The sequence below is a fragment of the Bidens hawaiensis genome, unplaced genomic scaffold (genome assembly GCF_021521415.1).
Source record: "Bidens hawaiensis isolate Kalapana, Puna unplaced genomic scaffold, B.hawaiensis_p1.1 tig00001960_1, whole genome shotgun sequence".
NCBI classification, from domain to species: domain Eukaryota; kingdom Viridiplantae; phylum Streptophyta; class Magnoliopsida; order Asterales; family Asteraceae; genus Bidens; species Bidens hawaiensis.
In genome coordinates, this window is record NW_027491108.1 from 2,630 (window position 1) to 74,718 (window position 72,089).

At 38.2% G+C, this 72,089-nt stretch overlaps 5 protein-coding genes and 1 pseudogene across 6 annotated transcripts; 2 read left to right on the plus strand and 4 right to left on the minus strand.

The window, feature by feature from the left end:
- Positions 1-25,288: 25,288 nt before the first annotated feature.
- On the plus strand, positions 25,289-28,495 carry LOC143601214 (uncharacterized). Its single transcript, XM_077078684.1, has 2 exons — positions 25,289-27,934; positions 28,083-28,495. The coding sequence occupies exons 1-2, from the start codon at positions 25,294-25,296 to the stop codon at positions 28,493-28,495; spliced, it is 3,054 nt and encodes a 1,017-aa protein (XP_076934799.1). The 5' UTR covers positions 25,289-25,293.
- A 583-nt stretch (positions 28,496-29,078) lies between these two features.
- On the minus strand, positions 29,079-31,585 carry LOC143601678 (auxin-responsive protein IAA13-like). The gene is made up of 4 exons (XM_077079032.1): positions 31,380-31,585; positions 30,520-30,776; positions 29,497-29,611; positions 29,079-29,237 (listed from the first exon to the last, which is right to left on the minus strand). The coding sequence occupies exons 1-4, from the start codon at positions 31,583-31,585 to the stop codon at positions 29,111-29,113; spliced, it is 705 nt and encodes a 234-aa protein (XP_076935147.1). The 3' UTR covers positions 29,079-29,110.
- Positions 31,586-32,295: 710 nt separating this feature from the next.
- On the minus strand, positions 32,296-37,980 carry LOC143599914 (nuclear transport factor 2-like). Its single transcript, XM_077077748.1, has 10 exons — positions 37,921-37,980; positions 37,704-37,838; positions 36,554-36,851; positions 36,483-36,491; positions 35,523-35,872; positions 34,787-34,958; positions 34,094-34,215; positions 33,934-33,999; positions 33,200-33,284; positions 32,296-32,622 (listed from the first exon to the last, which is right to left on the minus strand). The coding sequence occupies exons 1-10, from the start codon at positions 37,957-37,959 to the stop codon at positions 32,534-32,536; spliced, it is 1,365 nt and encodes a 454-aa protein (XP_076933863.1). The 5' UTR covers positions 37,960-37,980; the 3' UTR covers positions 32,296-32,533.
- Positions 37,981-51,371: 13,391 nt separating this feature from the next.
- LOC143599922 (uncharacterized) lies at positions 51,372-55,220 on the minus strand. The gene is made up of 3 exons (XM_077077754.1): positions 54,430-55,220; positions 53,246-53,495; positions 51,372-51,563 (listed from the first exon to the last, which is right to left on the minus strand). Exons 1-3 carry the CDS (start codon positions 55,218-55,220, stop codon positions 51,372-51,374), a joined length of 1,233 nt encoding a protein of 410 aa, XP_076933869.1.
- Positions 55,221-57,328: 2,108 nt separating this feature from the next.
- On the minus strand, positions 57,329-59,406 carry LOC143601689 (UDP-glycosyltransferase 83A1 pseudogene; annotated as a pseudogene). The gene is made up of 2 exons (XR_013147698.1): positions 58,926-59,406; positions 57,329-58,209 (listed from the first exon to the last, which is right to left on the minus strand). The product of XR_013147698.1 is annotated as a UDP-glycosyltransferase 83A1 pseudogene (transcript).
- An 8,913-nt stretch (positions 59,407-68,319) lies between these two features.
- Positions 68,320-69,740, plus strand: LOC143599932 (large ribosomal subunit protein uL14). The gene is made up of 4 exons (XM_077077763.1): positions 68,320-68,386; positions 68,465-68,749; positions 69,412-69,453; positions 69,545-69,740. The coding sequence occupies exons 1-4, from the start codon at positions 68,374-68,376 to the stop codon at positions 69,625-69,627; spliced, it is 423 nt and encodes a 140-aa protein (XP_076933878.1). The 5' UTR covers positions 68,320-68,373; the 3' UTR covers positions 69,628-69,740.
- Positions 69,741-72,089: the final 2,349 nt, after the last annotated feature.

The following is a 72,089-nucleotide window of genomic DNA, read 5'->3' on the forward strand; positions in this document are numbered from 1 at the left end:
ACGGTTAGACATCTGATTATGTGTTCATGTAAGCAATTTTTGTTTTTATTCTTATTTAATTATTTGTGGATCTTCCAATTGTAGCAATTTAGGCGATATCAATTATCTTGTTGGCTCCAACTGTATTTGATAAGTTTAATTTTTTTCTTTGTGCTTTTATCTCATTTTGACCATATTATGTGATTTCATAGTATACGTTCTACGAGCCTCGGAACATAACATGTTGGTTGCTCATAGCATGTATTTGGTGATGTCATGAAGACATGAACAATAACAAATAGCCTAGAATTGGATGGCGATTGAAGTAAATATAATGCTATACACTTGTAGTTGTAACCTTGTCATTTCCAAATTGATATGTAAATAGTACGTTTTCATTTGCAATTAATATAACTCAAACTTTTGATTTACATCTTTGTTCTTGTTATGTGATTGATATTGTGATTTCTGTTATTATGATACAATTGGATATTATATAGTATGAAAATTAAATAATTACTGTTATTTTGTTAAAGAAAAAAGCAAATCAATGAATATGTTAGCTATCATTTCATTATAGATGATATATCTTGGTAACAAGTTTTAACATGCATATATTATATCTTTAAAATTTGTCTATTAATTAAGGGGGAGGTGTTCCAGTTTTAATTTAGTGTAAATCCAAACACATCTTGAATATAAAAAAATATATAAAAATAAAAATAAAAATAAACAAAAACATTTCTCATTCTTTTTAACATCTATAAATATCAAAAGCATTCTCCTTATTTCTGTATATGTTATCCTTTGAAGTTCCAAAAGTATTTTCCTTATTTTAATTTCATAGGTATATGTGTAAAACTGGATATGAAGATTATCTACTGAAAATGTGTTGTTAGAAAGTCTAGGGGAGCAAAAACAACATAGGGCGTTGAGCCTTCAATTGGATGAAGCCTTTAAATTGGACTAAAGTTAGACCAAAAATATTAAATGATGAAAATTAGAATAAAACCATAATAAATAATGAAAATGACTCTTAAGTTATTTGAAAAAAGACAAACATATCCGTGGTTTCACTTTATAACAATAAAGTTCGAAAAAGGCATCAAATTCTTGTTTAGTTTTAGGCCTCTAACTGGGTTGGACCGGCCCTCCTTGCTTAGAAATAAACGATTTATGGACAAAAATGTTTGAACATATAAACCAACATACCCAATCCAAAAGAGACAATTACCGATTTAGTCTTTTGACCAAATCACTTATAAAAATGGACATGGAAATTATGAGTTTACAATTTTATTTCACCAATAGTAACCCAAGTGTCATATTCACGCTCATGTGACATGAAAAATAGAAAATTTCACGAAGAAAATAAAAAACAAATAATAAAAAATAATAAATATTTTAATAGATTCACGCCATCCCAGTGTGAACTTATGGGAGTTTCATGTCTCAAAAATAAAAATTACTATTTTATTCTATCACGCTTGACTTAAAAAAAATCAAAATGATTGTTTTTTCAATTTTAATATATAGAATATCTCGATTAGAAATAAAAAAAACTAACAATTTAACTTAGCAAACATTAAGGTATACATTTTCAAAAAGAGTAGTAAATAAATAAAATGAAAAATAAAATATTTTTCCTATAAATGTAACCCTCTCCAATATAAAAAATAAAATTAATAACATATTTAAGAAATATAATAATTCACGCCCAAACGTGAAAGTGTGTACCACATGGGCGTGAAATTATGGGCTTTACACGTCAAGCGTAAATTCCTATATAAAAGTATAAACTAAAGTCAATGGTTATTTTGATAAAGAAATTTTAGTCAAATGCAATGATTCGTTATTTTCCTCATCCAAAATAGGAACCAAACTCCACAGTCTAGAAACAATAAAAGGGAACACACTAAAGTCATGTGTCATATCATAACATTTTCTTTCAAAATTCCATAACTTTGACGGGTACCAGCACCCCGCTTCTTCTTAAGAAAAAAACACCACAATACAATATGTAAAGTTATGAATTTTGAGTTGTGATTTATTTTATTATATTTTTAGGTTTTTTTTCCGCCACAAATCTTTTTCATTCTTCTCATATTTGTCCTCGTTTTTAAATAATTTGACCCATATATACAGTAGGAACCCAATCTCTCATGATAGAACCAAATATTTTGAGATTTATCTTACATTTATCAAATAGCATATTTATAAAGTTTTTTTAAAAAGTTACGTTTTTCAACAAAAGTTGGGTTAATTGATACGTGATATAATATAATATGTTATAATAAGATAAAATAATTTATAAAATTTGATTTGATAGAATATAATATGATATGATTTGAAAAGATATGATGATTTGATTTGTTATTACACAAAAAGATATTGTACAATGTAAAATTATTGATTTTGCCGGTAAAAGTTTTACATTGTTTTTAGAGTTAATTACATGGATGCTTCATGCGTTTTGCACAGATTTCATGTTTGGTCCTAATTTTGATAAATTACATGCATGCTCCATATTATTTTGTAAAACATAACATGGATGCTCTTTCAAATAAGTGAAGTTTAGTTTTTCCTGTTATTTATTTGTGAAGACTGAAATGCCCCTACTAAATTACATAAATCCATAAAAAATTAAAATAAATAACCACTTCGAATGAGTTAACTTGGAAGAAAATCTTAAGGTTAGGTGGTGTTAAAGTGTTGGAGAAGAACCTCCACTGCCATTTTAATTTTTATTATTGTTTTTGTTTATCATTAAGGGTATAATAGTAATTGCATACCCACTTAACTGAAAAATGTCAGGACCGGACCTAGTGCAAAACCAAAAGTGGTTGACAAGAACACACTAGATCTAATAACCCGAAGACCATCTGATTATACCAGCGGAATCAGTATAAGCAGATGTTGTGAAGAAGATTAGAATGAAAAGAAGCAGAAGTAATAGACAAAGATTCACTTATATTAAATATATCGTTTTGAACAGTGAAAATGTAGTAAGGATGTCTAGGGTTCCGTGATGACGACGGTACTAGGTAGCATAATGAGGAATATTCGCTCTGAATGTTATGCTCTCGTAATCTGTAAAATCTCACCCTTTGTGTGTGAAACCTAGGATTCTATTTAAAGGCCCAGACATTCATTCTAGAAACCCTAATGATTACATAATGAATGAAAAATAAATGCAAGTGTAAACAGGTATTCGAGTATGATAATTCCTTGACGAGCATACCTTTTAATGCATAGCATGCTCGAAACATGTCTTCGAGCAGACTTTACTTAGAATATTTCCAGAAGAAAATATTCTTCTCCAGCAGACTTCAATCTTCATAACTTATCCTTGCTTTTCTCGAATATGTTCCACAAGCAAACATGTTCTTCTTAGTCTCTTCAATCATGCTTTATGACTTATTGTGAACAATCTTCAGCATACTCAGGTACAGAAGCTTGCTCGGGATTGAACCATGCTCAAAGGTTATACTTAGAACATTTGAGATCTTTTATTGTATCCATGCTCGACCCACCAAGATGCTCGAAAGACTTGGTTTAAGCTGGATAGATCAAGTTGTTTGCTCGAATAGCAATCCATACTCGATGAAGAACATCCTTGCTTGACGAAGTGTGGCTTGCTCGAAGCCTTCAACACTTAGAAGAAATTCCAGAAGATAGTTTTATGAGCATAAGACATCATGCTCGAGGTAGCAAATCAATGCTCGAAGGTCCAAGGTTACTCGAAGTTCATGCTTAGCCATTTCTTTGAGAAGGTTGAGAAGATTCCAATCTTCCTTGTAAATTTCCGACTCAACAAAAAACTTAACGTTAAGCCATGTATCCATGTAAAGGAGTATGAGTGTTACCAGATTAAAAATATTAGGGAGCATGCATGTAATTTATCAAAGTTAAGAACCAAATGTGAAATCCATGCAAACCACGGGGAGCATCCTTGTAGTTAACTCATGTTTTTATTATTAATAACTAATATAAAGCCACCCTCCCCTAGGGCGTAAAAAAACAAAATTTTTATAGAACCCATATGTTAAAGGACAATGTTTTATCAAACACGTATATTAAAGGGGAGTTGGACCCACCTTTTGCGATGGGACTCTAAAACAAATGAAAATAACACGTAAAAAGGTTAAACCACTCACACCCATTGAGGTCTGTTAACGCCCAAAAAATAGGCAGAAATGTAATATATTGAAAAGAATAACAAAGTCGACTTTGGACATGCACGTTACGATGAAGTCTTTAACGAGGAAAATAAACGTAAAAATGTTAAACCACACACGCACGTTGCAGCATGGTAACTCATAAAATTTAGACCAAAACGTTAAATGAAAGATCTGTAGAATATGAAAAGTATTGGGACCAAAGTTTTAAAAAGAAAAACAATTGTTAAAATGAAAAATATTTTTTTGACAAACTTGTAAAATATGAAAAGTATATGGGTTAAAAGTAAAAAAGAAGAAAATAAAAATACTAATCAAGCACAGTGTACAACCCATTTTGCAAACTGGGTTTTCCAAATGTTATACTATAACATAATTTGTTGTATTTTGTTCTAGTTTTGTAAAAAGGTAAAAGTTAGACGACTCTTGTAGCTATTTAAGAGGACTGGAAGGTTTGTTTATGTCAACTGCAAAAGTGAGGAGTATATAACCATCGTTATCGGTGGATTTTGTTGAACGTAACTTTTAGGGTTCCATTGCGGCGCCGCTGTCGTTTTGTTTTCGATCATCTTTTTCATCTGAGTTTTGTTTATCTTTCTTCTTACATCTTGAGAGTTTGTGGTACGATAATTCTATTTCGATCATTGTTATCATTGATTTTTAAGTCCATTTAGTATGTATTCTTGACTCGATGGTTCATCGTCTTTGGTGAATCATTTTGGGGTTCTAGAGTTAAGGTTTTGCATAGTAATCATTATAAGAAAACTCACTTGAAGATATATCATGTTATTTTGGGTTAGAATTGTTTTAACTTCTCACATCTATAAGTTTTCACTGTTATCAATTTATCCCATCTTTGTCTTCTTCTTGAAATAACAGAAGTATTAATTCTCAAATTAGGAAAGATCAATTAAAGTATGTGAATGCTTGAGAATCATAGAAAGATCAACCAATGAATAGCCAATTTAATGAGGGAGCTTTACATTGGGCTAAAGTTAATCACCTCCTTTGGCGTCGAATAATCATTTACTATGAACCATCATTTCCCCTGTAAGTTCTTTTTGGTTGGTCCTTTAACGAATTATAATCAATCCACTTCGGATGACATGGGAATCATTGTTTTAGATGTTTTTATCTATAAGTACTATTGTTGTTTATTAACGTAGATTATTGTGGAAACTGCAGGATGGTAAGAAAGCTGAATTTTACGTCACAAGTAACTAAGTTTGATGGTTTGCATTTTGTCGAGAAGAAAGTTGTTTCAAGCAGCTGACAAGGATCGTGAAGCAAATTGCATACATTTTAATTTCTTGTTAAAAAACCCATGCTAGTTTCTTGCAGTCTCTCATGCTGATGTTCAGTTGGCATGTTGACTTGCTAAACTCAAACTATTTTGTCTTATTTTATTAGTCAAACATATTGGAAGGTCTCAACATGTAAATACATACACTTTCAGAGGTTATAATATAAATATTAGATTAGGGTGCAAGTGTGTAACCTAAGGTTTTGTTCTATATAAGGGGATGCATGTTTAACTTCATCTTTAAATTAAAATCCATTCATCGCCTCCAACTAGTTAACTTCTAGAAGATGAGAGATCTGGTTAAGTGTCTATATGTAAGAAATTTTCTGTATCTGTTTTAATATATTTATATGATGTTATTAATTCTGATTTCTAAGCCACTAATACTTGTCTGTGTCTTTGGTAGGTTAATGGTTTAGACCATTTTGATCTCTCTCCGGAGGATTGATTCATGACATGTTGATTGCTCATAGCATTGGTAAGTTTTTGATTTATTTGAATTTCAAACATCTATTTTTGTGATACATCTGCTTCAATATTAAAATTGCATGATTCCGACTTGGTAAAATAAAGATATCCTTATCTTGTTATGAAACTAATGTGGCGTTTCATAGATTATGCTTATAACATCTCCACCATGTACTTTTAGACCTAACAAATTCTTTGACAACTTGTCACACTTTGATTAGCTGTAATGGCGAAACGACTGGAACGACCCTTGTTTCAAGTATAAAGCGTGAAACCAGGGAGCCCAGAAGATGTGACAGAGATTGAGGAAAAAGTTAACACAAAGACTCAAATCTGTGGAATGAAGTTTACTGAAGAGAGATTCTTTAGGGAGTGAAATAAGTTTTAATGTACAAATACCACAATTTGATTATGTTTTAATGTGTTTGTAAATTTAATTTATGGAATTAGTTGTTACAGTCAGTTTTGTATTTGCATTTTATCAATTTATTTTTTCAATGTATATAAGAAGCCAAAATGAAAATCTCCTAGGAGGCGACTTGTTTTTTTTGTTTCAATGTTGACAATGTATATTGTAACGCCCATATTTCTTTATATTATTTAATAGAGTTGCTAAGCAGAAAACGGTCCCAAAATTATTTTTCTTTTATAGAAAATGCATTAAGTTGAACAACCACCTCATTATTTAAACCTTTTAAAAATCAACCATAAGGAGTAACCATTTCATTTGGTACAAAACCGCATTTAAAAAGAAAACATACTTAATTGACTTGGTATTCATACACATCATTTTCAAAAGTGTTTACATTTCTTATGCAAATGCGTCCTTCAAATGCATGATCCGAGACCTTGAACACAAGCCTTACTATAGAGGGGCTTAGCCTTTGAAGAGGTAGGTCCCAGCAGAGCCTGGTTGGACCCGCAAGACTCACCTTGAAGAGGGACGTCTGCGCAGAAAACAACTGGATCCGCAGGACCCACCATGCTCAGAGACGTGACGTCCTTACGCGTAGTACGCAAGCTGTTCCCGCAGGAAATGCCTCCCAATGGTGAAGGACTCTGCCTGTTCCCGCAGCTGCGGATACAAGCCATCAGGGAAGGCCACCCGCGCAGCAAGGCTACACTCACAAGGCACTTAGCTCTCAATCACTCAGTGTCACCTGAAGGAACGAGCAAAGCCGGGAACAATCCCGCACAAGGGCGGGAGGGGGAATACTCCCGCCCAAATAAGCCAGTCCGTACGATACGGGAAGATCTTCTGTACTGTACCTGACGAGGTATGGGCAAAAGATCTGACTAAAGATACGACAGCTTATTGACAACAGTATGGCGAGCAGCATGCTCCTGTACTGTATGTCACTATTAGCCGATGCCTACTCACCAACTCCTGTCATACCACGTGCATAGCCGGCAGTTGGTGGAAAAGGAATAGTACACAGCAGGCCTGGTCACTATCAGCCGCTGCCTACCCACCAACTACCAGCAGGGCACGTGCGTAGGCCACAGTTGGTAGAACATGAATACTATTCAGCAGGCCACACCTCCTTGGAAACCTACCTTCGGCTATAAATACCACAAATGGTATGACCATCTCATCTTATCATATCTTATCACATTATCATCATATTATACCTGATATCTGCTCTAGCAATCTCTTAATATACATTTATATTTAAAGAGCAATCTAGTCTGATTCTCACGCCGGAGGGTGGTCACAAGGAGGAACCCCCCCCCTTCTCAGTGACAAGCTCACGGTCTGTTTTGCAGGTTATCAGAAGAACCATCTTCTCTGGGTCTAACCCCTCGTGGGAAACATCTATCTAACCCCCAGGTTACCCGTAATCTGCCCGGGGTCCGGTTAGTGTTTCTTCATTGGCGCCATCCGTGCATAAAAGCTAGAACTTCATTTTTCTCTAGTTTTTTTAAACTTCTGGAAAGATGGTTAAAGAAACTTCGGTAACAACAACCCCAGCTACTGGGGGGAATACCGGCTACACAGTCTTTACGAACACTACCCCGGTTACCCAAGCCGGGGCAAGTGAAGTAAATTTTACGAACACTACCCCAGCTACCCAAGCTGGGGCAAGTGCAGTAAATAATCGCTCACTGGGATTCACCGATACCCAGTTAGAGAAACGAACAAGACTCCCCCGCCAAACACTCGATGAAGTTAAGGCATGGGCGGAGGCACGTCAAAAGGAATTCCAAGCTGAGTTGGACGACGCTTGCGTTCCGTCCAACAGGCTGACGAATTCGAAGAATACTTGGACGATGACTCGGAGGAATCCGACACCGACGCGAACCCTCGCCATAGGGCAAAAGGGAAGCGTAAGGAAACAGACTCCCAACCGAGAAGGCATTTTGGAGAAGCCTTCAAACCAAAAAACACAGGTGGAAGTCCACGTGACTTCTCCAAAACATTCAGACCAAACGTCGCAAATGCGGGAACGTCCAATTTTGCAAGGGACATTGCAGAAGCAATCGCCCCAAAAAGTGCCAAACAGATGTCCAACATCGGCACTTATGATGGTATATCTGACCCAGACGATCATTTGAACAGATTCATAGCGGGGGCAACCGTCAGCAATTGGACGGAACCTACGTGGTGTTACATGTTCCAAATGACGCTTGTTGGGCCAGCTAGAGCGTGGTTCGATCGTCTACCGGTCAACCACATCTACGACTGGGCAGACTTCCAACAGAAGTTTAGCCAACACTTCAGCCAACAACGAAAGTATACTGAGGAACAATGGACAATCCTCAAATGCATTCGAGAGGAAGATGAATCTTTGCCAGACTTCATCACTCGCTTCAACTCAAAGAAGCTAAGTCTGGGTAACATTAGCGAAGATCTTGTTCGCGCTGCTTTTATTCAGGGCGCGAACGACCCAGAGCTCATCCGCACCTTAACGGGTAAAGATGGCATGCCATCCACATGGGATGCCATCATGACAGCAGCAAAACGCTTTGCGGAAACTGAGAGGCAACTGGGTAGAGATCTCCCACAGAGCACAAACCTCTACACCCAGAAAACAAGAGAAGACAACGTCTTTACCGCCCGATTAAACAAAAAGCGGAAGCTAGGCATTTGGCAGTCAAGGGTAAACTTTGACACCTCATCCGGCTTGCAACATCGGTTAGGCGGAAGGGGTAACGTACAGTCGAACCAAAACTCCAGATGGACGCCGCTCACCAAAAGCGTCACCGAGATATTCGCCACTGAGGAGCTCCCATGGCCAAAGCCTCCAATAATCCGACATCGTCCCAATGCTGATCGGAGCAAATACTGTGACTTTCACAGGACAAAAGGCCACAACACTGAAGAATGCACAGACGTAAAGGACATGGTCGAAGCATTTGTCAGAGATGGGACGCTCGCGCACCTCGTGGCGCAATGAACGCTGAGCAGGCTGATGCGTGTAGAACCCCAGCTGGGGAAAACACGAATAAAAATTCCAGCTTCAATGTGGAGACTACATGCTGCGTAAAGAACGAGATCCCGAACCAGGTGCGTATCGGCTCGATGGCACTCCCATCCCAACAACATGGAAGGGAGCTCAATTACACAGTTTGCATGTAGATCAATTCCAAAATTTGTAAAGGCCCAGAGCCACTTTTAATGGAAATGATTCTCCTTAGAACATCGACGCTGATGATTTTACATTTATACTTTATGAACTGTCAACACTGATGCCGGTTTTCACCGCATACATAAGTGTGAAAGTCGTTGCATGGGGAAGGCGGCAAAACCCGCATAAACCCAAAAAACGGCAAACCTTCACGCAGGTCAGTTGAAGGGGAAAAGTTCAGTCATCCTACTAAATGAAAGTGCCGGTCTATCCGCATGAATCATGATAGAGGAAACTGAACACTAACCTATTAACAACCGCGCGTCGAACGGTTAATTTATTCAACACGGATATGTCGGTTTTCACCGCATAATGTGGAAAGTCGTTGCATGGGGAAGGCGGCAAAACCCGCATAAACCCAAAAAACGGCAAACCTTCACGCAGGTCAGTTGAAGGGGAAAAGTTCAGTCATCCTACTAAATGAAAGTGCCGGTCTATCCGCATGAATCATGATAGAGGAAACTGAACACTAACCTATTAACAACCGCGCGTCGAACGGTTAATTTATTCAACACGGATATGTCGGTTTTCACCGCATAATGTGGAAAGTCGTTGCATGGGGAAGGCGGCAAAACCCGCATAAACCCAAAAAACGGCAAACCTTCACGCAGGTCAGTTGAAGGGGAAAAGTTCAGTCATCCTACTAAATGAAAGTGCCGGTCTATCCGCATGAATCATGATAGAGGAAACTGAACACTAACCTATTAACAACCGCGCGTCGAACGGTTAATTTATTCAACACGGATATGTCGGTTTTCACCGCATAATGTGGAAAGTCGTTGCGTGGGGAAGGCGGCAAAACCCGCATAAACCCAAAAAACGGCAAACCTTCACGCAGGTCAGTTGAAGGGGAAAAGTTCAGTCATCCCAATAAATGAAAGTGCCGGTCTATCCGCATGAATCATAGAGGAAACTGAACACTAACCTATTAACAACCGCGCGTCGAACGGTTAATTTATTCAACACGGATATGCCGGTTTTCACCGCATAATTACGTGGAAAGTCGTTGCGTGGGGAAGGCGGAAAAACCCGCATAAACCCAAAAAACGGCAAACCTTAACGCAGGTTAGTTGAAGGGGAAAAGTTCAGTCATCCTACTAAATGAAAGTGCCGGTCTATCCGCATGAATCATGAGAGGAAACTGAACACTAACCTATTGACAACCGCGCGTATGAACGGTTAACTTATTCAAAACAGAATTTCTAACAAAAGGATGAGGAAAACCTACACGCAGGTCAGATATAGGTAAAGTTTAGCCATCCTACTAAGTGCAAGTGACGGTCCTACCCGCACAATCACGAAAGAGGAAGCAAAACTTCAACCTATTATCTACCACGTTCAAAGGTTAACTTATCCTAAACACTTAGAAATTTCAAAAAAGATGAGGAAAACCTCCACGCAGGTCAGATGTAGGTAAAGTTTAGCCATCCTACTAAGTGAAAGTGACGGTCCTACCCGCATAATCACGAAAGAGGAAGCAAAACTTCAACCTATTATCTACCACGTTCAAAGGTTAACTTATTCTACACATGGAAAATTGCTAATTTAAACTAAAGTATGCAAGTCATATAACGTTTATAAAGCAAGGAATCCAGAGAAAGTAGCGGTCTTACCTGCACAAAGATTTATATTTCATAATATTCATTACAAGAATGGCCGGGTAACTACCCGCCTACAAGAAAATAAATCTATACAAGATAAATCTATCCTAGCAGTGGGAAGGGATCTTCAGGATCAAGCTTCAGGGCCACTTCCACTTGGACCAGCACCATCAGTAGATCGTGGCAGTTCAAGGAAAGCTTTAAGGATAGCTAACCCATCATCAGCAGCAGCAACTTGATTCACCTTCTCCACCACCGGATGCGGGAAGGTGGCGTACTGATTCACTGCTTGGTCGTATACAGCTTCAGTATCTACATTATACAAAGGGAAGTTGGAAGGCGGGATGCCTTTCTCAACGAACCCTAGACCAAGCAGGAAGCCGGCCTTTTCCCCATCCTCGTGAGAAGCGTTGAGGGCTGCGCTCATAGCATCGTCATAAGACGTATCAGCAAAGACTCGATGCACAACCTACAAGAAAATATACAAGTATCAAAACCTTTTCTATTTACAAAGAAAAGCGTAAAGACATGAAAAGCATACCTGAGACAACGCTTCTCGAAGAAGCCATTCCTTGGCAACCAGAGCTTCTTGGAGGGCAGCTTGAGCTTCGTTACGGGCGCGTTCGGCTTCACTCTTGTTGAGGTTGGCAAGCAACACTTCTTTAGCCGCAGCCTCTTCGACGCCCTTTAGCTTCCGCTCAGTATGGTCAAGCACCCCCCTCTGGTCCAAGATCTCCTGGAGCTTTTTGGCGTCTTCCATCGCCAAGGCATCATGAGCCTGCTGGAGAGCCTCTAATTTGGCTTTAAGCTCTTCATTCTCCACGCGTAGAGGCTCAGCAACAGCTTCAGCCTTGGTGGCCCTCTCGGTTGCGTTCCTTGCAGTTTCCTTAGCCAGCCGAAGCTGTTCATTAACAGCTTGGGCAGCCTTGGAACGGGCCTCGAGCCGGGCCTGAACTTCAACCTCGAGGGCCTTGAAGGTCTTCTCCTTTTCCGCAGCAGCTGCGGTAAGCCTTTGGTTCTCCTCCCGGACAGCCCGCGCCTGAGCTACTTCTTTAATGCGAGCTGCTTTTAACTTGTCGTTTTCACGACAAAGCAGCTCGACGCGCGGCTGCATCCGGGCCAGGAGAACCCGAAGCTCATTGGTTAGCCTACCCTCCTGGTAGCTAGCCATGGCTTCCCCCAACGCACCACTGGGAGCAGCGTGACGAGCCCATTCCACGCACTCCACAGAGGTGCGAAGGGTTGTTCCTCGGCGGATGTTCCATCGTGGAACATACACTTCATTGGAATCCGACACTGCAAAAAACATAAAGCAGTTAGGAAAAGATGATAAAAATATATAAAATAGGCCAAAAGAACCCTACGCACATGTAGGGTCAATAACAGGCCGATAGCCGCCAAACCCATCACCTGAACCCAAGGGAAATCCATCCAAGAGGTCAGGCAGATGGGAAGGAGGCAGAGGTTGGCGAAAAGCCCCATGCATACCTGACGGATCGGCCGTCGTTGCCGATGACGGAGGCATGGTAGAAGCCGCCGCGGTCGCCGCCGCGGAATCCGCAGCAAAAGTAACCGCCGGCTCGGTGAAAGATGCGGTAAAAATAGCACTCACAGCCGGCGGTGACGTCATCACAGCTGGAACAGTCGGCTCAAAGGAGTGAGCAACTGAACCAGCGGAAGCAGGCGCAGGCGCCTGGGTCGTCGCCTCAGGTAGGCTGACCAAGCCTACCGTCATAGGCGGAGGGATACTCTGCGCTCCACCCTGGAATGCGTCAACATCCACGCCTGCACAAAGAAAAGCATTAATGATGGAAAACTATGAAGTTAAAGATAAAGTTTGTACTTACGGGTTTTCTTGAGCCTGAAAGTGCGGACGGGCGGGGATGAACCCGATGGAGTCGGCCTCTTCACGCCGCTCACCATTGTCATCCTGGGCTCTCCGGTGACAGTTGTCACAGCCTCCGGAATGGTCTTATCACCACCGGGATTCCCCGCCACCTCTTCGCTCTCGGTCTCTGAGTCAGACCGAGGCACCGGATCGGCAGTGGAGGCCACCTTCTCCTTCCCCTTCCCGCCGGCAGCCTTCTTCTTCCGCACCAACGGAGGACCATCTGCGGATTCCTCATCAGAACATACGATTAGAGGAATTCCAGCAGAGGTTTCAACATTGAGGGGTCGAGGGTCGAATAGCGCCTTACCTGGCCGCCTGGCGCTAAGGATCTCGTGGCCTAGCGGATAGACCTCCACGAACCGATCCGCTGTTTGTTCTAGGATGGGCAACTCGTTCTCGTCTAGAGCGCGAGTACCCATCCGAGCGGGACCGTCAGCCTCCCGTGGGTACATGAGCGACTGCAAGTCGTTCCCCTCTGAAATAAACAGGAAAGAAGTTAGAAGAAATTCAAAATCAACAAAAAGAAGCAAAGCATACCGTAAGGAACAGAGTTCGAACCGTATTCAAGGACGATCGGAATCTTTCGCGCATCCGCATCCTTCCACACCCGGCTCATCCCGAGCATCACCATCCCGGACTCCGCAAACCGGTAAACCGGAGATTGGACCCGGGATATCTTCGAGAACCATTCCGCCTCCTGGTAGTTGGAGGCGTGAAGGCTTGGGAGAGCTTGCCCATTCTTAAATTTCATGGCAAGGGGGATGGCGCGAGCAGAAAGGTAGAAGAATTCCCTCTTCCACGAGCGAAGACTGCGCTCGGTGGCGCAAATCTTCAAACCCTTAATCCGGGTTATCAGAGTATACCACACCTGGATGCACCTCCAAGAGTAGAAGGTCATCAGGCGGTCAACATAGGGCTCAATGCCCAGAATCCGGCACACCCACTCGAAGTGGCGAACCTTGGCAATCGCCATCGGATGCACCTCGGTCAGGTGCACACCGTGCCTCTCAAGGACACGGTAAACAAACTTTGTCAATGGGAACCTAAGATTCCCATAAACAAAGAATGCAGCATATACCCCGATCTTGCCTCTGGGGGCATCGTACACCGTCTGATGGGGTTCAGGAAACTCAGGCTCGAGAGACTCGAGCATGAACTTCCTGACAACGTACTGATACAGATTGACAGGCAGAGCACACTGGCACTCGCCAGCAGTACTCTTGTCATCGGCTGTAGCTTCGAAATCACGAGACGACATCTTGCAGAAGAGAAGAAAACGATTTCAAGAGAATGCTCGACTGAAAGATGAGTATTCGCCGGAAATCGTTCTGAAGATGAAGAGTGAAAGTGTGGATTACAAAGAACCCTCTCCCCCTTTATATACTAATCGCAATTAATGCGATGCATTTAATGCGGAAGAGAGAGAAATCGAAGGTGCAATGAAACTATGACACGTGGCAAAAAGCAAGCTGGCAACAGCTGTTGACAGAACGCATACCATTAATTTCGCGGCCACGCGCCCGAAAAATCGCGCCCACGCGCCTGAAAAAGCGTCTGGAATGACCATGTACTGTCACGTCACCATAACTTCCTGCACGTCCTGACACAGTCAGAAGAAACCGTCGCACGACGTTTCAGACGTTTGGACTGTTCTTATCCTTTCACCAACTCTTTGAATTTCAAAATTCAAAAAGATTCAAAAGTAAGCGGGAAAATACCCCTTACCTTGGCAACCAAGTAACCGTAAGACGGATGCGGGTACAGTGTTAAGGCAAAACCCTTCACATACCTAGCACCCGCAGGGAATTAAAGCCAAGAATAACTTGGCAACCAAGTAACCGTAAGACGGATGCGGGTACAGTGTTAAGGCAAAACCCTTCACATACCGAGCACCCGCAGGGAATTGAAGCCAAGAATAACTTGGCAACCAAGTAACCGTAAGAATGATGCGGGTACAGTGTTAAGGCAAAACCCTTCACATACCTAGCACCCGCAGGGAATTGAAGCCAAGAATAACTTGGCAACCAAGTAACCGTAAGACGGATGCGGGTACAGTGTTAAGGCAAAACCCTTCACATACCTAGCACCCGCAGGGAATTGAAGCCAAGAATACCTCGGCAACCAAGTAACTATAAGACGGGTGCGGGTACAGTGTTAAGGCAAAACCCTTCACATACCTAGCACCCGCAGGGAATGGACGCCAGGAATACCTTGGAATTAAAGTAACCGTAAGACGAGCGCGGGTACAGTGTTAAGGCAAAACCCTTCACATACCTAGCGCTCCGCAGAGAATTGAAACCAAGAAGGATCTTCTGGGCAATGCTTGCGGAAACGGAAATAACATCCCCGCATAGCGGGAACGTCGAGAACTACGTTGTTTGAAGCTCCAGGATGGAATTGGTGGTTTTAACATAATTGATCACTATGTTCAAAACTACCAAAACCTCATGGAGAATCCACACAAGTGGGACTCAACGCTCCTGACTTGCGAGGAGGTTACAGACCTACCTGCATCATACCCAAAGATCAAGCAGGAAACTCGGGAATTTCTGCAAGTGACAAGGACTTCCGCGGGAAGAATCCCCATGGAAAACCTTAAAAAACCCTTTTCAAAACCCTTTGCTTAAGTCCAAAAGTTCACCTCACTTTATTAAACATTCATGAGAAGAACATGGGACTGGGGGGACTTGAAGAGGTAGGTCCCAGCAGAGCCCGGTTGGACCCGCAAGACTCACCTTGAAGAGGGACGTCTGCGCAGAAACCAACTGGATCCGCAGGACCCACCATGCTCAGAGACGTGACGTCCTTACGCGCAGTACGCAAGCTGTTCCAGCAGGAAATGCCTCCCAATGGTGAAGGACTCTGCCTGTTCCCGCAGCTGCGGATACAAGCCATCAGGGAAGGCCACCCACGCAGCAAGGCTACACGCACAAGGCACTTAGCTCTCAATCACTCAGTGTCACCTGAAGGAATGAGCAAAGCCGGGAACAATCCCGCACAAGGGCGGGAGGGGGAATACTCCCGCCCAAATAAGCCAGTCCGTACGATACGGGAAGATCTTCTGTACTGTACCTGACGAGGTATGGGCAAAAGATCTGACTAAAGATACGACAGCTTATTGACAACAGTATGGCGAGCAGCATGCTCCTGTACTGTATGTCACTATTAGCCGCTGCATACTCACCAACTCCTGTCATACCACGTGCATAGCCAGCAGTTGGTGGAAAAGGAATAGTACACAGCAGGCCTGGTCACTATCAGCCGCTGCCTACCCACCAACTACCAGCAGGGCACGTGCGTAGGCCACAGTTGGTAGAACAGGAATACTATTCAGCAGGCCACACCTCCTTGGAAACCTACATTCGGCTATAAATACCACAAATGGTATGACCATCTCATCTTATCATATCTTATCACATTATCATCATATTATACCTGATATCTGCTCTAGCAATCTCTTAAGATACATTTATATTTAAAAAGCAATCTAGTCTGATTCTCACGCCGGAGGGTGGTCACAAGGAGGAACCCCCCCCCCCCCCCTTCTCAGTGACAAGCTCACGGTCTGTTTTGCAGGTTATCAGAAGAACCATCTTCTCTGGGTCTAACCCCTCGTGGGAAACATCTATCTAACCCCCAGGTTACACGTAATCTGCCCGGGGTCCGGTTAGTGTTTCTTCAGCCTTGAATCTTGATTACGGGTATTCATACTGCGAAACTGTACCTACACATAATTATACAACATAAGCATTATTTTAATCATACAATTACATGATCTAAGCCCAAAGATATAAAAAGAAATATGATGAAAAAGGTTGGTGTAAACTTCACAATTGGTGAGCTTTACGCCGGTCATGGCGTAGGCTATGCCAGGTCTTGCATAAACTTGGTCCACCTCCTTTATTCTTCTGCATATGACTTTAATTTGGAGCTCAATATCTTAATGAACCTATATGGACTTATATTACCCTTCATATTGCATGCATCATTGTTTTCCCCATTATATTTCAAATAAGATTCTAGATTCAATGGGTTTGAGTTCTTAAGTAAATCCATTCTCATATAATTTCACATTGATCGTCATCAGATAATATACTAGATTCCAAACATTTACATAGATAATTTACTTTTACTTAGGATATATAAAATGTGAAGCTAGAAACTTAGTGTTTCCATTTCACTTGTAAACAAGCCTACACAGAATGAGCCACCCAACAGGATGAACGTATAAATTCTCTAACCTTTTTATTAAAATTCTCACTATTTTATTTATATCTCGATACAAAACCTTAAGGCTTTAATAAGCCTCGACCTTTATAAACAAATAAAGATACATGTATAAAAACCTTACAATACAGAACCTTAAACATAATCTATACTATATATAATGCATAAGACAAGGGTAAATTAAGACACTTGATTTTAAGAGTTTTACAAATTACAATGCATAAAGTACATGTGTTAATAGGGTTAAACTTGTCTTTTAAACATAACATAACTTATCCACCTTACAAGTTTACACCTTCATCTTTAACCATATTATGTTTTTAATTTCAATTTTAAACTAACTTTTCACCCATGATTTTTAAACGAAAATAACTTTTTCATACGTTAATATTTTTGTTGAAAAATTGCATCATAAAAACGAACATTTTATTCTCTATAATTTGAATATGATATTGTTAGAATTTTTAAATTTTAAACAAATTAATATGTTACGTAAGGGCGTTTAATGCTGATTCTAATAGTTTTTAAGTTAAACTTGTGAGCCTAATGTTAGTATCATTTTTTGTCGTCCAAAACCAAAACTTAACCATTGAAAATTGAAACCAAAATGTTACTTAAGGTATGGTTCCGGTTTGGTTTCACAGTTTAAGCTATGATAATAAATGTTGTTTAAAATAATTATTAATTTAACCGTACCATCAATCCTAACTAAGCATCAACAAAATATGATACCTTAGAGGATCATAATATGAAGAATGATAATTTTAGCCAACTGACCAAAAGTAAAAATATCAACTGTGAAACCACACCGATATCCAGTTTAAACTGTTTCATGGTTTTAAACCAAACCATAACCATGAACACTTATAAGTGTTATGTGATTAACATGGTTCGCGCTCAAACAACCGCTGCATCGTGCGGACACCCGGCTAGTTATATGTAATAAGATAACTAATAATACATAGATCACTTATACTTGTGACGGATTTAAACGACTCATGCCCACTTTCTTTAAAGTCTTAAAGAAAAACCAAAATACGATCTAAATGGGCCAACTTTAATAAGTTATAAATGTCAAATTATACGAATAAGCACATATCTACTTATAGTAGGTGTAAGAATAACTTACCTTTACCCCGTAAGGTTCTTCTTAGTGTATCTCTAACCTTGATCCATCGATTCCCATGCTTTAGTATATTAGGATCTTTAGCAACTCAAGAACTCAACCTCGGTTATTCTTTTAATTTCAATTTGATAAATCAAAACATCCACCCTTTGCCTCTCTCCCTCTACCATCGATATACATGCACCCACATAGAAGCCATCGATAGTTTTCTTAAAAACCATCTGCTTCAATCTTTATAATTTGACAAAGAGAGTCAAATTCACATAACTAGCCCCTCAATTTATGAAGGTTTTATTCTTTCATTTTATAACTTTCTAATCACCCATCTTTTGTCCTTCAACTTAGGCTTTCCACCCATACTTAACCCACTTTATTATCTGTGTAATTAACTTGTTGCAAATATACACACACACAATAACCAAAAAAGATTTCTGGGATGTTACATATGTACAGCTTTTGTGATATTTAACAGCAACTCATTTTTTTAACAAAATAACAATAATTATTTTATTTATATATATGATATCTTATAATATCTTATAGTCTCATCTCATGTCAAATGATATCGTCAAATCATTTCAAATCGGCGCATATCATATAAAATCATCCCATTATTTATTAAAACAAACGATATATAAGATTTAGTGTTATTTCATGTTATATCAAATCATATTGCATTTATCATATCGGTATATCATGTCATATTGGCATACCAAAAGTGATTGTGGTTTTATAAATCGTTGTATGACCTGTAAAACACAATCTAGTTTTTAATTAGTTTATTGTCCCCTTTGCTATTGATTGAACCAATTACATTTTCTTAACTCACTTTTTCCACAACATTTTTAACTGATCAATTACTAAGCTGATTAATCAAACACTTACACCTTAATTCTTTTTTTTTTCCAGTTCATCACATATCAAATGTGGATAGAATTTAAATTCAATTTGATGACAAAAACTAACGAACTAGTGTGGAATATTTCACCAACTAACCCACTTTCTCCTAAAGATTTGGTTAATTAAACAAGGGAAAATTCCAAAGTTGACTTTTTAGAGAGAGAAATTACAAAATGTCCCTATAATATTCAAGATTTTTAAAATGTCCAAAAAATTTGAACTTGGTGATAATGTGATAATGCATGTTTAAACTAGTCCATCTGTCATCAACTTTGAAAATGTGATAATGCATGCTTAAAATTGGGTGGAGATTCTGAATCTGACAAGGCCGGTCAAATTTTTGAAAATGTTGGGTGGGCAAAGTTGATGGACAAGACTATTTATTTGAAAATCTTAAGGGACAAGACCATATTTATCTCACTAAATATCTTCTCTAAAGCAGTCCACCCAGACGGTTTTTTTATGTTTCCTACTGGATCCGTACAAATTTTCAACTTCTTGAACTTTATTCCTTTTGAATTCCGTCTTGGCAGACACATTTAAACAAATTTGTTCCAAGGAAACGAGATCTATATTTTTTTTCCTTTATATGTTTTAAATCTCGTCCACACCAACATGATTTATATTTAATCTGTCCACACCAATAGGAATTAAGTGGAACCCGTCTACACCGACACATAAATCTTAAATCTTAAATATTTAATATAAATATTTTTATTAACTAATTTTCCTTTTTGAGATGTAAAATATTAATAAAAAATATTTTGCATGTAAATATCTATATTAAATATTTATAAAGAAGAATCATATAAAAACATGTAAAATAAGGAAAATTAGTTAAAAAAAATATTTATATTAAATATTTAAGATTTAAGATTAAGTGTCTGTGTGGACAGGATCCACTTAATTCCTGTTGATGTAGACGGATTAAATATAAATAATGTCGGTGTGGACGAGATTTAATACTTATAAGAAAAAAAAAATCCCGTCTTCTTGTAACAAATTTATTTAAAATGCGTCTGCCAAGATGGGATTCAAAAGGAACAAAGTTCAATAAGTTAAAAATTTGTATGGATACGGTAGGAAACATGATGTCACACCCCAACCTACGGCGGAAATGACGTGGTGCGAGCCGTTGGTTCATAGCTCATAAGGTACTATCATATAAAAATAAAATATGACATTATCTATTAATTTATTTATTCCAATTTCAAATATAATCCAAAATAAACAACTAAATCCATAACAAAATAATAATTTAAATAGTCTTTATTTTAACGTCTAAGGTCCTTATATGTGTTCTTCATCTTAATTTCAAGTCAACTGGCAACCTACATATGCGTAGAAAATAACATAAAATTTTGTTAACACTGGGCTGAGTAAGATAATCACCAGTTTTCATGATATAATAAATATATGTAAATAAGCAAAACGAAATAAATGCGAGTAATAATCAATCAAACCGTGAACAAATAATGTGTCAGTTGACCATTGCTATGCGAAACGGGAGTCGGCTACTGTGACAGTCGTATGATCATGCTATAATGTAATTATGATGGACCTCTCCGAATGCGGTAAAGTAAACACTTAATCAAGTAGCAATTAACATTTGATCCAATACACACAATTTACACGTTTTCTAGTTTGTATATGTATGTAATATAAAGTAAGTGTTAACGTTAGTACACATATGTCCCCAAAATGTTTAAAATCAGTAAAATGTGGTGGAATGATATATGTCACCTTATTGTTTAAACGAGTGAACAAAAATAAGAATAAAAAATGAGAAAATAAGTGAATCGTCCTTTAACGCGCCGTCTGAGATAAAACGAACAGACCTGAAACTTTTTGAGACAAATAACTACTGTTAAAACTGAGAACATTTCCGCTGGAATCGTTCCAAAGGGATGTCTAGAACTCAGGTTATGAGAAAATTAACGTTTCAGTGAGCTTGTACTGACCAGAATCCTAACAGCGAGTCGGAAATCAGGTTTTCGTCAATAGCCTTAAAATATCAAAACAAAAATAAAGTCTTCTGGACCGAAAGTCGGTTCCGACCAGAAGTGTTAGAAATTGATTGGTCAAAGTTATTGACCAATATGCCCTTAAACAGGTCGGAGTCAAATTGACCCATGAATTCCCCTCAATCTCAGAAATTGATTGAGGGTTATTGACAAGTGAGTAATAATAAACAACTTTTTAGTACAGAACTTACCCGGGAAACGTCTAAAACAAGGAGAAAAACTGAGTTAGAGGTCGGTAATTGCTAAAGTCAAACAGCAGCTTGTAACTTCGAGTAAAAATAGCAAGAACGGGGTGTAATCGGATATTAAAGGAATAATGATGGCTGAGGGTTGATAGTTCAGTAACATTCTAGGGTTTGGAGTCGTGATTCGTTTATACAGCCAGTAGTTTGGCATAAAGAACAAGAAATAGACTCGTTTAGGTAAACGAATAATAATGATGAAATCGGGTCTTGTAACCTTCAATATATCGATCAAATCATAAAGAATGAACCAAGACACTTTTCCATAGCAGATTAAATAATTTGTAGCTCAATTTTCGTAATTTAGGGTCGTTTAGGGAAAAATTTAGCATTAAACAAAAATCGAAAACCAAACTGGTTGATCTGGGCCTGCTTCACGTCGTACGAAGGATTAGGCCTCTTCCTTCACGCCGCCCGAAGGGGGGATTTTATCAACTTTTGATTTTTGACAGTTTTAGTCCCTGAAGTTCCAAAAATGCACTTTTAAGCAATTTTAAGAGTTTTTAAGGGCTATTTGGCATGATTGAAAGTTAAGGAATTATAAACTAAGTTAAACACAATTAATTTACTAATAAATGCATAATTTTATTGATAAAAAAGATCCGAATTACATTCCCGAATCGAGTAAACAAATACGAATATGAATATGGAAAAACCGAAATGTTACACATAAGAAAACCATCTGGGTGGACTGTTTTAGAGAAGATATTTAGTAAGATAAATATGGTCTTGTCCCTCAAGATTTTCAAATAAATGGCCTTGCCATCAACTTTATTAAAAAATTTGGCATGCTCTCTTAACATTTTCAAAAATTTGGTCGGCCTTGTCAAATTCAGGATCTTCTCCCAATGTGTCGTCCCAGCCTAAATTTTTTTAGACATTTTGGGAATCTTGAATATTATAGGGCCATTTTGTAATTTCTCTCTTTAAAAATGTCTACTTCACGAATTTTCCCATTAAGCAAACAACCATTTGACCATTTTTTTATAGAAAATTTATTTTGATTTTTTTTTTAATAGCAAATTTATTTTTAATATCTAGGCTCCTCCTTCCAAATCTACATACGTTTAAAGGTTTTGCTTTTGTCAATAAACTACCGCCTGGTTTTGACCAACTACTTTAACTCTAATAACATATTAACTAAAACATAGAATATAAATATTTATCTTCAAGTTCCATCCTTGTAGTTCGTGACCCTTGTAGCTTTTGCTTATTCCATGCACACCAAGATATAAAGAGAGCAACTGATGGCCCGTACACGTGGTGATACGTGAACAACTTGATTAACCCATTATATCACCAAAATCTTCCGCGAACCAAGAAGTGTCTCGCTCTTTGCAAAAGGGACTCAAGTCCAACTACAAAAATCTTATTAGCAACAAAAGTGAATTATACATTTACAATTAACAAAAATCAGTAATGTAATTTGTTTATCTTACTAGATAAACCGGTCCCTTACAATTACATATGGGCTATTTAGGTTTTCAAGTGAGTAATTGGGCCTTACCCATGGATTATAGAAAGTGGGACTGATTGGGCTCAATGGATAATGTTGACTCATGTTGTTACAAAACACAGCATTGTAAAACTGGCATCAGCTGATCACCATATGGCATGTGCCTCATTGGTAACTATACGTTCTCTCTCTACACTTATACAAATCTTAGCACTGGTTTTGAAAGTCTCTCTCTGCAATTATACAAATCTTGATAATGTGTTGTGATACCATGTGACTGCCTTTTTCTTTTGTTGTCATTCTACAACTATCTTTGATAGTTACCAAATATCCAAAAGCTTATTTATATAACCGTTCATGTTCGGACCTAGAGAAAGATTTGGGGTCGCTGAACCCGACGAACTATCTTATAGTAGAGGTATTAAGTGTTGTCCGTTGTCGTCTTCTTATAGACTTAACTCGGCAAAATACATGATCGTTTATAAACTAAAAAGATGGTTTTAAGTAATAGAGTGGGTTATCACCTTTTGAGGGTTTGAAGTGACACACCACTCTCTTATTAAATATGTGTCACATGTTAGCATGTGAGATTATGCATTTGCATGTATTTTACAACCATCAATTATTGATCATATGCCCATCACTCTTTTCGTTCATTTTTTCACCCTACATATAAATTTGTTGAAAACTTGTATAAAAATAGAAAATCAAAACTGGGTTTAAGTCGAATACTTTTAATTGCGTTAAACAACATAAAAGACAATAATGTTTCTTTTGGTAACCATGAGAGCCCGTAACTGAAAAACTTGCGTGACTCGTCAATACTCTATTACCGAACAAGATGACTTAAATGATAGCATGTGTTGGACACGTGAGATTTAAGAAGTTATGGTTTGTAATCAGTAGAAACAAGAGTTGAATTTAGACCGGCCCTTGCTAGAGAGGAATTATCCGCCAATGCTTATCATTGCACAATCTTTAAATGTTTTCATTCTATAATTGTTGGTAATAAAATATGACTATGTGATAACCGGGTAGAATTGAGTGTTGAGTGTTTTTTACTCATAAATCATGAATCTTTGTCTTGTGATTTACATGTAAAAGAAACTTTTAAGAATGTTTTCTTTTTGAAATGAAATAATGTTTTTTTAGGGATTCGATCAACTTTTTGTGCTTTGCTTTATGCAGGTTAGATTGTGTTGTAGCATTGCCTTCACTTTGAAGAAACTCTAAATATGCCCACAACATTCCATCATTTTAAAGCAAGATAAAAACGAATATTAAAAGTTTTATTTTAATAACAAATTCAATAGATATTTAGTGTCAACATAACTATTAATACTACTCCCACCTGAGCACGCTTAACTGTGAAGCTCTCTTCTCGTCCACTACCATTAAGCCCAAAACGCGTTAGTGATTTAAGAAGCAGGGTGTTTACTTATGAACCAATGATCTCTCTTGTCCACGACCGATGTGGGATTTGCCTAGGGTACAAAATGATTTAACATTGGTTGTTGTTGTTGTGTGACTTATTCCAGATTCACAAACACTATAATAAGCAACCACTTACATTAGAATATCAAAAGTTTTGTGTTTAGCACTCTTAAGTTTGGTCATGTATTTTCCATCGTATGTTAAGTTTCTCATTTGGCTGTCTATGGTTTTAATGAATCTTCTTTGGTTTTGTTGAAAAAACACAAGTAGAAATAACATAAATACCCTTTGCCGGTAAACAAGTTTTAGAGTTGAATTGCTCTAAATGTTTGTGTACAAGATTCTTTTGATGATTTATTACTTTGTATTCTTAATCTGAGTGGTATTAATCGAAAATAATTACAAACTATTTAGATCATTATATTTACTTTTTTATATTTGTTTTACTATCAACCCGTGTAAATACGGTTTCTAACCTAGTCCTATATATATATATATATATATATATATATATATATATTTAATATTAATATCATGAAAATGACTAAGTTGACGAATGGAAGTATGGAAAAAAACACATTCTCTCCCATGTTCATGTCGGATGATTATTCATAAGTTCCAAATTTCCCAGACTGTCCCATTACCTTCTAGATCTCAACCCTCTCTCTTTTATATTATTCATATTAATCTTCCCCATGTTATTTGCTTAACTACTCTACTGCTTCTAAATAATTTTATCACCACTTCACTCCCATTTATCTTCTAAAACCAGATCCAAAATGGTCCAAATGTAACATAATTCTTCACAAAAATAAAAACATTCAACATAACAGCAATGATCACAATGCCTAAACCCCATTGTTCGTTCGGGTTGTTATTGTTATTGTTCTGTTGTTCTTCAGTGCCTGCATATGTGACTGAGGCTAACGATGAAGCTTCGGTTCTGCTAGCCATCAAATCACACCTTATTGATCCTCTAGATCAGCTTAAAGATTGGAAGGCCTCTAACCAACACAACGCGCATTGTAATTGGACCGGAATCACGTGTAATTCGAATGGAATTGTCGAAAAGCTTGATCTTTCGGGGCGTAATTTGAGTGGGAAGATACCGGATGAGATTCAACGCCTTCGGGGTCTTACTTCGATCAATTTATGTTGTAACGGGTTCTCATCACCGCTACCTAAATCATTGTCTAACCTTACACGGCTAGAAATGTTGGATTTGAGTCAAAATTACTTTGTTGACTCGTTCCCGAGCGGTTTAGGGATGGCGGCCGGGTTGAGTTTACTCAACGCGTCGAGTAATAATTTTTCGGGGGACATCCCGGAGGATATTGGGAATAACACCGCATTAGAGACGTTGGATTTAAGAGGGAATTTCTTCGTTGGCTCCATACCCGTGTCGTTCAGGAATTTGAAAAAATTAAGGTTTCTCGGGCTGTCAGGGAACAATTTAACGGGCCCGATCACGAAAGAAATCGGAGAGCTTTCATCTTTGGAGAGTATTATTCTCGGGTACAACGAGTTTGCAGGCGGTATTCCGGCAGAGTTCGGGAATTTGACAAGTTTAAAGTATCTTGATCTCGCGTACGGAAATCTTGATGGTTCTATTCCGCAAGAACTCGGGAATCTAAAGGAGTTAGAAGCAATGTTCTTGTACAAGAACAATTTGGTAGGAAGGATTCCGTCAGAGCTCGGGAAAATAACTTCCCTGACTCAATTGGATCTCTCTGATAACATGTTATCAGGAGAGATCCCAACTGAGATATCAGCATTGAAGAGCTTACAGCTCTTCAATGTGATGTCCAACAGATTGTCAGGTTCTATTCCACCTGTAATCAGTAACTTGACTCAGCTTGGAGTTCTCGAGCTATGGAACAACTCCTTTTCTGGTCCTCTCCCAGTTGATCTCGGCCGTAACTCCCCTCTCGAATGGGTCGACGTATCATCGAATTCCTTCACCGGACCGATCCCCGAAACCATTTGTAATCGCAGCAATCTAACCAAGCTAATACTATTCAATAACAAATTCTCCGGCCGAATTCCGCTCGGTTTGTCAACATGCAACTCATTAGTTCGTGTTCGAATGCAAAATAACTTCCTTTCGGGAAGGATTCCGGTCGGATTCGGTAGTCTCCCAAACCTTCAAAGGCTGGAATTAGCAAACAATAATCTCACTGGTGAAATCCCAAACGATATTTCATCATCCACTTCCATTTCGTTCATTGACTTTTCCCAAAATCAACTAAAGTCAACGCTTCCGCCGTCAATTTTGACCATCCCAAATCTTCAAAACTTCTTGGTTTCCAATAATAATCTCATCGGAAAAATCCCAAATCAATTCCAAGATTGCCCTTCACTTTCAATTCTCGATCTTTCTAGCAACTACTTGACCGGCGAAATTCCGGCGAGTATTGCTTCGTGTCAGAAACTCGTATACTTAAACCTCCGGAACAACCAACTCGCCGGAGAGATTCCGGTACCCATTTCCAAAATGCAAACGCTAGCCGTTCTCGAATTATCCAACAATTCGTTGACCGGACTCATCCCGGAGAGCTTCGGCAACTCGCCGGCGTTGGAATCGTTAAACGTATCGTACAACAGACTTCAAGGTCCGGTGCCGGAAAACGGTATGCTGAAAACAATAAACCCTAACGATCTCGCCGGAAACTTAAACTTATGCGGTGATGTTTTACACCCATGTGCCGGAACTGGTTATAATTCACGACATAACGATTTGCACGTGACCCACGTGGTCGCCGGATGGTTGATCGGAATGTCGGTGGTGTTGGCCGTTTTAATCGCCGCCGTTGCCGGAAAAGCTCTGTATAGTAAATTATACACAAACGGAAGCTGTTTCGATCAATATAATAATCGAAAAGGCGAATGGCCGTGGAGATTAATGGCCTTTCAAAAGCTGGATTTTAACAGCTCCGATATTATTAATTGTTTAAATGAATCGAATGTGATCGGAATGGGAGCCACCGGGGTTGTGTATAAAGCGGAGATTCGCCGGTCAAACATCGTCATGGCGGTCAAAAAGCTATGGAGCACGAAAGCGGACATCGAATCGGGAAGTAGCACGGGCGATTTTGTCGGAGAAGTGAACGTGTTGGGGAAACTCCGGCACCGGAATATTGTCCGGTTGTTGGGGTTTGTTTACAACAATACGGATGCGATGATTGTTTACAAGTATATGACGAACGGGAGTCTGGGAGAGGCGTTACACGGGCGTGGACGGATGCTTGTGGATTGGGTTTTGCGGTATAATATTGCGGTCGGTGTGGCCCACGGGCTGGCTTATTTGCATCATGATTGTTACCCGCCTGTTATCCATCGTGATGTGAAACCGAATAATATTTTGCTTGACGAGAATTTCGAGGCCCAAATTGCGGATTTTGGGTTGGCGAGGATGATGGTAAAGAAGAACGAGACGGTGTCAATGGTTGCTGGATCGTACGGGTACATCGCTCCCGGTGAGTATTTGAAAATTACATAAAAATTAAAACAGTAAGAAATGTATTAGAAAATCACGAGTTACTTTTAACAAACTAATGGGTATGTGAATATTGTTATCCTTAGTAGTTTTCATGGATAACTAACGCATATCAATATTGATCGCAGAATACGGATACACATTAAAAGTTGACGAAAAGAGTGACGTATATAGCTACGGGGTGGTCTTAATGGAACTCATCACCGGGAAACGACCAACTGAGCCCGAATTTGGAGATTCGGTCAACATAGTCGAATGGGTTCGTCAGAAAATCAAAGAAAACAAACCGTTAACACAAGTAATAGACCAAAATGTAGGAAATTGCAAACATGTAGAAGAAGAGATGATTTTAGTACTCAGAATAGCCTTACTTTGTACCGCAAAGCTTCCAAAAGATCGACCCTCCATGAGAGATGTTATAAGCATGCTTGAGGAGGCTCGGCCAAGACGAAAAGGTGGTAGCAACAACAACTACAGTCCTACAACTAGTGATAAAGATAAGCCAGTATTTAGCACATCCCCAATAAATGACCTTTTGTAAGGTGACCAGGGTGCATCCTGGAACATGGTTTTCTGTTAATTACGTGTAGAGTATTCACATTTTGTAAGTGTTAATTTATGTGTAGCTAAGTATGCTGATTTTTACTGAAAATAATGTAAACATAACACTCATTCTTTGTTGTTAAATGAGTTCAGATTTTAATATGAAAGTAAACTTATGTCATAATATTTTAGCCGTTGCGTGCAGAAACATACTTATAACTCCTAATATAGTCGGGGTCGAACAATTAAAACAAAATTATTAAAAAGAAAAAACTTTTATAAAAGATTTGGGTCAAACATGTTAAAAGCTTTCTAACTTCTTGCTAGTTGTCTAGTAATGAAAGTTACCGTTTGAAAGTTATCGTTCAGAAAAAAAAATGCTTTCTAACTTATAACTTTTATTTTTACTTTTGAGTGTCAACAGTGTTAGGTTGACTTTGACACTTTGAACATCTTTCTTTTCTAATTTATCACAGTTTATATAGGCACCTTATTCATTCATTCAGCATATTGCATAGTTACAAAATCAAAGATATCCAACGGTCTAAGACTTTTAAGTTTGCCACATGCACATGACAAAGTAAAAACAGCCTAAAAGGCCGAATGAACCAAACTAAATGCCGGTTCTAGCTTTCTTTTCTTGACATGTTGGAGATGCAATGGTACGTTTACGGACACCAAGTCTCGTATATTCAGAATTTCTCATGATCCGAAGTCGTTTCACCGACTGTAAAAACATCCTGAAATCAAGCAATGTTACCACCATGTTATACAGAAACAATATCAAAAAGCTGCCCCTTAATGTGTACAAAACACACAGCCTACCCAATTAGCAAGTGTGACCAGGTAGCACGCAGCTTACGCTGCCCAGATATTTCTTTTATTTGATTTTGCAAGAATTGATTTAGGAGGTTTTAATACATTACAAAATTCAAATACACTATGGGGCGAGTTGCGACATATTTAATAAATTAATGGTACATGAAATATGAAATGTACCGCCAAGGGACGTCTCCAACAAGCATACGGTTCCCGTCTTTGTCTTCATAAGTAAGCACAAACTCAGATGTTGCATCCAACAGTTTTGACTGTCCTGCTGCTTCTGTGCTTGACCCTAGATACCGTAAGTAAAAAAACACTGTAATCGGAATTTGTATTATGTCTACAGTTGTAAACGAAACAAGTCGATTCGTTTAGCTTTTATCCAACAAATAGATGGTTCACGAGCACATGACCAGACAAAGTTTCATGTTCACAAACTCACAAAAGATATAAATTTGTTCGTGTTCGTTCGTATGGCAGAATTTTAAAAACCATTAATGAATGAACATGAACGAACGTAAATAAACGAGCATAAACAAACATATTACCGAATGTTCGCGAACACAATTGTTATTGAACGAACACGAACTTTGTTCGTGCTCATTCATTTGATTAAACAAACAAAATTTCTTGTTCATGTTCGTTCATTTTTTTTAACGAACGAAAATAAATGAACTTCCCGTCAAATGCTTGGTTCGCCTACAACCAGGATTATATCATATCTACCCCTCAAAACTTGATATAATATCACATTTATCAACAAAATCACAATATCAAGTACCCAATTTCAAATTCATGACATTTATAGCTTTCCCATAAATTTTGCATTAGGATATGCAAGTTTAATGTGTAAGGAGAAAGACAAAGGTGGTCATATTCTAAACTGTATGTAATAAAATGGATAAATATGAAATTTTAAATATTTTGAATTGGTATATGTGATATTAATACTTTTACTTGGGTAAATATTATATTATGCATGTTTTCAAAGATATATGAAACTGAATCATTTACTTATCAACGGGTCGATTAGGAAGTTGTCATTTTACCATAGTCTCTAATTTTAACACATAAATATATCATCTTTGATTCAAAGATTTAATCTATTTTGTAATGATAAGTTCATAACATATTCATATTTGTAAAACAATCGACAAGTAAGGGAATATACGAAATTAACAAAAAAAACACAAAACTTACTTTCTTCACTGAACATATCTTCCAATGTTTGTGTCAATGTTTCATATGAATTATGCGCATTAAGATCAACTTTCCTTCCGTACAAGGTTCCATCCATGTTCACCTTCACAGGTTGATAACCGTTTTCAAAAACCACTTCTTTTGCATCAGTTTTAAAATCTTCATTTAAATCAGGTATTGAGGTAGATTGTTCTTCGGGTGACTTATTATGGAAAGCCAGCCTGTGAGCTCTTCTTAACGGAGGCCATCCAACCACACTACAACAATAGAATTCCCATCTCAAAAGATTCAGTTTTGACCTTTGACTTTTAATCTTTTATAGTTCTTAAAAAGTGTATGCTATATATGGAGCAATACATCGTGATATTAAAAAGTTCCAAATTATATCAAAAAATCAGAAGTAAATATAAAATTCCTATTTCGTAATGATCAATATATGCTCGTTACAAAAAAAAGAATTATAGCAGAAACAAATTCACCATTAATAAGAATAATATGCAACAAATAAAGAAATTAATATATACATTAATTCATTGTCCTAAAATTAAAATCTAAAACTCTTGTCTCCAAATGTGCTCATAGTACTTTATACATGCTTGCCTTGTATGTTTTTTCTAACATTCACCCAAAATGTATAAACAATTTTCTTTTAATGAAGTAAATCTTTCATTGCTAAACTCAAAAAAAATTAAAATAAAGTTGCAGGCAGGTTAGCGGGCAACAAACTTCGCACAAATATTAAAAATTCAATCAAGTCCTTTGTTGCAAAATTAATATTCACCCAAAACGTATAAACATAAATTAAAAATTGAAGAAACAATAATAAATTAACAAAAGGGGTTTAAAATATTAATAATTACCTTGAAGGAGAAACAGATTTGGATAAATTAGGATTCTTCAAATCTTGACTACCACCACCACTCAATTCAAGATTCCCATCAACCGGAAACGGCGAAGAAACCTCAGCCAACACACCCATGTCTTGATTGCTCTTGCCGGCCAAGATTGACCCGGCGGTGGTCGACTCATCGGATGACACTCCGCCACCGTCACCATCGCCGTCCATTTGCAAAAATGAAAGCTTTCAAGAATTGGGTTTAGTTTAGAATATTGAAAGAGGGATCATATCTGGTGGCCGGTGGTGATGGCGGCGGCGATGGGCGGTGGGACCTAGATGTCGGTTGTAAGACACGTTTTATAGGCAATCACAATCTGAAGCTTTATGAGTTCGTAGTTGTACTTTACTAAATTTAGGCACACTCAACTCAACTCAACAGTCATAGGGAAAAGACATATCTGGAAAGCCTTGATGTTTGTCACTTTAGTTGTACTAACACATGTTTTCTTCTTTTTTATTTTTAAGGAATTGATGGGTTTGAAAAGAGTAATATTTTTTATTGTACAATTTATTACTGAAATAAATTATAAAATAAAAAACCAAAGAGTTAGCAGATTATTATTTATCAATGCTCTATTATCTAATGACAAAAAAAATAAAAAATGAAAATACAAAGAAGATGTTTAGGTCCTTGGTTTGGACAAACAAATATGTATGTTTTAGATAATCGAGTCAGGTAATTGATACTATACTTGGACCCATACCCGTAAAAAAAGTTATAGCTAATCGCATATTTGGTCTTGTACCCAAAATGCACGTCTCATTGCCAGTGTAGTAAGATTTTGCTACTATGACGAATTAAATACAAAAAAATATCCTAAAAATGTACTAAAATAACAGAAAAGAGAAATCATCTACTATCTTAAAACAATACGGGATAAAAATGTTCACAAAACATGCATCTCTCAAATTGACAGTTAAAAACAATCAATCAAAAGATTGATAGTTACCGCTTGCGCGATATACAATAATTCTCTTAAAACATGCATCGTAGATGTAAAACAAGATTAGCATAATGCAACACAAAATCATAACCCGAACATTCATTTCGAAACAAAAAACACTTAACAGAAAACCAGAGGCTCCACGAACATGGTGGCTTTCTTGTACTGAAGATTAACGAAAACCGTTTCCTCTTGCATAAGAACCGCCACCATAACGACCTCTTAATGCGTCGCCTCGTCCTTTCCCACCGCCTCGACCTCCTGCACAAATAACCACCGATACATAAATATTCGTAGAGTTAATTGCATAAAAAATACTACAAAAGAAAAAAAATCCAACAGCTAAAATAAACTCTACTAACTTGTAAAAACCACACGAAAAAAACCATTAAACTAATTGGTGCATATCAAAGTCTACAAACTTTTCTAAAATGTAGATGCTTTTAATTACATTTTTAAATAACAATGACCAATAAACTTTTAAATTGGTTAAAACAAAATGGGCTTTTTTCCATTCTGCAAAAATGTTAAATGCCAGCTCATCTAGTTTTGATCAATTGAAGAGTTGGCAAGTCATTGCATTAAAAGGTTCACAAGTATGTGTAATTTGGACATGTTTAGAGACATTAATAAATAAAACTAGTGACTTTTTGGTTACTTTTTTACTAGTAACATTAACATATCGAAAATTAAGTTCACAAGCTTTTACTTTTTACATGAAAAATAAGAAAGTATAGTTGGTTTTACTATCCACACATAACACAATTGTAAAACTAATCAGATTAAGATCATTAATAATTAGTGAGATTAATGTAAGACTAGATAATGAGAGACATACTTCCACCACGAATACTACCGCCACTGCTGTTTGCTCTCCTTTCTTCAATGTAGATTTGCCTTCCCACTAATTGAATTGGAGATGCCTAAAAAACAAAGATAAAAAATAAGTAAACAATATACAACAACAATAATAATAACAATAATCTGAACTGCACTTTCAACTGGCCTCAACTGAGATTATACAATGTTGTAATGCAAAAAAGACAAATCCATCTAAACAGGTCCTTATTTTATCTAAATGGACATAAATAAATACTAATACCTGTTCTTAATAGTAATTAGTAGCACGTGTGACTGCAGAACTATAATAATTCAAACAAAATTTAGGTTTTTAAAGATTTTGGAGGTTCTATGCATAACAAAAATGTCAAAATTTATGTTTTGAATAGTACACTTTGATGAATTTCTACATTTTAAAGAAATGTTACTCCATCTCAAAAACAGGATAGCATCATATTCATGTCATAATTAATTTAAAAAAACTACTACATAAAGAACATATTCTTAAAAGCGTCGTTCAATCTAAAACAAACGACCCACACACCTACAAAGCATTAATAATATCCAACGCAAGTGATACATGAAACAAGTTTAAACAGCATAAAACGCACAAAAACAAACCAATTAACTTACCAAATCTTTAGTTGAATAAATTGGTAATTTATATATGTGCTAAACAACGAAAACAAAATTTTAAAACAATATCTGGTCGAAAGCATAAGAAAAACGAACCTCGATTGCTCTTTGAACACCCTCTAAGTCCTCAAACTCAACAAAAGCAAAACAAACACCAACATCCTGTAATTAAATCAAACGTTACGTTCTAGTGTTCTACAGTTAAAACAATAAAATGACCAAAAAAAAGTAGGTAACTAAAACACAAAATAACCACCTTACGGTTCTTCAAGAACACACCGTCCTGCTTAATTTTACCAAAATTCTTGAACTCTTCAAAAATTTCAAGACTGGTAACAGTAGTTGGCAAGTTCCTTACATAAACAGACTTTGAATCGCCTAAAAAAAGATGTACATTATTATGGGTCTTATGAGGTCGTATGATAACTATATATAATCATTTTGATCATAGATGAACCTAGGGGTGTGCATAAGACGGTTTTGGCTTAGGTTGAACTAAAAACCAAAAGTTCGGTTTTTGGAAACCTTCTGTTTTTTGCCATTTGGGCTTGAAAATTTTAAATTAAAAGAAAAATAGCCCAAACTAGTGAATTTGAGCCTGAAATTTTGGGTCTGAATAGTGATTAAGTGATTATTACAAATTTTTGACCTAATTTCTTTGGGATAAACCCTAACTAATTTTTTCTGAAGTAATTAAAATCTATTTTTTTGCGGTTTCATTTGGGTTCAGTTCAATTTTTCAGATTTTTGGTTGATATCAAAACCAAAACCAAAGCAAAAAATCAGTTTTTCAAAAAACATAAAACCAAACCGAAAAATCATTTTTTAAAGAAAACCTAAAACCAAACTGTTTGTTTTTTTATCTAGTTTGGTTATATTGGTTCAGTTTTTGGAGTCATGTACACCCCTAAATGCAACACATAAAACACAATAAAATTAAAACATTCACCTTCTTCACTGGTGAAGGTTTCATGTGCCAGTTGAGGAGTGGAGTCTGATTGATAAGAAACAAGTGGCGGTTGAGCAACCGGTTCAGGAGTTGAATGCCATTCGGAGACAGGTGCCACACTCTTATTAGCCGGTTGAGCAGAAATCGATGGGGAAGACTTCCCCTTAGACAGCTTTTAATATTCAGCATCCATGACAGAATAAGAATATGTTAGTACTAATGAACACAGAACGTGCGTAAAGCAAAAATAACGTGTTGTACTACAAGAGTTATGGCGTGTTGCATTATGTATACAGATAAAGATTCATTTTTTTCTTATAACAATTATTATGGGAAATGAATGTGACAATGAGCATTTTGAAACTGATTACGTGGAAGTGATCAATCAAATCATGAAATCATATAATAAGATAATAAAACATGCCGCAGAACATATTATTTTCAAGCAGGTTTCCGTTCGATTCGAATAACCTGAATTTTGAATTCAGTATTGTTATTCATATTTGACTTGAATTTCAGGTTATTAGAGTTTGATTCAATTGATGAACACCCCTAGATGTACCATCCCCATGTGAGTAATTGCATAGAAGAAAACAAGTGGGTCAAAACTGGTCAAAAGTCACTTGAAGTGGTTTTAATGCATAAAACCTACTAATTCATTTTCTCCAATCATCCGACAGTATTCATAAAAAAATGAACTTTTGGACAAATATTGTTGTAGTAAAAGAATACATACAATAGAAGCATATGTGAATTTGACAGGCTCTGCAACAGGCTCTTCGAAAACCGGAACCGGTTCTTGAATGTATTCAACAGTGTTTTGATGTGCGGGCTCGTGAACATAATCGTCAACCGTGTTTTGATGATAAACAGGTTGTTGTTCATGTTGTGCATATTCATCCACAGTGTTTTGAACATTGTCTTCAAGTGGAGGTTGTTCATCATAAGATTCGCTTTCATAATCATCTTCTTGTTCTTGTAGATGTGTTTCTTGTGAAGGGTTGCAAGAATCATCTTCATTGGTTGTTTCTAAATTTAATGAATTTAGATTTTCTCTTGCTTTAACTTCAAAAGCATCTTCACCAACTGGCAATTAAAAGTTCAAAGAACTTAAATAAATGAGAAAATGAATATTAAACAAAAAGAAATCAATAATATAATTTTGTTGGCATATACGCAGTAGAGGTGGTGATTTTGTCCCACTAACCTAAAATGGGCCAATTTGGAAAAGTGTGTGTGAAACCGAAATAACTTAACCTTGACTGGATTAACAGACGTAACTGACCGAAATAATCGGACCCAGTAAAAAACCGACGGCATGGCCTTTTGTTTAAAAAAAATCAGTTTGGTTGCAATTTTGCTCTTAATAAAAAAAATGAAAAACCAAACCAAACCAAACTGAAAAAAAAACAGAAAAAAAAACACACACACACACGCACACATTTTAAGTAATATAGTATTGAACGCGTCAAACGGGCTGAAACTTGAAATTCTCCCAAAATACATTTTTTAAAAAACCTCCTAACCAATTTTACTAAAAAAAGTTATTATTGTATTAAAATAGTATAAGCTTTGTAATCCTATCTACAAAACTTAGCTGTTTATAAAAAGAGAAAAATTGCACAAAAATATGTTTTCACTTACAAGTCAACCCAACCCCGTCTGACCCGCCTATTTTTCTACCTTCATAAAATACAACTTAACTCTAGCCTCTACATCATATAAAACTAAAAAATAGGAAAATGGCAAAAAAAAATTGGTAAGTACCAGGTACAGAAGAAGTGATTGGTTGAGAGTCAACTTTGACCTCGGGGCCAACAGGCGGTGGACGCTGATGTGTAACCTCCTCACTTACAAAGTGAAAAATATCATTCATCACAAAGTAACCCTTTTCTTGTGGCGCAAGAAAAAATGTCTGAACAAATTTCTTCCAACCGTTGAAGAGTTTAGATTTAACGGAACCCGAAACCACAACAACAATGCCTTGACTCCATGATTCAAGTGAATTTATTGTCTTTACTTCAATCCCACTAAAATGTAGCGATTGAATAAGTGAATGTATTTGCTACAAAAATAGAAATAAAATATTCCAAATATAAGTATTTTCATTATCGAAGATAATTACTACCTAGAAAATCTAACTTCTTGTATCAATAACTGAAGTGTCAAATACGAATAATAAGTGAATGCATTTGCTAAAATCAATTAAAGTAAATGAATATAACAATTATAATATTGCCACAATATTCTAATTAGGCTTGTAAAGGACCGAACAAACATGAATGGAGTGTATTCGTGTTCGTTCGTTTGACTTGAACCAAATAAACAATCAAACAGGAACAAATAATCGAACCGAATTTTCTTGTTCTTGTTCTTGTTCGTTCATTAAAAAAATGGGCATGTTCATGTTTATTTATGTTCAATCGTTTGACTTTAAGCGAACAAACAATCGAACATAAAAAAATAAACGAACAAAGTTGTCTTGTTCATTCGTTAAAAAAAATAGGCGTGCTCGTGTTTGTTTATGTTTGTTCGTTAAAAGCATAAACTTAATGAACGTAAACGGACAAACATAACTGAACAAAAATAACCAGACATAGTAGCTAAAACCAATTAATAGGAAATGTGAACAACAATGTACTGGGCTTGAAACTTTATTAAAACTAGGCTAAAGTGTACAAACTTTTAATGAATTTAACCACCACAAAATATTGCGACAATAATCTATCTTTTTTATCAATCTAACATATTAATTTCACTTAGATTTGCAATTGGCACCCACCATAAAAACTGATAATAAAGCCAAAAGAGGGTGTTAGGATGTGCATATAGTGATTATCAAGATTTAATTTTAAATATTCACATTCAGATTATAAAGGATGCAAATTTAAAGCATATCAGATGAAAAGAGATTTACGAATATAGCCGAAGCAGTCTCGGTGGATTCGCCATCAACTCGAACCATAGTACTTGAATCGGAGTAAAACTGATGAACGAATTCAGGTTGTTGTTGAAGCACCTGGTAGTATTGTTGCACAAAGTACGAACCAACCTAAACAAATCAACAAAGCCCTAGCTTCAATTCATCAAATCCAGTTCAATATTATTAAAATTGAGAACAAAAGAATCAATACCTGAGAGGCGGTAAAAGAAGAGGAGTAGGAATTGGCCATTACTAAACTCACAAGCAAACGCCTCTTAAACCCTAACCCTAGAAGAAATGGTTTCTTGACTTCACAAGGAGAGCATAGAGAAGTGTGAAATTAGGGTTTGGGAAGGTGTGAATTAAGTGAGGAGGATGATTGGATGAAGAAGATTGTGATGTGATGGTGGCTGCTGTGAATGAAAGTTGCAGGGTTTAACAGAGTGAAGTGATGAAGATGAGATCTGCTAGTGATGACTCATTACCAATTAAATCCTGACCCTTGGATTCATTGGAGGACGAGTCATTCACATTCATATGGACGATTCCTTCATTTTAGATTATTATATGACGGCGCTGGAGATTTTTTTTTTAAATATGTTATTTTAGATTTTTCATAGGGTTTTGAAAAGCATTTTTTTAAAAACTTTAAATCCTGACTTTTTAAAATTGTTTTTTGAAAAAGCCAGTAAGCATTTTTCAAAATCATCCTTAGCAGTAACCAATGTAGAATGCCTAGATTATCTGTACGGGGCGACACAATAGCAAAAGGCCACCGCTAACTGGCCCAACCTAGTCGTACGGAGCCCTTAAGTGCCTTAAATTTATCTCCAATTATGGGGGAAAACCCACTCGCCTGAAGGCCCACTGGTAATAAAATACGGACGCTCTCAGGATTGAACTGGATATCACAAAGATCTCAGTCTTACTTCATTGAGCCACCCATGTCCCTCTCAATGTGTTTTAAGTAGGGATTGTATTTGGGTCTCCATTGAAAAACTCAAGCTTCCTATCACTACACAGGTAAAAGATCCAGTATAAGAAATTGAAAAGAAAACAACAAAGTATTAAAATTCACACTTCGCGGCACATTAAATAATGAGGCAACAAATAAACGCCTTGCCATTCCCGGCAGCTCTTGTCTTTGGGGAAAAGATCTATGGTTTGAATCCTGAGTGTATATTATTTTTTTTGGAGTAGTTTAGGAGTAGACGGTAAATGAGTGTAAGTCCCCGTTAAACAAAAAAATAAACGTCTTAGCAATTTTATGCAAACACACGTGTTGTAGCGAAATAGCTAGCAATATCAAAACCTTAGATAGAAAAAGATACCGGAAAAAGATAGCGAAATCGTAGAAAACATATTAAAAAGTTAAGCCGTTTAAAAAAGTAGAAAATGAAACTATTAGAACCCTAATGTTGAGTTAAGAAAGTTGCAAGGGTCGAAAAGCTTTATAGAATGGCCGACTGAAGAAACACTAACCGGACCCCGGGCAGATTACTGGTAACCTGGGGGTTAGATAGATGTTTCCCACGAGGGGTTAGACCCAGAGAAGATGGTTCTTCTGATAACCTGCAAAACAGACACCGTGAGCTTGTCACTGAGAAGGGGGGGTTCCTCCTTGTGACCACCCTCCGGCGTGAGAATCAGACTAGATTGCTCTTTAAATATAAGTGTATATTAAGAGATTGCTAGAGCAGATATCAGGTATAATATGATGATACAAGATAAGATGAGATGGTCATACCATTTGTGGTATTTATAGCCGAAGGTAGGTTTCCAAGGAGGTGTGGCCGGCTGCAACAGTATTCCTGTTCCACCAACAGTGGCCTACGCACGTGCCCTGCTGGTAGTTGGTGGGTAGGCAGCGGCTGATAGTGACCAGGCCTGCTGTGTACTATTCCTTTTCCACCAACTGCCGGCTATGCACGTGGTATGGCAGTAGTTGGTGAGTAGGCAGCGGCTAATAGTGACATACAGTACAGGAGCATGCTGCTCGCCATACTGTTGTCAATAAGCTGTCGTATCTTTAGTCAGATCTTTTGCCCATACCTCGTCAGGTACAGTACAGAAGATCTTCCCGTATCGTACGGACTGGCTTATTTGGGCGGGAGTATTCCCCCTCCCGCCCTTGTGCGGGATTGTTCCCGGCTTTGCTCATTCCTTCAGGTGACACTGAGTGATTGAGAGCTAAGTGCCTTGTGCGTGTAGCCTTGCTGCGCGGGTGGCCTTCCCTGATGGCTTGTATCCGAGGCTGCGGGGACAGGCGGAGTCCTTCACCATTGGGAGGCATTTCCTGCGGGAACAGCTTGCGTACTGCGCGTAAGGACGTCACGTCTCTGAGCATGGTTGGTCCTGCGGATCCAGTTGGTTTCTGCGCAGACGTTCCTCTTCACGGTGAGTCTTGCGGGTCCAACTGGGCTCTGCTGGGACCTACCTCTTCAAGTCCCCCCAGTCCAATGTTCTTCTCATGAGTGTTTAATAAAGTGAGGTGAACTTTTGGACTTAAGCAAAGGGTTTTTGAAAAGGGTTTTTTAAGGTTTTCCATGGGGATTCTTCCCGCGGAAGTCCTTGTCACTTGCAGAAATTCCCGAGTTTCCTGCTTGATCTTTGGGTATGATGCGGGTAGGCTGTAACCTCATCGCAAGTCAGGAGCGTTGAGTCCCACTTGTGTGGATTCTCCGTGAGGTTTTGGTAGTTTTAAATATAGTGATCAATTATGTTAAAACCACCAATTCCATCCTGGAGCTTCAAACAACGTAGTTCTCGACGTTCCCGCTATGCGGGGATGTTATTTCCGTTTCCGCAAGCATTGCCCAGAAGATCCTTATTGGTTTCAATTCCCAGCGGAGCGCTAGGTATGTGAAGGGTTTTGCCTTAACACTGTACCCGCGCTCGTCTTACGGTTACTTTACTTCCAATGTATTCCTGGCGTCAATTCCCTGCGGGTGCTAGGTATGTGAAGGGTTTTGCTTTTACACTGTACCCGCACCCGTCTTATAGTTACTTGGTTGCCGAGGTATACTTGGCTTCAATTCCCTGCGGGTGCTAGGTATGTGAAGGGTTTTGCCTTAACACTGTACCGGCATCCGTCTTACGGTTACTTGTTTGCCAAGGTTTTCTTGGCTTCAATTCCCTGCGGGTGCTAGGTATGTGAAGGGTTTTGCCTTAACACTGTACCCGCATCCGTCTTACGGTTACTTGTTTGCCAAGGTTTACTTGGCTTCAATTCCCTGCGGGTGCTAGGTATGTGAAGGGTTTTGCCTTAACACTGTACCCGCATCCGTCTTACGATTACTTGTTTGCCAAGGTTTTCTTGGCTTCAATTCCCTGCGGGTGCTAGGTATGTGAAGGGTTTTGCCTTAACACTGTACCCGCATCCGTCTTACGGTTACTTGGTTTCCAAGGTAAGGGGTATTTTCCCGCTTACTTTTTGATCTTTTTGAATTTTGAATTTTGAAATTCGAAGAGTTGGTGGAGAGATAAGAACAGTCCAAACCTCTGAAACGTCGTGCGACGGTTTCTTCTGACTGTGTCAGGACGTGCAGGAAGTTATGGTGACGTGACAGTACATGGTCATTCCAGACGCTTTTTCAGGCGCGTGGGCGCGATTTTTCGGGCGCGTGGCCGCGAAATTAATGGTATGCGTCCTGTCAACAGCTGTTGCCAGCTTGCTTTTTGCCACGTGTCATAGTTTCATTGCACCTTCGTTTTCTCTCTCTTCCGCATTAATTTCATCGCATTAATTGCGATTAGTATATAAAGGGGGAGAGGGTTCTTTGTAATCCACACTTTCACTCTTCTCTTCATCTTCTAAGCGATTTCCGGCGAATACTCACATTTTAAGGCAAGCATTCTCCCGAAATCGTTTTCTTCTTCTTTTACAAGATGTCTCGTGATCTCGAATCTACAGCTGATGACAAGAGTACTGCTGGCGAGTGCCAGTGTGCTCTGCCTGTCGATCTGTACAAGTACGTCGTCAGGAAGTTCATGCTCGAGTCTCTCGAGCCTGAGTTTCCTGAACCCCATCAGACTGTGTACGATGCCCCAGAGGCAAGATCGGGGTATATGCTGCATCCTTTGTCTATGGGAATCTTAGGTTCCCACTGACAAAGTTTGTTTACCGTGTCCTTGAGAGGCACGGTGTGCACCTGACCGAGGTGCATCCGATGGCGATTGCCAAGGTTCGCCACTTCGAGTGGGTGTGCCGGATTCTGGGCATTGAGCCCTATGTTGACCGCCTGATGACCTTCTACACTTGGAGGTGCATCCAGGGGTGGTATACCCTGATAACCCGAATCAAGGGTTTGAAGATTTGCTCGACCGAGCGCAGTCTTCGCGCGTGGAAGCGGGAGTTCTTCTTCATCTTCGCTCGCGCCATCCCCCTTGCCATGAAGTTTAAGAATGGGCAAGCTCTCCCAAGCCTTCACGCCTCCAACTACCAGGAGGCGGAATGGTTCTCGAAGATATCTCGGGTCCAATCTCCGGTTTACCGGTTTGCGGAGTCCGGGATGGTGATGCTGGGGATGAGCCGGGTGTGGAAGGCTGCCGATGCGCAAAAGATCCCAATCGTCCTCGAATACGGTTCGAACTCTGTTCCTTACGGTATGCTTTGTTTCTCTTTGTTATTTTAGAATTTCTTCTAATCTTCTTTCCTGTTTATTTCAGAGGGGAACGACTTGAAGTCGCTCCTGTACCCGCGGGAGGCTGATGGTACCGCTCGGATGGGTACTCGCGCTCTAGACGAGAACGAGTTGCCCATCCTAGAACAAACGGCGGATCGGTTCGTGGAGGTCTATCCGCTAGGCCACGAGATCCTTAGCGCCAGGCGGCCAGGTAAGGCGCTATTCGACCCTCGACCCCTCAATGTTGAAACCTCTGCTGGAATTCCTTTAATCGTATGTTCTGATGAGGAATCCGCAGATGGTCCTCCGTTGGTGCGGAAGAAGAAGGCTGCCGGCGGGAAGGGGAAGGAGAAGGTGGCCTCCACTGCCGATCCGGTGCCTCGGTCTGACTTGGAGACCGAGAGCGAAGAGGTGGCGGGGAATCCCGGTGGTGATAAGATCACCATTCCGGAGGCTGTGACAACTGTCACCGAAGAGCCCAGGAAGACGACGGTGAGCGGCGCAAAGAGGCCGGCTCCATCGGGTTCGTCCCCGCCTCTCCGTACCTTTAGGCTCAAGAAAACCCGTAAGTACAATTTCCTTTAGCTTTTATCTTCATAGTTTAATATCGTTTTAACACTTATCTTCTTTACGCAAGCGTGGATGTTGACGCATTCCAGGGTGGAGCGCAGAGTGGTACCTCCCCGCCAATGACGGTAGGCCCGGTCAGCCTACCTGAGGCGACGACCCAGGCGGCTGCGCCTGCGCCTGCTTCCGCTGGTTCAGTTGCTCACTCCTTTGAGCCGACTGTTCCAGTTGTGATGACGTCACCGCCGGCTGTGAGTGCTATTTTTACAGCATCCTTCACCGAGCCGGCGGTTACTATTGCTGCGGATTCCGCGGCGGCGACCGCGGCGGCTGCTACCATGCCCCCGCCATCGGCAACGACGGCCGATCCATCAGGTACGCATGGGGCTTCTCGCCAATCTCTGCCACCTTCCCATCTGCCTGACCTCTTGGATGGATTTCCCTTGGGTTCAGGTGATGGGTTCGGCGGCTATCGGCCTGTAATTGACCCTACAGGTGCGTAGGGTTCTTTTGGCCCATTATATATATATATTTTCTTTTATCATCTTTTCCTAACTGCTTTGTGTTTTTTGCAGTGTCGGATTCCAATGAAGTGTATGTTCCTCGATGGAACATTCGCCGAGGAACAACCCTTCGCACCCCTGTGGAGTGCGTGGAGTGGGCTCGTCACGCTGCTCCTAGTGGTGCGTTGGGGGAAGCCATGGCTAGCTACCAGGAGGGTAGGCTAAGCAATGAGCTTCGGGTTCTCCTGGCCCGGATGCAGCCGCGCGTCGAGCTGCTTTGTCGTGAAAACGACAAGTTAAAAGCAGCTCGCGTTAAAGAAGTAGCTCAGGCGCGGGCTGTCCGGGAGGAGAACCAAAAACTTACCGCAGTGGCTGCGGAGAAGGAGAAGGCCTTCAAGGCCCTCGAGGTTGAAGTTCAGGCCCGGCTCGAGGCCCGTTCCAAGGCTGCCCAAGCTATTAATGAACAGCTTCGGCTGGCTAAGGAAACTGCAAGGAACGCAACCGAGAGGGCCACCAAGGCTGAAGCTGTTGCTGAGCCTCTACGCGTGGAGAATGAGGAGCTTAAAGCCAAATTAGAGGCTCTCCAGCAGGCTCATGATGCCTTGGCGATGGAAGACGCCAAAAAGCTCCAAGAAATCCTGGACCAGAGGGGGGTGCTTGACCATGCTGAGCGTAAGCTAAAGGGCGTCGAAGAGGCTGCGGCTAAAGAAGTGTTGCTTGCCAACCTCAACAAGAGTGAAGCCGATCGCGCCCGTAACGAAGCTCAAGCTGCCCTCCAAGAAGCCCTGGTTGCCAAGGAATGGCTTCTTCGAGAAGCGTTGTCTCAGGTAAGCTTTTCTTGTCTTTACGCTTTTCTTTGTAAATAGAAAAGGTTTTGACACTTATATATTTTCTTGTAGGTTGTGCATCGGGTCTTCTCAGAGACCTCTTATGATGATGCTATGAGCGCAGCCCTCAACGCTTCTCACGAGGATGGGGAAAAGGTCGGCTTCCTGCTTGGTCTAGGGTTCGTTGAGAAAGGCATCCCGCCTTCCAACTTCCCATTGTACAATGTTGATACTGAAGTTGTTTACGACCAAGCAGTGAATCAGTACGCCGCCTTCCCGCATCCGGTGGTGGAGAAGGTGAATCAAGTTGCTGCTGCTGATGATGGGTTAGCTATCCTTAAAGCTTTCCTTGAACTGCCACAATCTACTGATGGTGCTGGTCCAAGTGGAAGTGGCCCTGAAGCCTGATCCTGAAGATCCCTTCCCACTGCTAGGATAGATTTAGCTTGTATAGATTTATTTTCTTGTAGGCGGGTAGTTACCCGGCCATTCTTGTAATGAATATTTATGAAATATAAATCTTTGTGCGGGTAAGACCGCTACTTTCTCTGGATTCCTTGCTTTATAAACGTTATATGACTTGCATACTTTAGTTTAAATTAGCAATTTTCCAAGTGTAGAATAAGTTAACCTTTGAACGTGGTAGATAATAGGTTGAAGTTTTGCTTCCTCTTTCGTGATTGTGCGGGTAGGACCGTCACTTGCACTTAGTAGGATGGCTAAACTTTACCTACGTCTGACCTGCGTGTAGGTTTTCCTCATCTTTTCTGAGGATAAGTTAACCTTTGAACGTGGTAGATAATAGGTGTGAAGTTTTGCTTCCTCTTTCGTGATTGTGCGGGTAGGACCGTCACTTGCACTTAGTAGGATGGCTAAACTTTACCTACGTCTGACCTGCGTGTAGGTTTTCCTCATCCTTTTCTGAGGATAAGTTAACCTTTGAACGTGGTAGATAATAGGTGTGAAGTTTTGCTTTCGATTTCGTGATTGTGCGGGTAGGACCGTCACTTGCACTTAGTAGGATGGCTAAACTTTACCTATATCTGACCTGCGTGTAGGTTTTCCTCATCCTTTTCTGAGGATAAGTTAACCTTTGAACGTGGTAGATAATAGGTGTGAAGTTTTGCTTCCTCTTTCGTGATTGTGCGGGTAGGACCGTCACTTGCACTTAGTAGGATGGCTAAACTTTACCTATATCTGACCTGCGTGTAGGTTTTCCTCATCCTTTTTTGAAATTTCTAAGTGTTTAGGATAAGTTAACCTTTGAACGTGGTAGATAATAGGTTGAAGTTTTGCTTCCTCTTTCGTGATTGTGCGGGTAGGACCGTCACTTGCACTTAGTAGGATGGCTAAACTTTAACCTATATCCGACCTGCGTGTAGGTTTTCCTCATCCTTTTGTTAGAAATTCTGTTTTGAATAACCGTTCGACGCGCGGTTGTTAATAGGTTAGTGTTCAGTATCCTCTCATGATTCATGCGGATAGACCGGCACTTTCATTTAGTGGGGTAACTGAACTTTTCCCCTTCAACTGACCTGCGTGAAGGTTTGTCGTTTTTTGGGTTTATGCGGGTTTTGCCGCCTTCCCCATGCAACAACTTTCCACGTAATTATGCGGTGAAAACCGGCATATTAGTGTTGAATAAATTAACCGTTCGCGCGCGGTTGTTAATAGGTTAGTGTTCAGTTTCCTCTTATCATGATTCATGCTGATAGACCGGCACTTTCATTTATTGGGATGACTGAACTTTTCCCCTTCAACTGACCTGCGTGAAGGTTTGCCGTTTTTTGGGTTTATGCGGGTTTTACCGCCTTCCCCATGCAACGACTTTTCACGTAATTATGCGGTGAAAACCGGCATATCCGTGTTGATAGTTCATAAAAGTATAAATGTAAAATCATCAGCGTCGATGTTTTAAGGAGAATCATTTCCATTAGAAGTGGCTCTTGGCCTTTTCTTTACAAATTTGGAATTGATTTACATGCAAACTGTGTAAATGAGCTCCCTTCCATGTTGTTGGGATGGGAGTGCCATCGAGCCGATACGCACCTGGTTCGGGATCTAGTTCTTTACGCAGCATGTAGTCTCCACATTGAAGCTGGAATTTTATTCGTGTTTTCCCCAGCTGGGGTTCTACACGCATCAGCCTGCTCAGCGTTCATTGCGCCACGAGGTGCGCGAGCGTCCCATCTCTAACAAATGCTTCGACCATGTCCTTTACGTCTATGCATTCTTCGGTGTTGTGGCCTTTTGTCCTGTGAAAGTCACAGTATTTGCTCCGATCAGCATTGTGACGATGTCGGATTATTTGAGGCTTTGGCCATGGGAGCTCCTTAGTAGCGAATATCTCGGTGACGCTTTTGGTGAGCGGCGTCCATCTGGAGTTCTTGTTTGACTGTACGTTATCCCTTCCGCCTAACCGATGCTGCAAGCCGGATGAGGTGTCAAAGTTTACCCTTGACTGCCAAATGCCTAGCTTCCGCTTTTTGTTTAATCGGGCGGTAAGGACGTTGTCTTCTCTTGTTTTCTGGGTGTAGAGGTTTGTGCTCTGTGGGAGATCTCTACCCAGTTGCTTCTCCGTTTCCGCAAAGCGTTTAGCTGCTGTCATGATGGCATCCCATGTGGATGGCATGCCATCTTTACCTGTTAAGGTGCGGATGAGCTCTGGGTCGTTCGCGCCCTGGATGAAAGCAGCGCGAACAAGATCTTCGCTAATGTTACCAAGACTTAGCTTCTTCGAGTTGAAGCGAGTGATGAAGTCTAGCAAATATTCATCTTTCTCTCGAATGCATTTGAGGATTGTCCATTGCTCCTCGGTATACTTTCTTTGCTGGCTAAAGTGTTGGTTAAACTTCTGCTGGAAGTCTGCCCAGTCGTAGATGTGGTTGACCGGTAGACGATCGAACCACGCTCTAACAGCCTCAACAAGCGTCATTTGGAACATGTAACACCACGTAGGTTCCGTCCAACTACTGACGGTTGCCCCCGCTATGAATCTGTTCAAATGATCATCTGGGTCAGATATACCATCATATGTGCCTATGCTGGACATTTGTTTGGCACTTTTTGGGGCGATTGCTTCCGCAATGTCCCTTGCAAATTTGGACGTTCCCGCATTTGCAACGTTTGGTCTGAATGTTTTGGAGAAGTCTCGTGGACTTCCACCTGTGCTTTTTGGTTTGAAGGCTTGTCCAAAATGCCTTCTCGGTTGGGAGTCCATTTCCTTACGCTTCCCTTTTGCCCTATGGCGAGGGTTCGCGTCGGAGTCGGATTCCTCCGAGTCATTGTCCAAGTATTCTTCGAATTCGTCGGCCTGTTGGACGGAACGCAAGCGTTCGTCCAACTCAGCTTGGAATTCCTTTTGACGTGCCTCCGCCCATGCCTTAACTTCATCGAGAGTTTGGCGGGGGAGTCTTGTTCGTTTTTCAAACTGGGTGTCAGTGAATCCCAGTGGGCGATTATTTACTGCACTTGCCCCAGCTTGGGTAACTGGGGTAGTGTTTGTAAAATTTACTTCACTTGCCCCGGCTTGGGTAGCCGGGGTAGTGTTTGTAAAAACTGTGTTGCCGGTATTCCCCCCAGTAGCTGGGGTTGTGGTTACCGGAGTTTCTTTAACCATCTTAGAAGTTTGAAAAAACTGGAGAAAAATATTCTAGCTTTATGCACGGATGGCGCCAATGAAGAAACACTAACCGGACCCCGGGCAGATTACTGGTAACCTGGGGGTTAGATAGATGTTTCCCACGAGGGGTTAGACCCAGAGAAGATGGTTCTTCTGATAACTTGCAAAACAGACACCGTGAGCTTGTCACTGAGAAGGGGGGGTTCCTCCTTGTGACCACCCTCCGGCGTGAGAATCAGACTAGATTGCTCTTTAAATATAAGTGTATATTAAGAGATTGCTAGAGCAGATATCAGGTATAATATGATGATACAAGATAAGATGAGATGGTCATACCATTTGTGGTATTTATAGCCGAAGGTAGGTTTCCAAGGAGGTGTGGCCGGCTGCAACAGTATTCCTGTTCCACCAACAGTGGCCTACGCACGTGCCCTGCTGGTAGTTGGTGGGTAGGCAGCGGCTGATAGTGACCAGGCCTGCTGTGTACTATTCCTTTTCCACCAACTGCCGGCTATGCACGTGGTATGGCAGTAGTTGGTGAGTAGGCAGCGGCTAATAGTGACATACAGTACAGGAGCATGCTGCTCGCCATACTGTTGTCAATAAGCTGTCGTATCTTTAGTCAGATCTTTTGCCCATACCTCGTCAGGTACAGTACAGAAGATCTTCCCGTATCGTACGGACTGGCTTATTTGGGCGGGAGTATTCCCCCTCCCGCCCTTGTGCGGGATTGTTCCCGGCTTTGCTCATTCCTTCAGGTGACACTGAGTGATTGAGAGCTAAGTGCCTTGTGCGTGTAGCCTTGTTGCGCGGGTGGCCTTCCCTGATGGCTTGTATCCGAGGCTGCGGGGACAGGCGGAGTCCTTCACCATTGGGAGGCATTTCCTGCGGGAACAGCTTGCGTACTGCGCGTAAGGACGTCACGTCTCTGAGCATGGTTGGTCCTGCGGATCCAGTTGGTTTCTGCGCAGACGTTCCTCTTCACGGTGAGTCTTGCGGGTCCAACTGGGCTCTGCTGGGACCTACCTCTTCACCGACTTTATTGAAGAAAATGATTTGATACGTTACAAGTGTATTTTTGTATATACTTTACATAGAATACTTTCTCCCTTTGTATAGACAGGGAGATGTTCTAGGTTACAAGAAAATAAATATTTAAATCTAGTGTCCCTTGGTCTTTGCTTTAGCCTTAGGACTTCCATTTGATCCATGTATCCTTAACCAAGTCCCATCCACTGAGGTCTAGAGTAACATGGTCTTCCTATCAGCACATGGCTGCCCTTATCTTTTCAACATTAGTTTAAGAGGTTGCTTTCTTTCTTATGACAAAATTGATTAGACATGTCTTTCACACTTTAAACCTTCTAGTTTCATTTAGTTACTTCCTTCATATCTTCTAGTTCCATTTAGTTACTTCATGAGCCACCGCATTGGGACAGTTGTCTTTGTTCCTTCATAGGCCCATTTTCAAGATAGGCTCTTCAAGTCCTTCAGTTCGTTGCGCTTATTATTTTTGGGATAAAGTTAAAATACAAAGAATAACAAAAATGAGAAGGGTGAAAATAATTTTAATCCATTAATTTTATATTTGAATTGTGGAGATTAATTCAAGAGAAAAATTGATGGGAATGGCATAAAGGCAATAACTCACTTTTGTTGACTTTCTCTTTTCACATGCAAGACAAATGTCAATCCCCCATCATTTTTAAACGTTCATAACTTTTTCATGCAACATTCTTTTTTAAAAAAATCACCATAATAACAAGCGTTTTTTTATCTTTAATATGAGTATCATATTGTTATATAAAAATAAAAATTAGTGGGTTTTTTATATTGTGTTATTGGTTGTTCAATGTGTTTTTTAATTGAGTTTTCTATGCATTGTGTTATAGAGTTTGGTCGTTGTGCTATTAATTGGTACTCGTATTAAAGATAAAAATTAAAACAAAGATTACGTCATTGTGTTTTTTGTTTGTCTATGTGTCTTTGTGCTCATTATTTGTCTTTCAACTTATCATTGCGTTCTAGTCATTGTGTAATACGTTTGTCTTTTGTTCAGGATTAACATGTGGTATTCACTTAATTTGAGAAAAAAAAGTATTATGTCCATTGTGTATTACGCTCATGTCATTGTGTAATATGCAACTACCGTTGTGTTTTATGTTTCAGGTCATTGTGTTATATGTATTCACCATTGTGTTTTACGTTTCAGGTCATTGTGTTATATGTATTCATCATTGTGTTTTACGTTTCAGGTTATTATGTAACATATATTCATCATTGTGTTTTATGTATTAGATAATTTGTTGTTAGTTTATCATTATTTTTACGTATTATTATTACACAATGATATTATTAACATTAAAAAAACACAATGATGATTCGAAAGACACAATGACGAAAAAAAATGACAAGCAAAAAGACACGATGACGAAAAAAAGACACAATAATGTAATTTTTGTTTTAATTTTTATATAACAAGTCATACTCATATTAAAAATAAAAAAACACTTGTTATTATGACAATTTTAAAAAAAATATTAAATGAAAAAGTTATAGACATTTTAAAATCATTGGGGAATTGACATATGACTTGCATGTGGAGAAAGAAAATATATACTATTACCTTTATATCATTTTTCCTTTAGTCCCTACTTGACACATGTCAATTAGTTATGGTTTCCCACACTTCTAATTTTTATTAGCCTTTGTAGAATAACTCAACCCTTATTTATGATAAACATAACGGACTCAAAATAGTCCTCTGATCTTATAAAGTGTCCTGGGCTGGAGGCACATGGTTGGTTTTTACATTCCTTTTGACAGGAACAGAAGACATTATAATTCGTGCGTTCCTTTATCTTGTCGGATCTTTTTTATGGCCACAAATTCTTTTCACGCTTCTTATTTTTATCACCCTTTGTATTTTAACTTTTCCTTTCATATCTAATGCATGAAGTTTAACATAGCAAGACTGGTGTAGTGACAAGAATTATAACACTCATTCCAAAACCCCTCTCAGATTTCGGGTATTCCCATCAGGTTCGAGGACTTTTTCCATCCAGAATCGGTAGTGGGCTATTTGAAATAAGGCTCGCTAAAAGTTCAAAAATTGAGTCACGATTAAACGAGCTCGAGCTTATATTAGAGCTCATTTAATAAAGGTGCTTGAGCATGAGCTTCACATATCAATCTTGACTTTGCATATACATATATATATATATGTATATAAATAAAATCATTATCATCAAGCTGAACCTGAGCCAAGCTCGTGCTTGGAAAACTACTTCCAAACCTAACTCAAGCTTAAGAAACGGATCTCTAAGCAGGCCAAGCCTAAAATTAGGGTTCGGCTTGTTTACACCCACAATCACATCTATATATTACCTTTGTCTGGTATAAACCACAAGTATGTAGAAATGAAGTGCTATGTTGCTATGTATACACTAATATACTTTAAAATTTGGCAACCCTGACATACATACATACATACATACATACACACACTAATTTACATACTATGAAACAAGAATCTGTACATTTTGTTGGGAGGATGAAAGAGATTCCCTATTGTGACTCTGTAAGAGGGATTCATGGGCAGAAGCAGAAGGCATGACCGGTCGAATGTTGCCTGGATTCAATGGAAACAAGAACTTGTAGTAACCGTCCATCATTGCATCAAGATTGCATGTCTCCGCAACATGCGGAATCTGTACCAACCAAAACAAATGCACAAATGTCATATTTGTGCTTGAAATGCATTTTATTTCACCAACCAAAGTCATATACAAAGGCGTAAGAAAATTTAAAATACCACTGCAATTGCCTTTTATAGGCTTACGGTTTGGAGTTAGATATAATCGCCTTATGTGTCACATTTGAAGCAAAAGATATAAATGTTTATGTGGTTCTCTACTAATATTAGTTTAATTGACTTTTATTTAATGTATTAAATATATATTTGTGCAACAATATTTATTATATATAAAACTATGATAAAAATAAAATAAATTAAAATATAATTGTGTTATATTTAGCAAAATATAATTAAAACTATATATAAATTAATCAATAAGTAAAATGAGCCGAGCTGAGCTCAAGCTTGAGCTCTCGTAAGCTAAACCAAGCGGGGCTCCGGGTTCAGCTCGTTTGCACCCTTATCGGTAATGAGCATGCCCCTACACGCTTATTTATTAGATTTGAAGCTTATGGGGCAACATTATTGATCCTTCAATATGGGTTATAAAACCGTGATGAGTTGAGTTTGAAAGGAGGTCATTTCGATTATACAATTTTAAAATCAAAATAATCAAAGAACCAAAAAAATGATACATTATGAAAAACTTAAGGTATGGAAATAAAGTTTTCACTAAGGCAAGTAACCCTTTTCAAGAATGGGCTAACTTGAAAAGGGTTCATTAATCATCCTTTCAACAGTAGCCAAATATCTAGTTGTCTACAACTTTATTAAGCCCCATAAACTCCATAAAAATTTAGAAAAATAAACCGAATAACATTTGAAAATCAAAACAAGATCGTAGGCAAAAGGGGGATACAGGTTACGAAAAAAAACTGTGATTGGGGTCAAAGAAACGTCTTGTTTCCCGTGGCTTCATTAATTTCTCTTACTAAGGGCTTGATTTATAAAGGCTTAATCTTTTGTGATAAATGTCACTAGAAGTGCATAGGTACCCTTAGCAGTTAGCACCTTATCTTTAAGTTCTTGTTTTGTAATTCAATTTCATGGCTACTAACAAGCTAGCTGAACTGCATACACTAAACTCGCTTACATATTTTTAACTAAAACTTAAGGCTAGATAGAGACACAGAGAGTGCTGGAGATTTTCAGCATAAAGAGAACGCGACGACTGGGTCTGGCACCATCGTTGAATTCAACTTCGTGTTTGCCGACAGACATTACCACTGAAGTATCGAAGAATCCGGGATGGGATTTCAATCGTAACGACTGTTAGCAAACACATAGTTGGGATTCACCAACGATACAAGGCACAACCTTCGCATCATCTATTTGCTGAAAAGCTCCTTCAGTCTCTGTAACCATTTTACAAATCGACTCGTTCTGAGTTCTGACCTGAATCTGTTTTGGTCGTTTCAACCCGAACCAGGAGACCATTTTTTAAACGAATCATTATGACCCGACCCACCCTTTTACCAGGTATTATCAAGCCCACCACTTCAGAAGGGTTTTCACATACCCTTCATGGCCTTATGGGTTTACACAAAACCATCTAATAAAGCAAGCACCAACAATCACATGCATGTGTGTGGTGTATATATTATTATTCAAAGAATAGATTAATATTGAACTAATAACAACTTTTATAATCATATTTGGCACGCTAATTATTTAAAAAATGGAACAAGTGTGTACCTGATAGATATCGCGCATGTAACCATGAAGATTTTGATATTCAACCACCTTCTTCTTTGTACATTTAAACATGACATTATATACAAGATCAAACCGAATCAAAGTGGTGAATAAACACACATCTGCCAGCGTAAGCTTATCTCCACATAAGTACCGTGAACCTCTTAAATGATCATCGACCGTGTTTAAAGCACTAAACAGCTCGTTTACAGCCGTGTCATACGCTTCTTGACTTTGTGCAAAACCGCACCTGCAAATCATTACCTAATTCTCATTCAATTACTTTGAAAGCACACATCCAATCTTATATGATTAAAAGTTATCCATCCTGCCATCTTATAAAATAAGCTAGTTTAATAAACGAGGTTGAGCCAGAGCTTCACTTATTAGGCTCACAAGCCTATTATTTATATAACTTTTGTTTAACATATTGAATACATATATGTACATAATAATAATTATCATTATATGTAAAATTATGATAAAAATAACTAAACAGCATATATGTCATATATAAAATTAACGTTATAAATATATAAAACCAATTATAAAAATATATAAATAAATTAATACATAATAAGTGTGCCAAGCTTGATCCGAGCCAGAGCTCTGCTTGTTTTGACTTACGACAGCTTGAGATGAAGCTTGAATCAGGCTGCAAGATTACTATATATTAACTAAATTATACACATTTTTTGTTATTTATATATATTTTTTATTATGATTTTTATATGTAACATATGTATATTGTTTAGTTATTTTCATCATAATTTTATACATAGCAAATGTCATTACACAAAAAATATATATTTAATACACTATATAAAAGTTATATAAATAACAAGCTTGTTCAGGCTTGCCGCCTGCGAGCCCACTCGAGCTAGATAAATGAGGCTCAGACTCGCTTATTAAACAAGTGTATTTTAAGGCTCAAGCTCATTTAAGCTTGGCTTGATTAGAGCTCTTAACGAGCCAATCCCGAGTAGCTCACAAGCCAACTTAGTTCATTTATATACACCCCTATAATAAAAATTAAAACTATTCACAAACCGAACCGAGTCCTGCCTCAGCTCGATTACACCCCTAGTATTCCAATATTACATGATCATTCTCAAAAAGCAAATCCAAACACACCTTGACAACTCTATACTTAGCACTTACTACGCAAATTAAAACCTTATTACCTGTAAACGCCATTATTAATACTCGGATAAATGATCCGATTCCACTCCTCAATCTGACCCTTAAGCTCGGACGGCGAGAGATCCAAATCAGGATTCTTCGCCACCCGATTAAACCCGGAATTCAACAATTGAATAATATCAAAACTCTCATTACACACAACCTCATTCCTCTCCACGTCCCACAGCATCGGAACCGTACACCTCCCGTCGTACCCTCCCGAACGCCGTTTATAAACCTCCCTCACCGTTTTCGCCCCATTAACCTTATCCCGAGTCGGAATAAGCTTATCCTTAACCGGAACACCCTCATCTTTGAACTCCCATGACCCGTCTAACCCAGGAGACGCAATTGAGACCGGGATGGAGTCTTGGAGGCCTTTTAAGGCTCGGACAATAAGGGTGCGGTGGGCCCAGGGGCATGGGAGTGCGGCGTAGAGGTGGAGGGTGGTTGGGTTGAGTTGGGTCGGGTCTGGGTTACGGAATTGGGAGATGGGTCGGGTGTAGGATCCGGATGGGTCGGATGGGGCGAGCTGGGACATCATTAAGAGCCAGACGGAGTGCCACGTGGAGCGGACGGTGGAGATGAGGAGTTGGGGTGGGAGTGATTTGCCCCAGATGAGCTTGGTTATGGATGTGATGAGCTGAGTTGGTGATGGGGATGTGTTATTATTATTGGTTGACATTTTGGGTATGGATCGACGGAGGGTTTTGGGTTTAAGTTTCAGCTGCCGGACGCCGGTGAAGGTGACGGTGGTGGTTGGAGAGGTGAGGAGTGAGGTAGCGGTGGCCATGGTTTATCTGGTTCCACCAGGTCTTCTTTTTGGCTACTTGTGGCTTGCTTTTACTAATTCACTTATAATTTAGTGGGGTAGGACGGAAGTTTTAGGTTTTCTACGGGTTTGATGACGAAATTTCTACGAATGCGATGTCAAAATACATGAATATAAAACACTAAAAAGAAACTTGTACGGGTTCGTCTGAACCCATTCCTCAAAAGTTGTTTGCGCCCCTGAAAGTTATACAGTGGGTCTAGTTTCTTCGAACTTATGGTAACTAATGACGAAACACGGACGAAAACACGGAAGGGACCGGACTTACGTATAAGAAAAGATTGCGTAGACTTGGTCAAATAAGCAAAACAGCACAAACACAAACACAATATCAGTATGCTATAGGATGAGCTTATAAAATGTCGATAAACCTAAGCTAAGAGTTTTGATAAAAAAAAAATCATTCAACTTTTTCGTGTTCTTGTTAACTAAATTCAATTGAAATAAATTTTAAAACTCCAACCCAAGTCATTCTTTCCCTACGTTTTCAATTATTAACCCAAAAGGTGAACTAACTCAATTTTAAAATTGAATAACCGAACCGCTTTTAATTAAAGATAGTCAGTTTTCAAAGATAAATGACATTATTAACTCATTTACGAACACAAACTCCACCCACATCAAAACATGATAACCTTAACCGTAGAACAAGCATTTGGACAAGGCTAACATGCCCTTTCTGTAAGCTGAAATCCCATATGACATCTTGGAAAATCATCATTTTAGTCACCATCATACATGCATATTTTTACAAACTAGAAACTAGAATGGCGACAAGAGTTAGACGCACATTGTTGCATTAGGGTTGGTTCATAGATCACATTAGTGTATATTTGCATAGTAGGACTCGAGTATAACAAAACCCGTTGCAAACACCTTTAAGAATCATGAAAACAACTTGTTAACATGTGTGTTCCACGGGCCCACTTTTACATAATAATTGTTTTATGGGGAAACATGTTATACTTATGCACTTGTTCATGAATATTAATGTATATTAAATGATTTGGGAATATTATCACACTTAACTCCCCATTACATAACCATGTACCTTGGAATTAAGTCATGGAATACATAAAGTGTACTATTTGAGATGACACCCCTTTGATGGTTGGTTGTGCCAAACTGCCAACTTTGTTGCAAATGAATGCATATTATCCATTATTAATGTTACATAATAAGACACTGTTTTGGGTCGTATAAGGAAGTCAAGGTTTGGCTATGGCTCGTTGTAATTTCACCATGCTTGATAATAATGAAAGGAATTGTGTACTTACGTCTTAAACTCACTATCTCACCAACTATTTTTAGTTGGTGTTATGTTTTTCAGTAAATGGTAACTAAGCTAGCAACATGGGGAAAACGATATAATGTATGAGAAGACCTTCTAGTGTGAATCTATGTTTAAGCATTTAGACTATATTTTGTGGACCTGGTCTTCATTTTTAAGACTTTGCATCGTGTTGCTTCTTAACTTTGAGATTGGAAATGTAAGTGTAGTATTCGCATATGAACAATGTTGTTTTGAGACCATATTTCGTTGCACCATGGGTGTCTGCTTTAGCAAGGCGTGAAACTTATTTGAATTACTGATTTAGTAGTATATTGATCAATGATGGAATCTGCAGGTGAAGACCGGGATTCAAAACCTGTTGCGGACCTAAGAAGTTATGAAGTGGGGACCTCCTCACATACATTATACACACACACACATTAATGAGGGTTAGAAATTTCATACTGTTGCGACGGTTTGGAATTGTTGTAGTAGTTGATGTGACGGTTTGAAATTAAGCAGCATTGTCGGTGCTCTTATACTAGATATAATATAACAAAGCTAGCTTATATAACAAAACAAATATAAACAACATCCAGAAAACAATATAAACAATACCAGGCTAAACCTCACTTTAATAGAGTATCACACTGCTTAGGTTACATTAAACATTCGTGGCAGGATTTTCTAGACATTGAACTGAACTTATTAGCAATTAACAAGAGAATAGAAAGTGTTTTTGTTTGAAGCAATCTCGTTTCATAATGACAACGCATATCACATACGAAAACTGCCTTCATATTTCTTTAATCCATTCAATAAAATTGCTAAGATTTATGTGTGAGCAGCCTCCTTTGACACTACTAGTAACCCTTTCTTTAATATCCAACGCCTTTTCTCTGAATGTTTTGTCACTGAGTAGCTCATCCACCTTACTTGTTATTTCTACTTGAGTAACGATACCTGCTTCATTTTTTAGCCGTAACCCGATCTTCCAAATGTCACAAATGTAAGTCTCATTGTAAAACTGATCAGCGAAGTATGGCCAACACAAAAAAGGGACTCCATTTGTGACACCTTCTAAGGTAGAGTTCCAACCACAATGACTCAGGAAACATGCAATAGAAGGGTGAGCCAGGACCTTTTGTTGTGGTGCCCAACTCACGATTGTTCCACGAGAGCCTACTCTTTCCATATACCCATTCGGGTAAGTAGTTGTAGTCTCCTTGGTCATACCCGGGCGCACCACCCACAAGAAGGGTTTGTTGCTAAGTTCAAGACCAAGTGCCAAGTCTTCAAACTGAGTTTGGTCGAAAATAGTGAAACTCCCAAATGCAATATAAATGACTGAACATGGTTTTTGTTGATCTAGCCATGTTAAGCAGGTTGCGTCCTCTTGCCAAAAGTGACCAGCTTGGTCAGCAAGCCGATTGCCCGCGAGCAAAGGGCCTATTTGCAACAGTTGCGGGTACAAGCTAAATGATGCATGCTCCAACTCAGTAGTTGAGTTGCATATGAACCATTCCGTCAATCTAGAAGCCTCTTCAGCTTCTTTTACAAGTTGAAAGGCAGCTTCTATGGTAGCCACGTCAGTAAAGCACGCCCATCCGAGGTTCTTAGATTTTACAGGTGGCATGGTTTCCGACAGCTGGATTATCTGATCTTTTAGAGGCAGGCCTACATAAATGGTTCAAAGAGATTTAAATCAGCATCTTGGAGTTAAAGTATACTGAAGATGGCAACACACATGTTGGGCTGGTTTGGTTGAAATAAGTATTTTAAGCATTTACAAACACCCCGTTTAGGTTTTGTTAAGTCACTCACTCTTACCATTATTTTATGTATTCATAGATATTAAATATGTTTGATAAAAGTACTATTGTAGAAGTAAGATTTTAAATCTTGATTTAGGATAGGATTGTTTGGTTGATGATATGTGTCTTTGTAAGTTCTTAGATTTGAGTAAATAAAGTGTCAAACTTTTTGTTCAATCTTCTTGTTCATGTAATATAATTTTGGGTTCGGCAATCATATAACTTGGCTGCTCTCACACACCTCACGGATTACCCATCCTGATACTACTCCCACACACGCGTTATGATGGGGAAGGTATACGCCTTCTTATAAATAAGGTTTTTTTTTTCCTTTCCAACCGATATAGGATGCCACAATTCACACCCTTATTAAGGGCCCAAAACACGTTATAATGGGGAAGACATACACCTCCTTATAAAGAAGTCTTTGTTCTCCTCCCCGACCGATGTGATATGTCACAAATCGGTTATGATATAGTATGTGTACAGTGTAAAGTTTATGTTACATAAAGTGATTCAATATAAGTGGGAAAAAACTAGCAACTGTAACCAATATATAATCATTCATACATGTCTCACCTTTCTTGTTTATGATCCCATCATCAATGAGTTTCTGAAAGGACAACATGGGGACCAATGTAGCAACTGAGGCAGGCCAGAAGGCTGCTACTCTGATTCCCATCTTCTTTGCAACTTTTAAGGCCCATCCCATGCAATCATCAGCAATAACACAAGTAATTTTACAACTGTCTTCTTTGTTAATTGTCTCTATTAGTTCTTCAAGCTTCTGTGGCATGCTTTGCAATATTGACAAGGACAACTTACAAAGATCACTCCTATCCTCCCATATTTCTAACCCATCCGGGATCGAAACCATCTGAATTAGATCTCCAAAACCATCTTTGTCTAGCCAATTGCTTGTCACGAGCTTGTGGTTAACCTCCGTGTTAACAAAGGTAACCTTTACTCCTTGTGCGACTAACCTTTGAGAAAGCTCCATTGTAGGAATTACATGGCCTTGTGCGGGATAAGGTATTACTAGAACGTGAGGTTTTGCCATGATTTTAAGATTTTAGAGAGTTCTTAAGAACTTGTGATTCTTGATGCTTCTATATATAATAGACCGACAGAAACGGCCTTGTAGATTTTAGTTTTTTAATAGCCTTTTATATATAATTATCAACTTGGGTTAATTTGTTTTGTCATATGATAAATGGTGTCTCAATCTCTTTTATATATAATTACTGTTAACATGACCTCTAAGTAAAAAAAATGTTAAATCAATTTTTTCTTGACCACATAACATGTCTTGAAATGGTTTGATGGACCATAAAAGATTCCCTTCATTTGATGTCACACCAGTTAAATCTATATAGATGTATTGTGATCTGCATAAACTTGTTAAGTATTTTATTATATGTATTTTCTTAATGCAAATTAGTGCTTACTCGTTAACCAATAAATATTACTAGAAAACTGAGTATTTGTAGGCACAAAACGTTTTTGACATGAAATATTGGTGCCAAAAGACCTCCGTCGATAATCTCATTTTCCCGCTGCTTTGTGACAGCTGAATACTTTGCAATCGATTTGGAGATCAAGATTTCAGTCATGAATCTCGCAAACGCGACGTCTTATTAGCGACAAATTGACACCCGCTTCCTTTCTGCGACATATTTACTACCACCACGTTTTGCGGCCATCTTGTTTTGTGATCGGTTTGTGACAATCGAGACATACTTCGATATACATCTTCGTTTACTCTCCTTATTAATTACAAATACATCGAATTGTATTGCATGCAATCGAGACATAGTTTGGTAGCTTTGGTTCGCACAAAGTGGTATCAAAGCCCTTCAATAATTGAATCACAAAAAATGAGTTGGCCTGCATATCAAAATCGATTTTGAAACCGCTGCGTGCTTCTGTTACTATTACTAAAAGAAAACCGCCACACAACAAAGAATCTTAAAACTGGGATTAATTCTAATAAATAAAGGGAGATCATTATATATAAAACATAAAACATGGGATTGTCAACGAATTCCAATGTCTCTCCTTATATTTTACTAACCCATTTCTCTCAAAACACTTAATCGATTTCATCATAATCAATTCTCGGTTCACATAAATCACGTGTCACATAGTAAATTATTGGGGTTTGATCACTAGACCTCCACAATAAATCTCACCTTCTTACCATCCAGGCACCATCGTGGGGACGCGATGAAACTGTATGGAAGTACGATGCAACAAAACAAGAAATACGTGGAAGTGATGGAAACAAAGGTATGTAGATCTTTTCTTGCACACGTTTAATGTATGCACTATTCAAGACATTGAGGTTTTGTTTTTCTAAAAACAGTCCGCGCAGTCTCTTTTGTCTGGTTCACATAGACCACGCGCAGACATTGTTATTTACAGACTATCTGCTTTTCGAAAATGTTTCATTAAAAAAATGTCTGCATGAACTCTTATTGGTACAGACTTGGCCCATCCGCTTCTAAGATATGCAAAGGGTTAAACGCCAACACCCAGTATCCACCACCCACCGTCTACCAACATCGTCCACCACCAACACCGTCAACTATCACTATCATCATCCACCACCACCCACTACCATAGTTCGTATACCACCAAAAGTTTATTTTAGTAGTGTAGATACATTTAAAAACAAACAGTCTTCTTATTACAAAAACATATGTTTGGTCCACATCTTCTTCTTTCACAAACTACTAATATTTTATTTCTGAAAATACAAACAGCATCCCCTAAAAATAAAATAGCAGCTAACAATCGTAAAAATCTATTATAATAAATGGCCTACGTGTGAATCAAACAAGCAACCCTTCCTTTTATCTTGACAAATATTGACACTTTTATTTTTGTTCACTTGTTCCCTTTTTTCTCCCCACGTCAGTATCCCTTTCATATTCTCTGATTCCATTTTCAGTTTCCTTTCCAAGACCGTCGTCTCCTCACGACCAATAGCAATTCCTTATCTCCAACGAACGTCATATCATATGCAAACGACTACCTTACTGTCTCCGTGTCTGACTTGCTTACTGATGTTAGTCTGGTCTTTGTATGCTGGTTTTGTTATTGACAGCATTATTAGTCCAATAGATACGTTTTATAAAAAACCTCAACAATTGAAATATGACCAATTTTGACTCTATTGCTGTTTTCGGGCAAATTATGCCGGGTTGTTCCGGTTTGTGATAATGGAGAGGGTTAAGGAGCTGTTTGGTAGCCTCTTAACACTCATTAAAAGGCTGAATGGTTAAGAGTTAGCCTTTAAGTCTGAATGGTTAAGGCTAACTCTTAACCATTATGAGCCATTAAGAGATAGCCTCTTAATGACTGTTAAGAGGCTACCAAACAACCCCTTATACAAGCTAAAAAGAATTGCCTGTATGTTTATTCGTTAAGACGTTAAGTCAGGTTCGGGTTGGTTTCTGTTTAAGGATTCGGGTTGCAAATTTGGCTGCTATGAATATGTTGGGCTAGTAAATACAAAATTACTTGCAGTAATAAAAACGTACTTGAGTTACAAAAAAACATTAGCTAAGGTGCTGTTTGTTTTTTCAGAGGTAAAATGTCTGCAGTATGCGGACCACATCTGCAGACATCTGTAGCAGAAGAGCTGGACCAAACCTCTGCACTCTGCAAGAAGAAGACTGTTTGTTTTCTAACGTCTGCAAGCTGCTAAAACTTTCAATATAGGCTCTATATCAAAAACACAATTATCCAACAACAATTAAAAATATATAAATCCAAATTTTATACCTTTGAACTAATAAATTATAAAACTTATATTAACAATTATCCACGTGAATGTTTTTTCCTCCAAAAGTTTCTTTAATTGTTTTCGAAAGTAGATAGTTCATACATAATGAATGAAACGAGCCAAAACTTGAGCTTAAAACAACTCACAAGCCGATGACATAAACCTAAACTTTCAACAAACCTTTTTCAATTAAAAACTTTCTATAAACTTTTTATAATCCTTAACTATCTACAAACTTTTTTCAACTAAAAACTAATAATACCGGAACAACTATGCAAAATTATAATTGAACCAAAAAAAAAACTAATCAATTAACAACTCAATTGAACAATTCAATTAACAAAAACTTAATAACATAATTGATATCTGATGGAAATAATGAGTTTAGAAGAGGTTGGAAGACTATGGTCCAAGTCTGCACCAAGAAGAGGACGCGCATACGTTTTTTAATGAAACGTCTTCGAAAAACAAACAGTCTGCAGAGGGTAATGTCTGTGCGTGGCCTGTGCGCTGCAGACAAAAGAGGCCAGGAAGATCTTCTGTAAAAAAACAAATACCACCTAACTCAAATAAAGTAACACGATGCTAAAAGCCTAAAACACCGTCCATAAACAACTAAAAGAAAGTCTTTTTTTCTTAACTGTTTGTTTGTTTGTTTTTTATTTTTTTATTTTTTTATTGAAATGGCCATGCAGCATGTACCATAACATCCAAATAAGACTAATTTGTGTCATCATCATTGTCACACCCCGACCATGACGGAAACGTCGGGGCGCAACCGATTGTTCATCGGACACGACACTATTAAGTGACAATATTTAATCAACTCATTTAAATTCGTAAAAACACAAAGAATCACATAATTTGTTCATACAATAACTGAATTCAAATCATAGTAAATAATATATTGTTCGTTTTGCTAATATCCTAATAGTCTCGATAACGTTTTTTCTTCAAGTTCTCGAGTCAACCTAAAGTCAAACCTGTAACATTGCATAAATAGATTTTGTCAACACAAAGGTTGGTGAGCAATTTCATAGTTTTTGAACAATAGATATATAATATGAAATTCCACAACTTGTATACAAAACAATAAATAATAGCAACAATTTAGATAAATGAAAATCGTTAATAAGAATACATTAACGACACCTTTCTATAAGGGGATGCCAAATATACTCGGATTTTGTATGAAATCGTTAATAAAAATACATTAACGACACCTTTCTATAAGGGGATGCCAGATATACTCGGATTTATGAATCAACCATCCAAAAGCGGTAAACACATTAGCACTTAAGCATATAACACCAAATCGAGCATTTATTTAAGTAAAGTATACAATAAAGTTTGTGGTTTAAGACTCAAGTATAAATCATTTGGATTTGAATAAGTTTGCAATGTCACCCCCAAAATATAAAAGAGTGAAAACGGGGGATGAAAGTACTCACGTTCAAGTAATAAACTTGAAAGATTTGATGATTTGGAGATTAACCGGAACGATGAGTTTAACGAACGAAGCCTAAAGGAGAAGAATTCTTGTATTAGAAAAGTTGTCTTGGAAGTCTTTAAACGAAAATAAATGATAAGAAATGTAAACAATTTAAAGTTTAAGGTTTAAAATGTAAATATTTAAGAAATTATAATAATAGTCATTTAAAAATGTAAGTTTGCTCGAAACCGGGTTAAAGTATCTAGCCCTTAATTTTACTCAACCTATGTCAAGTAATAAGGTGGGTAAAAATGCAAGAAAGCAAGTCCCTTTATAATATAGATACTAAAACGAGTTTTAACGAGTGTTCGGGTAGTCGGTTCAGGTCTTGGTGACTTGACCAAACCCAAAGTCAACTTTCCCAAAATAATAAATGTATAAGACAACTCAATAAATCTTAAAGAGACTTAACCAAGTATGTAGTTCTTATTGTTTTAGAACTAACAACGTCCGTTAAGCGAGTGTTCGGTTTAGTCGGTCCAAACTTTGTTATAGGATCAAGTTGGATTCAACATTCTGAGTACTTTGTGAAAATAATTAAAATTAGTTTATAAAGTATTTTTAAAGAAGTATATAAGCTTTAATGGTTAAAAACACGCTTGTGTGTCTTAAGCGAGTAAACTTGGTTTAGTTCGGTTTGGTTCGGTTTTTATCTTGGAATAAGGCCAAGAATGGTTACCACATGTCCAAACATCATAGAACTTGTAAAATAATTTATAAATAATAATACCAAAGTCTTACATACAAAAAGTCAACAACAAAGTCTTTAAACGAAAGTTCGGTTTCCGGTTCGGATCTTGTTTCGGGATAAGACCGAGGTTAGATTCTACAAACCCATAACCATGGAACTAATTAAAATGGTTTTTAGAAACTCAAATCTTACATAAAACATATTTATACAACTATTTAAACAAACTAGTAAACAAGAGTTCGGCTTCCGGTTTGGAGCTATTTACGGAATAACCGAGGCTAGTCTCTACAAACTCATAACCATGGAACTCAAAATGTAAAATAGAACTAAGATAAGCAGAAGTTAAACAAGTATAACAAGTTTGATGGTTAGATGCGGAAAATATATATAATCAAGGACTACTACGAGTCCTCCATGTAGCTTTGTCTTATGGGCCGGACACTTAACCAACCGAGACCGGAGAAATGCCCACCGAAGGTACAAAGGGTGCTATTATATATATGTTGTATAACAATCTTCAAGTATAAATAAGTGTTAACAAGTTGATTATAATGTAAGATTATGGTCAGTTGTGACTTTGGAAAGTCAAACTGCCAAAAAAATATGAAGAACACCTTTGAATGCTTGAGAATTGGAAGAGAAAGAGATGAATGAGCAAGGATTAATGAAGGGGATAAGGTGGATTGAAAGGGTCAAACATGGGACGTGATATCAAGGTTTGCATGCAAGAGGGGTCAAGACAAGTCACAAAAAAAAAAAAAAAGATGGGGCTGGTCTGCTGCTGATCTGATGCTGGTCAGCACGTCGGTTCGCGTCTGGAAGTTCGTTTTTGATGTATCTTGAGCGTTTTAAGTCCGTTTTCGAATCCGTAAAAGGGGTTTTTCAAATTAGACAAGCGGGAATGTTTTAGTAACATAAAATCCAATATTTTATATATTTAAAATGTTCGGGATATAAATCGGGTCGGTTTACAACATAAAAACAAATATAAAATAAATACAATTTGACCCAAAATCGAGGGATGTCACAATTATTATCCTATATTTTGCAATTTTCATTTAACCTTAAATGATATATTAATAATTTTGGTTTTTAGATGTTGATGATACACTTAATCCTCCAAGTTCTGGCTTATCAGCAGAGTGCACCAAAAGCATTAAAGGTTTTCCCTACATTCATCTTGTTTTTTTTTAATTGTTTATGTATTTAGTGTTTGATATTTGTTACACTTTTAGAGTATATATGGTGAATAAGCTTGAAATAGAAGAAAGCAAAGTGCCAGAAATGTGTGCTCAACTCTACAGGGATTACGGAACAACAACTGCTAGTTTTTGGGTACGATAATCCTGAAATTGGATTGAATCATAAGGCTATCCGCTATGGTTTGGGGCTTCGAAGCCCCTCAACAGTGCCATGTCATCGTCTCGTAGAAAACGGGGCATCGAAGCCCACCAACGGGGCTACGATAATGCCCTTTGGGCGCCCAATATATATATATGCATACATATGTATGTGTGTATGTGAGAGATGAGAGAGAGTGCTCTTCCACCCCACCGGTCATCACAACGGCCGTTCCCCCTTCCGCGCCCATAGCGGCAAGTCTAACAATTGCATTTCTGATGTTAAAACCTGTTTATATTCGCTCTGGGCTATGATTTTGACCATGATGACCATCGCACGCATCAAATCTTCTAATTCCCTTTCTTGTACATAACAAAATCTCAAATTCTGATATGAAATTGGTGTTTATTAACATATTTGTCCATGGGGGATTGCCCTATGAATATCTAAAGCCCGACCCTATTGTCAGAAGTCTTTTAACTAGCTCGCGCCCTTAAGGACAATGGTAAGATTTTAATTTTCTTTTAAATGATTGCACTCTTTTGTATCAAAATGCATCATTTTAAAAAGAAAATTAAAATCTTAAATACACAACTGATTAAATTCTGTGAAATTTTCATTTGCAAATGGGAAAATATAATTCGAAAATTTTCCATAAATAAAATATATAAAGCTGTCAAAACACATTGAATCTAAAGAACGAAAAGAATGAATACTCTGAATATAAAGCCAATAGCTTGGTTTACAAGGTTAGAACCAAATTTTATATCCATACAAGATGAGTGTTGTGGATTACGGATGGTCGTTTAAAATTGTTGACTTTGACTTATGGGCAAATTCAATGGTGACAAAAGTTGTTCAAAAAACAAACGTAGTGTCGCTTTAAAATGTTAAAATTGTTATGATATAATTATAATTATAATAATATTATTGAAGTAACTTAAGAAGTTTCGAGAGAATTATAGAGAGGAGTAATAAGAAATGTGTATAACTCTTGAGTTTATTCAAGATGATGCATCTTTCTCATTACCATAGAGGTAGTATTTATACTACAAATCCACATGTTATTTAATAGACAAGAGATAACTATTTAGAAGACAACTATGTTACAATTTTCATACTTAGGCTTTGAATAAAGTGGTCATCCAATATCACTTGAAATTTCTTAACAAAAATATTATTTATACACACTTCTACAATTGTAGGGATATTGTTGGAATTGCCAATGCAAGGTGTTATTGTAAAAGCTTGAGGACACATGCTTAATGGTAAAGACAAAGCTTACATTTAGTAATTTTATTGGTATTGACGGCTTTTCATAATTGACGTTTGTGAAGTTTGAGAAGCTTTTATATATTGTGCAAATGTACCTAAAATTCTTGATATTTTCTTTTTCTCTGACACATCGTAACGCACGAATATGAAAACTTGTTATTTTTAATTTCAAAAATGTTTGGTATCCAGTCCCGTGTAGTACACGAGGCTATAACCTTGTAATTATATATGGTCAAATAATAAATTAGCTAGGTCATTGGCCAACATGCTAAATTATAGGATACAAAATTATACGAAAGTACATGGTAGTCAATATTTTGCCAAAACATTTGGTCACAAAGGTCCTATGACTACCAAAAGGTGGTCTGTTCAATTGGTTTGTGCACGGTGCGCGACCCAGGTTCGTGGGTTGACTGGGTCAGCACATGTATCCGTGTCATCAATCCCCTTTTGGTTCTCGTGGGTGATGGTTCAGGTATTGGTTTGCGTTTGCCGATTCATATCACTGATTAGTATATATATGAATATTTGTAGTTAGGAATATTCCACTTATCAACGTAAGTTAGAAGTTTGATGTGCGTTTTTATGTGTATATTTTGATAATACAAATGTGGTCACGTAAACATGTATGGTTCATCCTTGATGGTCGATGGCCAAATAAGAGTAGTACAAAAAAATCGAAAAATGACTTTTAATTTTAATTTGTGGTGATTACTTGATGGCGTGTTATAATCCAACCCAACCCGTGAGTATACATAACAGCATTCGAATAAATACGATTTATGAAATTATATGAACCCTCGTGAAAATATATGTGTATATTATGTATTAATCAACATTTCAACCAAATAACTTTAAACCGTTTATTTATTTATTAATTTAATTTTTGTTTGTTTATATAGAAGTAAAGTAGTAAACATGTGCTGATTATCTTCTGGTTACACGAACCGAACTTTTATATCACTTATCTTTCTGTTCGAGTCCGGACGCCCAGCTATGGTGCTCGGGTAACACACATTACTTAAGATAAATTTGACTGTCAAGTGGTAGCCGATGGTATGATTTTCTGGGGAACACCCAAGCTAAACTCTGAAGTCAGCGTGAGCCCGGTTAAGACAATATAGTATGACAAAAGTGGGGCATCGGGACTCTCTAAATTTAAAAAGTACGGTAGTGTAATTACAAAAAAGTCACAATTTAAAAACAAGTTAACAGAAATTCGAAATTATTTACTGAATCACTAAAATTTCTTATTAAACCTTATATACTGTAACTATCAGTCTATCTATGTAATTTATTTCATCCTCGATAGTCAGTCAAGCTAGCCAATCTACTATAATGGGCCAGGCCCAAAGCCCATAAAACCCTAGAAACCAATCAACCACCACCGTATAAGAACATCAAACCCTCATCTTCTCCGCCGTAGAGTCACACAAACATGTCGAAGCGAGGTATGCTTCAACCTATCCTCAATTCCATTGATCTTCAGAACACATGATCTAATCTCCATCCTTAATTGCTGTTTTCAGGTCGCGGAGGTTCCGCGGGGAACAAGTTCCGGATGTCACTGGGTCTGCCGGTGGCTGCGACGGTGAACTGCGCCGATAACACCGGAGCGAAGAACCTGTACATCATTTCAGTGAAAGGAATCAAGGGGAGGCTGAACCGTCTGCCGTCGGCTTGTGTGGGGGATATGGTTATGGCCACTGTGAAGAAAGGTAAGCCGGATCTCAGGAAGAAGGTTATGCCCGCCGTTATTGTTCGTCAACGCAAGCCTTGGCGCCGAAAGGATGGTGTTTTCATGTACTTTGAAGGTTAGTTGTTATTATTATGTTTATGTTTAGGGTTTTAGGTTTAATCAGATGTTGATTTGAAGTATGATTGTGTATTTAAGTTTAATTAGTTATCTAGGTTTAATTTATATGCTGGTTTGAAGTTTGTTAATTATATTTCATTATTTTGTTTTAAGTTAGGTTTTAACCAATTGTGTTGTATATTTTTGTGTTTTTGGTTGACTGTTAGTTTTGCTTGCATGATCTTTGTTTTATTTTTGTGTTGTGCAATGCTCATATATAATGGTGTAGTATCATTTATTTAATTGTTTCAATGCTTTTACTTGACTCAAAACATATGTGGTCTTCTATTGTATTTATTTTTTATGAGCGTTAAATAGCCTGCATGTGTTTTGGGTTGGGTAAGGTTGTTTAAGTGACTAATTAAATGGTACATTCCATTTTATATGAAGTTTTTCCAACATTTTTGCATGGTTATTTATGGAATCATGAAGCATAGTAGTTGTTATGCCAGCTTTTTAGGTTTGATCGTTGCTGAAATATATAAGGATTCAGATTGACAATATAATTGATGCTGGTTGTAATACTTCTTTTGATTTTACACCTGCATTATTGTTTTTTTAAATTCTATGCATTTTATCCACTACAAGCTCATTTTTAAATCTTAATTTATGTTTATGCAGACAATGCTGGTGTTATTGTGAATCCAAAGGGTGAAATGAAAGGTAGGTTTTGTTTATTCTTATTGATTTTACTAACCTTACTATCTAGACTATGAACAGTTATTAAGTTTTGATATACATTTTATTGTTGCAGGATCTGCTATCACGGGACCAATTGGAAAGGAGTGTGCTGACTTGTGGCCTAGGATTGCCAGTGCTGCCAATGCCATTGTTTAGGGAAACATTTTGATTTGAAGTTGAGTTTCATTGTCTGTACTTGGTTTTGCTTTGATGATCAATATGTTAGAAGATTTTTTATTTTGAGAACTTCATATTTTTCTATGGCAGACGTGGATTAGTGTTTTGTTTTGGTTCTGTATTTTATTTCTAGTTTGTTATTTGCTAGCCATGATATCTCGATTCACCTGCCTATTAGGTTGATTTCAGAAAGAACACACGCTGGTTTTATAGCTCGAAAGGTCTAAAATCTAGAGATGTATTTAACTACCTATCACTCACCAAAATCAACAAATTTACGTAGGAGCAGTAGGTTTAAGTGTAGATCACTAATGAATCCGTGTATTTCTAAATGTGATATTTTGCGTTGATAAAATATGTGTGTTCCTTGAAGTACATAGGAAGATGTGATATACGTTCTGGGAAAATATTCGTGGAAAATTCCTAATGTCCCATTTTTAAATAGAGGTTTCAAATATATTTTAAAATTCAAATTTTTTCTTTGTTTCTTTACTAACTCGTCTTCAACTTTGCGTTAGAAAATCGAGATGACATGTTCTTAGCTCGCCGTCTTCCCACCATATTAGGTCATAACTCGTCTCCTTGCCATTTTAGCTCAAAACATATTGTCTCTCCATGTTAGCTATAGTAAAAAAAACTGTGTCGTCTAACTTCTTTCATAGAGAAATGGTGCAAGCGGAAGGGAAGGCGTGGATCCTCGAACCTAGCTGGTTTGATCAGTCGAAATAAGGTTCCCGGTTGGCTTTGTATGAAGAAGCCTATCTTTCTAGCCCTAAGTGAGCGTCGCCTCCCCGTTGTGTTAGCTAAAAAAAACATTCTGCATTATCCTTACTAAAAACATGGATCCAAAACTTAATCAAAAAATATTCTATTGGTTTTTGAGTTCTTGTATATTGGATTTTGGATAATAACATGATTTAGAAAACCAATGCATACCCTCAAATCATTTTATGTGTAACTTGTTTAGATATAATTTTTTAAATAACATAGCGGAAAGGCGACGAGTTTAATTTTTTAGCTAACATAGCGGAAAGGCGACGAGTTTTGAGCTAACATGGAGCGAAGACGATGGGTTTTGAGCTAACATGGCGGGGAGACGGCAAGTTAAGAAACATGTTTTCTCGATTTTCTAACGTAGAGGCGGAGATGAGTTAGTAAAGAAACAAAGAAATAATTTGAATTTTGGATGGACATTTTTAGATTCTCTCTCGATGTTTTGAGAATTTTCCCAAATATATGTGTTCCTTGAAATACATAGGAAGCAAATACAATACCCTAAATTTTGGTGCTTGTATTGATTTGAACCCACAATATTGCTTTAGAATGGGTGAACATCATACAATTAGGTAATGGTAATGGAATTTTTATTTACCAAAATAGGTTGGCGGAGAAAGGTATTTTTTAAAATAGATGGTTTAAAAAGTATCTATTAAAATTGGTGTTTCATTTAAAACTATTCTTTCTTTGTTACTACCATACAAAACGAATGAATTGAGAATGCTCTGATAATCTCATTATTTCATCCTCAATAGCTAATCTCCTTTAATGGGCCAGGCCAGGCCCAAAACCCATAAAATAAAACCCTAGAAACCAATCAATCAATCTGTCTTCAATTCCAACAAGACATGATCTAATATAATCTCATCTTGAATTGTTGGTCTTCGTTAGATTAACTTTGCAATTAAGCCTTAGGCGATGAAGTTTGTGGAGTGGTACCTGAAGATTGGTGTTGTATCCGCCGCAGTCGGAGGATCAATGGAGTATTTCATGATCAAAACTGGCTTCTGTAAGTCATTTTAGATTCACCATTTATGTGTGTGTGATACATATTAAAGATCCAACAGGCACACGGTTTGAATATTTGATGCTAAATCCACTTGTATGGTCTCGGTCAAAATGGGCTGGGTAATGGGTCGAAACATGTTTTAGGTCAAAATGATTTGGATTTGATATTTTCTCATAAAAAAACTAAATGTGATTGCCAAAACTCATGTTTAGTTTTTTCAGAATATAACAATTTATTTATTATGATCTTTAATTTGTTTTGTGAAAATGGGACCAGTGTTGATGTCGTGCAGATGACAAAGTGACGATTCTTGAATCAGAAAAGAGGGCGTGGGAGAATTCACCCGAAGCTCAAGCCAAGCGAGAAGCCTTGGAGAAACACTGATGCAAATATTGCTACAAAACCTTCTTCTTAGCATTTCCCTATCTCTTCTTTTTAGTATAACGACTATGATTAATTTAGTCTTGTGCTTTGACATCAACTGGAGTTTGGTTCTGTCATACCATCTGTTGATCCTTGGATTACTTTAGTTTTCTATGTTTGCAGTTACACGCCCATACAATATACATTGTAATTGATTTTAGGTTTGATATGTTTCTCGGTTTGGTTTGAAGGTATTGGTATCTCATTAATCTTATAGCGTTTATATTTTGGA

Bases quoted from the DNA above. Each gene is read 5' to 3' on its own strand.
- LOC143599932 (XM_077077763.1), top strand. The intron at 68,750-69,411 runs GTTAGTTGTTAT...ATGTTTATGCAG, and splicing joins TGTTTTCATGTACTTTGAAG to ACAATGCTGGTGTTATTGTG. The intron at 69,454-69,544 runs GTAGGTTTTGTT...TTATTGTTGCAG, and splicing joins TCCAAAGGGTGAAATGAAAG to GATCTGCTATCACGGGACCA.
- LOC143601678 (XM_077079032.1), bottom strand. From the start codon at position 31,585: ATGGACGGCGATGGTGACGGTGGCGGAGTGTCATCCGATGAGTCGACC. The intron at 29,612-30,519 runs GTAAGTTTTGTG...TACGGTATCTAG, and splicing joins AGATATGTTCAGTGAAGAAA to GGTCAAGCACAGAAGCAGCA. The intron at 29,238-29,496 runs GTACATTTCATA...GCTTGATTTCAG, and splicing joins GTTGGAGACGTCCCTTGGCG to GATGTTTTTACAGTCGGTGA.
- LOC143601214 (XM_077078684.1), top strand. From the start codon at position 25,294: ATGATCACAATGCCTAAACCCCATTGTTCGTTCGGGTTGTTATTGTTA. The intron at 27,935-28,082 runs GTGAGTATTTGA...TATTGATCGCAG, and splicing joins GTACGGGTACATCGCTCCCG to AATACGGATACACATTAAAA.
- LOC143599914 (XM_077077748.1), bottom strand. From the start codon at position 37,959: ATGGCCAATTCCTACTCCTCTTCTTTTACCGCCTCTCAG. The intron at 36,852-37,703 runs GTAAATCTCTTT...CTATTTTTGTAG, and splicing joins AGACTGCTTCGGCTATATTC to CAAATACATTCACTTATTCA. The intron at 34,959-35,522 runs GTATGTATTCTT...GAATATTAAAAG, and splicing joins AATTCACATATGCTTCTATT to CTGTCTAAGGGGAAGTCTTC.
- LOC143599922 (XM_077077754.1), bottom strand. From the start codon at position 55,220: ATGGCCACCGCTACCTCACTCCTCACCTCTCCAACCACCACCGTCACC. The intron at 53,496-54,429 runs GTAATAAGGTTT...AATGATTTGCAG, and splicing joins ATTAATAATGGCGTTTACAG to GTGCGGTTTTGCACAAAGTC. The intron at 51,564-53,245 runs GTACACACTTGT...TGGTTGGTACAG, and splicing joins ACATGCGCGATATCTATCAG to ATTCCGCATGTTGCGGAGAC.